General features: G+C 50.9%; 2 protein-coding genes and 1 long non-coding RNA gene across 4 annotated transcripts; 2 read left to right on the top strand and 1 right to left on the bottom strand.

Moving 5' to 3' along the window:
- Positions 1 to 3,527: 3,527 nt before the first annotated feature.
- KCNJ1 (potassium inwardly rectifying channel subfamily J member 1) lies at positions 3,528 to 23,193 on the bottom strand. The gene is made up of 3 exons (XM_059488496.1): positions 23,105 to 23,193; positions 21,036 to 21,106; positions 3,528 to 8,416 (listed from the first exon to the last, which is right to left on the bottom strand). Exon 3 carries the CDS (start codon positions 8,391 to 8,393, stop codon positions 7,278 to 7,280), a length of 1,116 nt encoding a protein of 371 aa, XP_059344479.1. The 5' UTR covers positions 8,394 to 8,416; positions 21,036 to 21,106; positions 23,105 to 23,193; the 3' UTR covers positions 3,528 to 7,277.
- Positions 23,194 to 35,536: 12,343 nt separating this feature from the next.
- On the top strand, positions 35,537 to 42,060 carry LOC132083655 (uncharacterized). The gene is made up of 2 exons (XR_009419965.1): positions 35,537 to 35,616; positions 41,488 to 42,060. It is a non-coding gene; the product is annotated as an uncharacterized LOC132083655 (long non-coding RNA).
- A 1,392-nt stretch (positions 42,061 to 43,452) lies between these two features.
- On the top strand, positions 43,453 to 64,670 carry KCNJ5 (potassium inwardly rectifying channel subfamily J member 5). 2 transcript variants are annotated; one of them, XM_059488467.1, is made up of 3 exons: positions 43,453 to 43,742; positions 51,590 to 52,536; positions 63,914 to 64,670. In XM_059488467.1, the coding sequence occupies exons 2-3, from the start codon at positions 51,597 to 51,599 to the stop codon at positions 64,264 to 64,266; spliced, it is 1,293 nt and encodes a 430-aa protein (XP_059344450.1). In that variant the 5' UTR covers positions 43,453 to 43,742; positions 51,590 to 51,596; the 3' UTR covers positions 64,267 to 64,670. The 2 variants fall into 2 exon arrangements, with proteins under 2 accessions (XP_059344450.1, XP_059344452.1); XM_059488469.1 differs by lacking the exon at positions 43,453 to 43,742 and adding an exon at positions 49,843 to 49,881.
- Positions 64,671 to 66,292: the final 1,622 nt, after the last annotated feature.

Here is a 66,292-nt window from a genome sequence, read left to right as displayed (position 1 = left end):
CAAGGCTGACAGGGAGCTGAGCAGCTCCCCAAACCCTCAGCCAGCACATTCCAAGCTCTGCAGACCCGTGGCAGCAGCACCCAACCTTGCTGTGGAATCTGGGGAGCAGCATCCTTGTCCATGAGGGATGGAGGGGAGCAGGGGGCCTGGCATAGGGGTGGAAGGAGATGAGCTTTGAGGTCCCTTCCAGCCCAGCCACTCTGGGCTGGTTCCACAGCAGTGCTGGGGGAGCTCCAGGCACAGCAGCACGAAGGGATGTGTCCTGGGCTTCCAGAACCATCCCCAGGGATGTGATGGCTCTGCAGGCCCTGCACAGTGACAGTGACTCCTGGGGGTGCCTCCCTGCTGCACCAGGAGCTCTTCAGAGGAGGGGGAGCTCCATCTGAGCAGGAGCCTTGGGCACTGCTGTGAACTGACCCAGCGAGGCCTCAGGGCTGTCCCGGGGTGCTCTGTGGTGGAATCATGGAACCAGTGAGATTGGAAAAGCCCTCTGAGGTCACGGAATCCAAGCATTAGCCCAGGACCACCGTGCTGTTGGGTGTTAACATCCAGCTGGGGAAATTGAGGCACAAAGCAGAGAGCTGTGTCTGGTCGGGCGTTCCAGAGCACAGTTCCCTATGGAATACAGGTCTCTCCAGACCCAATCTCTAATCTAGCTTTATCCTTCTCACAGAGGGACAGCAGCCAGGAATTGAGCCAAACTAGCTGAGATTTTAAAGAATTCGTTCCTGATCCCCCTGTCTGTGCTGGGTGCAGCAGCAGCCGATGGTTACAGCCCCCAGCCCTCCACTCACACGCCAGCTCCGAATTCACTGCCGAGAATTCCCAACGCTGCTGTGAAGGGCTGAATACACCCTGCAAGCACGGCCCGTGCCAAAACCGAGCCACGAATGCATTGAACTTTGTGTAATAAAACACGCAACAGTTCCAATAAATTCTTGCTGTGCTTTTCGAGGCTGCCGCTGTCGCCCCGCGGAGTTTGGGGATGCGGAGCGGCCGATCCGCGGGTGAGCGCTGCCATCCTGTGGCGGCCACTCAGAAAACACCGCGGGGATCGCGGCATCCCTGCATGCCCGGTGGTCCCGGCATCCCCCATGGTCCCCAGCATCCCCCATGGTCCCGGCATCCCCCATGGTCCCCTCCATCCCCCATGGTCCCTGCATGCCCGGTGGTCCCGGCATCCCCCATGGAACCCAGCATCCCTATGCTCCCCAATATTCCCTGTGCTCCCCAGAATCGCTGGGCTCCCCAACATCCCTGACAGTCCCCATCATCCCTGTGCTCCCCAATATCCCTGTGTTCCCCAACATCCACGATGGTCCCAGCATCCCCAGTTTCCCCAGCATGCCTATGCTCCGCAATATTCCCTGTGCTCCCCAGCATCCTCGATGCTCCCCAACATCCCTGTGCTCCCCAGCATCCCTCATGGTCCCCAGCACCCCTGTGCTCCCCAGAATCGCTGGGCACCCCAACGTCCCTGATAGTCCCCATCATCCTTGTGCTCCCAACATCCCTGTGCTCCCAGCATCCCTGATAATCCCCATAATCTCTGTACTCCCCAACATCCCTGTGCTCCCAATACCCCTGTGCTCCCCAATATCCCCTGTGCTCCCAACATCCCTATGCTCCTCAAGATCCCTGTGCTCCCCAATATCCCCTGTGCTCCCAACATCCCTGTGCTCCCCAACATCCCCATGCTCCCCAGCATCCCCGATGGTTCCCAGCATCCCCGTGCTCCCCAGAATCCCTGTGCTCCCCAACACTCCTGTGCTCCCAACATCCCTGTGCTCCCAGCATCCCTGATAATCCCCATAATCTCTGTACTCCCCAACATCCCTGTGCCCCCAATATCCCTGTGCTCCCCAATATCCCCTGTGCTCCCAACATCCCTATGCTCCTCAAGATCCCTGTGCTCCCCAATATCCCCTGTGCTCCCAACATCCCTGTGCTCCCAACATCCCCATGCTCCCCAGCATCCCCGATGGTTCCCAGCATCCCCATGCTCCCCAGCATCCCCGATGGTTCCCAGCATCCCCGTGCTCCCCAGAATCCCTGTGCTCCCCAACACTCCTGTGCTCCCAACATCCCTGTGCTCCCTAGAATGTCTGTGCTCCCAGCATCCCTGATAATCCCCATAATCTCTGTACTCCCCAACATGCCTGTGCTCCCAGCATCCCCAAAGGTCCCCAGCGTCCATGTGCTCCCCAGCACCCCTGTGCTCCCCATCATCCCTGTGCTCCCAACATCCCTGTGTGTGGATGCCATGGGACAGAGAGAAACAGCAAGCGTTTCTCACAGCAGCTTGTGAGAAGATATAGAGAGCTGGAAAGATGTGATAACTTGTTGACTATAAACAATTTGCAGGTGCTGTTTTTCTACTTTATTTTTCTGTTCCTCTCAAGGACAGTGCGTGAGAAAGATGTTTCTGTTAGTTAGCCAATAGAATAGAATCTATCATACCACTCTATAAAAACTGTGGTTCTTCTGAATAAAGCCTTCTTTGCCTTTTCTACCATCCTGCCTCTCGCCTGTTCCTGCCCCGGCCCCAGCACACGAGTGACACCTGTGCTCCCAACATCCCTGTGCTCCCCAACACCCCTGTGCTCCCAACATCCCTGTGCTCCCCAGCATCCCAACCTGTCTCCACGCTGGGCTGTCACAAAAAATGAACCTGGTGATTTTGCACAGCTGCTTGGGATGTGGTTGCCCAGGAGAGTGAGGCTTTAATGCTTTTTTTGCTTAAATTTGGCCAGCGGTGTAAAAAAAGGAGACACCAAGTTAGTCTGTCCCATCTCCAGCCTCCCCTCGCTCATCCACCTCCCCTGAGCAGGCAGAATTTATGAATTTATGTGCAGCACTGAGTTTGTTCAAGTGAAAGTGTCCCCAGGCAGATGTTTCCACCACAGGAATGTCAGCCTGGCTTCAGGAATTATCTTTTGTGTCTGTTTGAGCTTCCATGGAGAGAGCTTCAGCCTTCCTCACCCCTGCTCCACTGATGCTGTCACAGGGTTAAATGTGATTTAGGGCCAGTGCTGGTGCTGTCAGAGGTTCCCCAGGCTGCAGCAGGAGAATTCACCAGAGGTTTTAGGAACTTGCACATTTTCCCTCTCTGCTCACATTCCTGGCCTGGTGCTGTTTTCTCTCTGCCCCTGTGGGGAGCAGGAGCTGGTCAGCACCACGACCATGGACCAAGGCAGGGGATCCTGGCTGCTCCCAGCAGAATTCCCAAGGGTTTGCCTGGGAGGGGGAAGGGGAAGGGACACTTCGGCTGCCACCACTGGTGTCCTTGCTTCCTGCTGGCTGGTTTGGGGTGAGCAGCAGAGTTTCAGGGAATTGTGTCCAGGCAGGAGCTATGCAGGCATTCTGTGGCAGCCTGTGAGCAGTGCCTGCCACAATCCAGCAGTGCAAGTCAGTGGGAGCATCTGAACAGTGTGCCAGGGGCTTTTATTGTTATTATTGTTGTTATTATTATTTAGAGGTGCTAAATCCCAGAGCATGTGTGCAGACAGACAGCAAACCAGCACATGTCAGTTTACCAAAAGCAGTTATTTTAATTCATGGCCCTTTCTCCAGCAGTCAGCAGGATGCCTTATTCATTTGCCAGCAGGAGGGTAAATCTATTTCAAAATGACTGAAATATTATGCACAGCTTGAATGAGTGTTTAAAATAAATACAGTAGAAGAAACATGTTGTTTGTGAAATGAGAAGATAAATTAAATTTAGTGCAGACACATTATTCCCAAGCCTGGCTGCTTGGCTTTCCCAGTGAAATCCTTCAAGCCTTAATCCAGCAGGAATGGTGTGGTTTGTTGCCCTGAAGGGCAGGCCTTTCTCCTGAGGCCTTTGCAGGGTATGGAGCAGGCTGTCAGCTCCATGGGGAGCCCCAAAGGCAGGAGGGCACCCGAGGGAGCAGGACCTGGGCAGAGCTGGGGGAATGAAGCCCTGCCAGGGTGAAGAGCCCGGCCTTTGTCTCCCAGTATCAGCTCTGTGGTTCCCTCCAGCCACTTCTGCTCAGCAAGATTAAGTTTATTTTCATCCTCTTAACTGAACTTTCTTTAAATGGCAGCAGGGGTGACAGCCCCCAAAATAGCTTTTCTCTGGAGCGTGTCCTGAGGGGCCTGTCCCCGATAACCTCCTTCCTGACCAGGCCTTTATCTGCAGGGTGACAAACTGCTCTCCCTGGACAGCCAGAGGAAATTCCACTCATTGTTGTGCTGCTGCTGGGCTCAGCCTCAGCTCTATCTGCTGCTGCTGCTGCTGTGGGGCTGCCAGGCCTTCCTGGGGTGACAACCACGGGAGGCTGACTCTGGGATTCCCAGCCAGCTCCCAGCATCATCCCGCTCCAAGGGAGCCTGACAGCTCTGTCAGCTTTGGATCCATCCCCTCGAATCTCCTCTGCTCCTGGATCCCTTCCAGTGACACAAAAATACACAAAAGAACAATCACCCTTGCCCTGGTGCAGCTCCCTGTGCTGCGGGCTCCAAGGCAGGTGGGGCTGTCAGCACAGGGAGCACGGGCAGCCACCCCACAGGGGATCAGGTGGGGGTCAGATATTAGCACAGGTAACACCCCACAGGGGACCAGGTGGGGGTCAGATATTAGCACAGGTAACACCCCACAGGGGATCAGGTGGGGGTCAGATATCAGCACAGGTAACACCCCACAGGGGATCAGGTGTTTTCTCAGCACAGGTAACCAACCACCCCACAGGGAATCAGGTGTTTTCTCTTTGAGCTGTGGGAGCACTCCATGCTTCTAGAAATGGAGCAACACCTCCTCATGCTCACACTGCAGGGACAGAGCAAAAGGTTCCATCACAGGTCAGAAGAACATTGAGGTTTAGGATTTTGAGGAGCCTTTCCAGGGGCAGTACCTGAAGCGCATTGTTTAGGGACCCTCCAGGCTTTGGAGGTGTGCACCACCTCTTGGGCAGGCATGCAGAGCATTTGATTTCTTTTCCCCACTAGCACTAACATTCCAAACCAGTACTTAAATGGGAATTTTCCCTGACTCCTCATTGCACAGCTGGGTTTGACCTTTCAAATGGATTTGCTGTTTTTGTCCAGTGGGGACACTTTTTCTGCTTCTATTAAAGGCATCTTGATGCATCTCCTCTCCCAGGGGTAAGAGGGTTATGAGCCTTGAGCCGTGAAGTGCCACTTTCTGGAGACATTGCACCCAGCGAACTGCACAGGAAGCCCTGGGAGGAAATGCAGCAGCAGCTCTGGAAGGATGGAGCTGCCTTTTGGTTCAGACCACTCTGGGACTCTGGACACATCATTTCACTTCCCTGCTCCCTCTGAGATTTCTGTACATGACCACTGATTTCTAGATGTTTGTTCTGGGGGATCAAAACTGCCCTTCCAGGCTGATTATATGAGGGGCACTAAGGTGCTGTGGTGATTTGGATTGTAGAATATTTTTTACCCTGTTGGTTTGCAAAGTTGCAGTGCAGCACAATGAGAATATCAGGCAGTATCTGTGAGTTACCTCAAAGGTCTCACTCCTGTTCTCCATGCTCAGTTTTGGCCCTGGTGCAGCCACTGTTGGTAGCTCTGATGTGTGGTGAGAGCAGAACTTTGTGTGCTGACCTTTCCACCAGAGTGGAGAAGGGTGTGACAGTGGTGCACAGAGGAAAGAGTGACACAGCTGAGAATTGGCTTTTAAAGTGCTTTAGTGACATAACTGTTCATACCATTGCTGTATCTGTACAATGTCAGTGTTTGTGTCCCGTGGTACAGATGGCAATTGGAGATACAGAGCAGAGTGATTTGTTCTGAGCCAAGAGAGGAGCTCACACTACACTGGCACCAGGACCTGAACACTCCTGGTTCCCAGAGTTTGATTTCCATACTCACACTGTGCTCATTGGCAGCATAGCTTTCTCTTGTCATCATCTGACCTGCTGAATTCTCCCCTTCTTTTAAAACCACTTAGTCCAGCAGCTTTTAACAGGATTTCCATTTTACCACAGCATTGAAAATTGATGAGTTGAGTAACATCACTGGGAAGAGTTCCCAAAATCTCTTTGGTCTGCCACTAGGACTCTCAGTAACAATGAATTGGGGTGAAAAGCCCTGACTGTGAGGAAGTAGAAATTCACTAAAAAGGTGTTGAAGCTTCTTGTTGCATTTATGTCAAAAATCAGCCCCAGAAAATGTTCAGCACTCCTCAGCTGCCACTGAGCAGGAGTTGTTTCCTGTAGGGATGCACATTTGGTTGTGGGGGGATGAACAGTTTGGAACCAAATCTAAAGTCAAATGTTGGTAGGAGGCTCCTGGGCTCTGTTTTTGTTTGAACAGGACCTTTGTCCTTCAAAGGGGAAGATAATCTCTGTTTGCATTGGGGATTTTTTGGAAGGATACATCCAGAGGTGGGAATTTCCTCTCCCACTGGAGGGCTTATTGCCAGGTGTGAAGGAATGAATGTGTTCTCCATCTCCCCACCTTTCTGGAGAGTTGTCTTCGAATGGTTCCCTATTCCCCATCCAGGCAGCTCCTGGGGCAGTGAAGAGCAGCTGAAGGCTGGGACAGCTGGGAATAAGCTGCAAAATTCCTTTTGTCCCAGAGTGGGTGTCTGCTTCTGCTTGGGTTTTCAGTTATCATTTCCATTTGGCTTTTTGCCTGAAAGGAGTCAAAGGCTTTCAGAGGGGAGAAGTCACATTTTGGAGTTGGAGATGCAGCAGCTTGGCCCAAGCTCTGCCTTCTCTATTTCCTAGGCTTGTCCCATCCCTTACTGCTCTGTCCTGCAGCTGTACCAGTCCAAAGAAAGAGGGAAGGAATTGTTCCAGAACATTCCAAGGTGCTCAAGTTCCAGAGCCAGAGACTCTGTTTTCATAGAGGACTTTGGCAACCAGAAAATTTTTTGAGGTTTTGGCTCCTAAGTCCTTTAGGTTTCTTTAAAGCCTTCTGTTTCACCTTTTCACATTCTCCTTCCAGCAGCTGTGTATCTTAATTGTCCTAAAATTTCTTTCCATCTTTTCAGGCTTTTAAACACCTTTGCACACCTCTGAAAACTTCAATGAGTTGGACACTCCAACATAGCAGCTTCATTAAATGTCCCATGGATATAAAAATATAAATTCTATGAAATATATATAGTGTAGTTAAATAGTGATCACTGGTATGCTGCTCCTCTTTGATTGGAGGCTTTTGAGGAAACAAATGCTGGGTTAGAGCAAACCCAAACCTGCCTTTCTGTTTTGTTTTACTGATTATTTATTAATCCTCTCAAGACTGAATTCTCTCTGAAAACTCAGCCCCACGAACACCTGGCACTACATTTTTGTGTCGCTGGTTTCGTTGACTTCAGACAAGACAAAGCCAGGATTGTCATAACCTTTCTTCTCTTTGGCTTTGGCTTCCTTCTCATTGTAGAGGCAGAAGGCACAGTGGGGAGTCTCCACGGCCACTGTCTTGCTGAAGTTCTGGAAGTCCACTCTGTATTTCCCTTCTTTGGTCTTGGACACGATGGGAGCGAAGCGGTACCCCCAGAGCACCTCCTCGGGGATGTAGGACGTCCTCACCTGGCAGGTGGCACTGGTGGCCTCCACGGTGCCATCCAAGAACACCACCAGCTCAAAGTCCTGCTGCAGGAGGGTTTCTGCTGCCATGTGGAAGAAGGGGCTGTTCTTGTCTATGATGTGGTAAATGGTGAGGGGCGAGATGAAGAAGAGATTCTCGTTGCCAGCATCCACCACAAACTCAATGTTGACCTGGTCCAGGATGATGGTCTCCCCCTCGGGGGTGATGGTGGTCCTCAGCAGCTTCCCATAGATGTGGCTCCCGATCAGCAGGCTCTTGCGGAGGTTGGCCACGCGGATCAGGAGGCAGAGCTTCCCCCCACGCTTGCTGATGACAGCGTTCTTGCTGAACGTGATGGTCTTGGCCCGGTTTTTGGACCTGGAGATCTTGGCCAGGATGGCCCCACACATGAAGGAGTTGATGATGACACCCAGGATGGACTGGAAGATGAGCAGGAAGATGGCAGTGGCACACTGCTCCGTGACACACCTGAAGCCATACCCGATGGTCACCTGGGTCTCCAGGGAGAAGAGGAAGGCTGAGGTGAGGCCGTTGATGTTCTCCACGCAGGGGGTGTGGTTAATGGAGGGGTTGAACTCCGGCAGGTCTTTGTGGATGTAGGCCACGACGTACCAGAGCAGCCCAAACAGGAACCAGCTGCCCAGGAAGGCCGAGATGAAGATGGTCATCTTGTACCTCCACCTGAGGTCCAGGATGGTTGTCCATATGTCGATCAGGAAGACAAACCTGGACTGCTCCACGTTGCCAAACTCGATGTTGCACCTGCCATCCTTGGAGACGAGCCTGGCGCGACGCCGGCTGCGCTCCCGGAGGCGGCTGCTGAAGCGCTCCCGGAGGTAGCTGAACATCCCCAACTGCTGCTGACAGGGCTCTGCAGGGCGAGAAACAACCACCAGGAGGGTTTAACCTCTGCCTGCAGCCAGGGGAAACTCTGACACAGGCCCTTGATTAGATCAAAGTTATATAATTTGCATATTTCCCCGCAGTTGGTGGGGAAGAGTTCCAGTGAGCTGGGGAGGAAACTCAAGAGTTCCTTGCCTAAGGAGCATTCCAGCAAAACCCAATCATTTAGGCTTGCTCAATAAACTCTGAGCAGTCAAGTGTTAAGATTGTCCTGTGCTTGGTTGTGTAAGTGAAGCCTGGAGCAGCTATAACTCCATCATGGGCATGTGTGGGGAAAACTGCTGGGTTTGGAGACCTCTCTGCCTTTCAGGAGATGAATCCTGGTCTGTTGATGCAGTTTTCTGTGTATCTTGACATTAGGAGACCCTGGATGAAATGTGGATAGGAAATTTAGGGACAAAGGGAGCAGATGCAGAAGGCATAATTAAGGCAGACAAACAGTTATTTTTAGCATTCTTAGAGATGGGTTTGGAGGTGTGAAATTCAGACCCTGGAATCAAACAAGCATCTCAAAGAGGATTATTCGGTGAGAACAAAAGAAAATATGAAACTCCAGCAAGAGAATTTGGGTGTTTGATCACCACAAAGGTGATGCTAAGACTAAGAATGGATTTCTGAACCTGATGCTTTAAAGGAAAGTGTATCTCTCTGTCCCTCTTATTTTGTCCTGTATGTCTAACCATGTTAACAAGAGGCCCAGGGAATAAGAGTCATTGATGGAGAAAATGCTACAGATGTGTTCAGACTGGAATTTGGATCACCCTACGTCTGAAAAATTCCAGTGTTGGAGCTCCTCAGACACACAGATGTGGGGAGAGGCTGATGCACTGCAGAGCCAGACACTGCCTGGGGTGTTCCTGGGCCATCCTAGGGCCTGATTTTGACCCAAAACTTAGGAGTGTTCTCAGAAATGATTGATTTCTGAGTTTATCACCCTTGAAGCATAAAATGTGTTTGATTGCCAGAGAGGATGTTGGATTAGTGCACAGTGAGCCTGCCCTGGACCCATGTGCGCCTTTTTCTCTTGCTTTTGTTGAACAAAATCCTTCTGAGTGCCTGAATGAGCTGTGTGCTGTGATCATGTGTCCTGGGGCAAAATGCTGCAGCTTCCACACAAAGAAAGAACTTGAGGGGAAAATATTCCCAGTGCTGACTCACACAGGGCTGTTCTGGGCCTGCTGGGTGTCTGAGGAGGAGAATCCCCAGCCACACAGAGTGAGGGTTTGGGTTCCTGCAGCTGCCAGGGGATGCTTCCTTTGGGAGAGCTGCAAGTGCACCTGGAACGAGGAGATGTTGAGGGCTTTGTGTTTCTGTTGTTACTTTACCTTCCCAATAGGGAGGGACAGTAAAACAAGCCTTAGGGATGACATTTTTAGAGCAAGCTAAAGATGCTACACCCTTATCTCAAACCCTGCCTCCTATCACCAGCCCACCCAGGCTTCCTTTTGGTCAGCAACAAAATGCTTGGGCTCAAATTGATGGCAAGTGCACTGCCCAAGTTCTGCTTGATTTCACATGCTTAAGTATTTGTGGCAAGAGCTGTTTACCTCTCCTAAACTCTAATTTCATGTATCCAAAATGAGGATAATCCCAAGTGAGTTGTTAGACACTGGAGGGAGTTTCTTGTGAAATTTGTCTCATTTAAATGCAGCTATTTAAACTGTGTGCCAGTTGTACAGCTGACACAGGGACTCCAAGTGCCCCCTCTGAGGGTCCCCTTGCCACCACAACAGCTTTATGAAGTCAAGAATTGCTGCTTGGCAAGGTCCCTTTACCCTGCAATATTAACTTAGAGAAGCTGCCTGATGTCTCAGCTGGCTAAAGCAGAAATCCTCCCACTGGACCCAGTTACAGGCACCAGAAAACACCTTCACAGGGGTCAATCAGGAGCAAAGAGAAAATATTAAATGATCAAGGACGGAGTCTAAGTACAAAATAATTGCATTTTGTACAGTCAGAAGTAATTCTATTATTTAATGTCCTTGTTAGTATCAGCAGCCCTAAGAATAAGCTCATTTCTATGTCTCTTACAGCTGCCTTCTTTCTGCACTTGGACTGAATCACCTTCCTCCCCTGCTCAATAAAAGAAAGAAATGAAGGTCACTTTGTACTGTACCTTTTCACCCTTTTGCTGTTGAATTTATTGGTTGCATATGGAGCTGACAGAGGTTAAACTTTAAGCCTGTATTCAAGGAAAGGGGAATGAGGTCACACTTTCCTGAGCATTTCTCAAGTTTTATTTTCCTGATGCATTTTTAATATGTCCATGTTAATGCATATTTTGAACAGAAATAAAAGATTCCTGTGCAACACATTAGTCCAAGAAATTTTCCAGGGTTTAGGCTTACTGTGCAAAAGCACCCAACTTCAGCTGGCCCTTGTGTTCATTTTCTGCACGAATGTGAACATTGGCTTTACCAGAATGGCAGGGTGAAATTCTGGGATGCCTCACCTTGTACATAATGAGCTGCACTTGCACTCCTTAGGCATAGAGGGCTCCTGACCTCAGGGAATGGGTGTGCAGGGGAGAAATCTGCAGGGATTCTGGTTTCTGATCTGCCCATGTCCTCACAGCAGGGGTGATGACAAATTACTGTCACAGCTCTGATCCAGCCTCCACTGACACCTCCTGGAATTTGGGTGAGGATCTGGACATGCAGCTGAACAGATAACAGCCACAGAAGAGCTGAGAACAAGATGCTCAGCCTGGATCCTTGAAAACAGGTCCCCAACTCCACCATTCTTCTCCTGCCTCTTTAAATTATCCATGGCCCCTTCTGAGGCTCCTTTACAAGCCCCACTTAAGCTACCCTGGAGCAGATCAAAGAGGCAGAAGAATTACACCTCTCTTCAGGCAAGTCGACAAAGGAATTCTCCTTTCAACAAATCCTTTGCCCCCACACACAGCTGAAATGTGTTGATTTGCTTCAGCAGGAGAAAAATTCCCTCCTGGATAAGCATGCTGTGAGCATATCACCAACTGTCTGGAGGAGATTATATAAAGTTATATAATACAGCAATTAAAAGCCTGTTAATTCAAATCAGCAAAGGTGCCTGACTACCTGCTAGCTAATGTTTACCAGGATATGTTTCCTGTTGGGCCCAAGTAAACAGGGCAGTGCTGTCTGTGTGGAATGCTGTGTTGTGGGACTCAGGGAATGCTGCTGTCCCCAGGCATGGAGTGTTTACAGAGGGTGCCCTGCTCAGTTCCCCAACAGGGGCACATTCACCAATAAAAACCCCAGGAACAAACACGACCTGTCAAGGTTAGTTGTGGAAACAAGGAGGTTCCACTTCCCTGGCCCAGTCTTGGGTTTCCCAGTGATCACCAGAGGAAGGAAAAAGTTCCATGTTTCCATTCTCAGCTTTCCCAGCACTCCAGCAGTACCTCCACCCCAAATATCTGAGCTGTTCCCTGTATTTCTGCCTGCTCTCTGCAGCCCTGCAGGTGGGTGACACCAACCCTGGCAGGTCTGAGCAGCTGGAGCTCCTCTGCTCCCTCAGGAATGTTACTGAGTGCTTCTCTTTGCCCTTGCTTCCTTTCAGCTGGTCTGTTCTGAAAAGTATGGACATGGGGGATAACGACATTCAATTGTTCCTTGGGTAAGTTTTAGTGCAGGGAATTGGCTTTAATCCCAGCCACGTGCAGCCCTTGAGGAGATCAGAGGGGGGAGGAAGGAAAAGGTGTTGAATGTTTGATGGGGGCCTGATAAGAGCAAGGTTCCATCTCCTGCTCTGTCCCTCAGTTTGGTGTCTGTGGCTCCAGACTCCTTCCCTCCCTGCAGCAGAGGGTGATGGAGCCAGGCTGGCACCAGGGATCATTAGGGGGAGACAGAGCAGCTCCTGAGCCCGCAGCCTGCCTGGAAACATCTTTGTTAGGGATTCAGAGGAAGTTCTAAGCAGCTTAGCTAGAAGAAAGGGGATACAGAGTTAAAGGATTATTTTTTTTTCTTCAGTCCTGTTCAGTTCTTTGCAAAACTCAGATCTTCTTTCAGTCCTTTCTGTGTTTTTCTTTTTGTTGAACTTTCTCTGAACAAAGTACGTGAAATATCCAATTCCTAATACCTTATCAAATCCTTTTTTATTAGAATAGCAAACTCTAACACTTACTCTGATGGTGTTATCTGCTGGCTGCTCCACTGCTGAGCCCTTTGGGGAGGAGAGCTCCTCTGCCCTGTGCCAGCTGCCCTGGGCAGGGCAGGAATGGGGCAGGATGGGGCGGGATGGGACGGGATGGGATGGGATGGGATGGGATGGGATGGGATGGGATGGGATGGGATGGGGAGAAGGAATGGGCCTGTTGGGATGGGATGGAGCAGGATTGGGGCTATTGGGATGGGATACACCAGGAATGGGCCTGCTGGGATGGGATAGCAGTTGCACCATTCTGTCTTGTTGCTTATATCAAAATCAGAATAAAGGACTGCCACAGAAAGCTGAATCAATTGGGAGTGGAAGAAAATCTAAGGTGCCTGCAGCAGCCAGTTGGCCTTGGGGTCTGTCTGTAGAGAACCTGATTGGAACCATCCTCTGAGCATCCTGAGGGACACATCTGCCAAGGGACCAGACCTGCTGGCACTGGCAAGGTTCCTTCTTGGCCCTGGCAGTGCCACCATGGAATATTTATCCTTGGCAGCAGTTGGAGCTCTGAGCAGTGTGGCTGTGCCTCAGAGTGTCGCCTGACATGCCAGCTCCATGTGGGAAATGTGATCCTTCCATCCGGCTCAGAGCTAAGCTGGAGCCTTGTCACAGCTCCAGCCCAGTGACTGCATTTGCCTAAAGCCCAAGTGGAATTTCAAGTGGATGCCCCACAGGATCTTACCCCCTGCCTTGCCCTCTCTCCCACTGAACAGAATTACTGTGAGCTCTCTGGGCTGCCCTTTTCCATCAGGACAGGCAGGGGGACACCTGGGGGCATAATCCATAATATCCCCTGGGAAAATGGAATATCCTTGGAAGAGGCGTGTCCCAGCCCAGATTTCTGTGGGAGCACACAGCTCTGTGTGAGGAGGGAGAAGGGAGAGGTCTCAGAGCTGCAGGAAGCAGGACTGGCCCAGCCAGGCCAGCAGGGCCATCATGGACTGTCCCCTCCCTTCCCCTGCTCATGGCCTGACTCTGTGGAGCAGAACCCTGCCAGCTCTGACACCTGTGGGATGCAGGGACTCCACAGGAGCAGTTGGTTCCTCAGGGGACTCAGGCACCCCAGAAATGCTGCCCTGCCCTGCCCTGCCCTGCCCTGCCCTGCCCTGCCCTGCCAGGGGGCTCTGCCCCTCTGCCTTACATGAGACCTTCTCACTGAGCCTGGCACCTGTTCTGTAGGGTTTGGGGCTGATGTGCTGCTGCTGAGCAGCCCCAGTGTGACTTGGGTGCCCCTTGGAGCCACTTCCATCATATTTCTGTGATAACAAACAGTCACTAATTCCACCCATGCTGTGGCCTGTACACATGGTTTGAAAGGAGGGGCTGCAGTTCCACCCCCCCAGATCTGAAGGGAAGAAATAATTCCCTCATGGGAACACAGGGCAGTGAATAAATGAAAGAACAGGCACTGCAGCACTGGGGACTCAAGCAAATCTTGTTTTCTGAAAGCTTAGGAGTGTTTGGGGTCCTCAAAGGTTAAAATATTTACCTCAGATGTATAAATAAAGGATTTACAGCAATAAAGACATTACCGTCACTGTTAGCAATTAACAATTCTGTAATTAGTGTTGCACAGAAATTAATCCAGGGCTGCATTTGCTGGGGGAGAGCTAAAGGCTCCAGCAGACTGAGAGCAAAGGACACATCCCATACACAAACCTGGGAAGGGTTTGGGAGAGGAGCAGAAGCAGAATTTCCTCCTGTCCTGGCCCTTAGAAACCCCTCTGGCTGCACAAAACCATCTGCCAGCATTCAGCAACAATCCCTTCCCAGGCACCAGGGCAAACATCAGAATTGGGTATTTTTGCAGTGCCAGGTTGTTTCCATGGCTGGCCTGAGCCTCCTGCTGCTCCTTCTGCTGGGACAGGGAGTTCCCAGGCACCAGCTCAGGTGCAGCCACACTGGGATGTTGCCTCTGCACACACAAAACTGGGAGCTGAGCTGTTTCTCCAGCAGTATTTCTCATTTCTATTTTCAGACAAAAAGGTTTCCACTGAAAATACTCAGGTTTTAGTAGGAAATTGCTGTTTAGAATAAAGAATTTCTCAAGCAAATTCTATCTTTTGGGATTTTTAATTTGGCAAAAAAATCCCCATAAATAATTCTCATTGCAGTACGCTTGAGTGTGACATGTTGTGGTTGCACGAGAAAGAAATAAAAAGGGATTTCACTCACCCTCAATATTGCACTAGATTTCTGTTCTACTTTAAGACAATTGATTTTGATGGGCTGAGGAGCCTGAACATAAAGGCTTTTGCTTTTAGCTGAAATGTTTCATGGAGAAAGGCAGGTTTTGTGTGCTCCTGCTCTGTGTTGCCAGACAAAGGCACTGCCCCGTGAGTGTGCGAGAAGGGCAGATGGAAATGGGCTCTCACCTGGACATGTGGGATTGATCTGAATGCAGTGAACCCTCAGCAGCGAGGCTGGAAGGCAAATGCTGCACAAACACCCCCAAAAAGCCACAGGGGAAAGGGGCAGAGTCATGTGAGCCAGTTGTGCACATTGCCCATGCTGGTGTTCTTTGCTGAGCACTTAAGTGTTGAATCATTAACTCCCGTGGTGTTTCTGCAGGCTGGCAATGTCAGGCGTCAGTCACAGCTGCTGCAGAGCCCAGAGGCAGCTGGGGCTGGGGACACAGCAGGGACAGACTGCCAAGGCAGAGGCACCTGTGAGCAGGGCCAGGGCTGACCCTGCTCTGCCCTCAGATCGCTCAGCACCCAGCACTGCCTGGCAAGTGAAAGCTCTGCCCCCATCCAGGCTTCCTTCCCAAAGTGCTGGAGGATTTCTCTGATGAAAGCTCTGCCCCCATCCAGGCTTCCTTCCCAAAGTGCTGTGGGTTTATCAGATACTGCTGTGCTGCTGGCTCAGCCAGGCCCCAGTGCCGGGGTGGGGGCAGAGAACTCAGCACTGGTCACCTCAGAGGTGGGGAAAGAGCACAGGAGAGCATTGAAGCCCCTCTGGGTCACCTCAGAGGCTGGAGAAAGGGCTCTGCTCCCCCAGGGTACACAGGGAGCAATGAAGCCCCTCTGGGTCACCTCAGAGGGTGGGGAAAGGGCTCTGCTCCCTCAGGGCACACAGGGAGCATTGAAGCCCCTCTGGGTCACCTCAGAGGGTGGGGAAAGGGCTTTGCTCCCCCAGGGCACACAGGGAGCATTGCAGGCCCTCTGTGTGGGCTCTGCACAAGGACAGAAACCACACAGCAAATCCTGAGGGACAGAGTCCCCTCATGGTGGCCCAGAGAGCAGTTCCAGCTCTGGAGCAGGGACGTGGGAAGGGCACTCAGAGCACACCAAGGGCCTGGCTGGCCCTGCCACACCACACTGATCCTCAGGGCAGGGTTTGGTGGGAGCCAAGGGAAGGGCAAAGAAAGCCCAGTCCTGTGTGGGACTGCAGCAGGAAGGGCCGCTCTGGGGTTTTGGGGTACAAAGAGCTGCTGGTAGCCCTGGTGGTGTGAGTGGGGTCTCTGCTCTGCTGCCACCTCTGCCCTGCTCACAGTGCCAGGGAAAACCCCAGCCAGGCAGGGAATGTTCTCATGGAATGTGAAGAGCACTGTCCTCACCTGAGGCTGTAATTCCAGCCTTTGGTGCTCACCAAGGTGACTTTGGTTTCCCAACTCCCCCTGTGCAGCCTGGCTGGGTGCCAGGAGCCCGAGCAGGGCACAGAGGCCTGTCACACTGCTCTGGATCAGCCAGACTCAAAGCCTGCTGTGCCAGGTTTCCAGTGGGAATGGCAGCCCCTGAGCAGCTCCCAGACAGCAGGGTTGGAGAGGAAAGACCTGGGGATGTACAGCAGGATGGGATGGGTGGGAGCTGCCCCTGAGATGGTCATGGCAGGATGCACTGGCCTGGAAACAGCAGGTGCTGAGCTGGGGCCCTGACTCTGTGTGCTCACATGTTTCCATCTCTCTCTAACTCCTAGTCCCTGTCTGCAAAGGAAATCACAATCATTTCTCTACTTTACATGCAAGTTGAGGCTATTTTAGGGCTGAGGCTGGGGTTTCAGCAGGTGCTGTTTTAGTGCTGAGCACCTCTGCCCTGCCCTTTAGAGTACTGCAGTGGCTTCAGTAGGAACTGCAGGGATCCCTGGGCAACTGTCAGGGATTCTGGGACTTTTCAGGAGCACTGCTGTGCTATAAATAGAATTTATTGTGATTTGTTTCCCACAGAAGGCAGTTCTTTCACATTTTATCCCTTTCCTCATGTAAACACAGACCAAAGTGAGGGAGGCTTTCTCTCAAGATCAAAGTGTGTGTGGAACTCTTCCCTTGGATCATTCACAGCACTGCACTGTGTGTGAAGCATTTCCCAGCTCTGCCTGTCTCACCTGCCAGGGATTAAAGGCTGCACTGCAGCCTGAGTTCTGTGCTCATGACTTAGCACTGCACATCCCCTTCTTTAAATAACAGCACTTTCAAAGTAAATCCCACAAATACATCATTTACACAGGGCTTTTCTACTCTTAGTTCTTCTGCTACTGTTCTGTCTGTCCCTGGCTCTGCTGTTGCTTGGATCTGGCTTTGTTTTGCAGTTGAGTTGTCCTTGTTTCCTGAATTTCTGTGTGTGGGATCAGTGTCTCTCAGACAGGAGTAGTGACAGACCCTGAGCTTCATGCTCATGTGCCAGGCTCCTCTCAGTGTGTCCTGCCTCTCATTCAGGAGTTTCCCAGCAGATGTGTTGAAAGGAACATCACTCCAGACTTGCTCTGCATTAATAGACATTTTGGACTTCAGCTTCTGAACTCACTTCTTACCTCAGAAGCATGAAGGCCCTCCCTGATATCTGCAGTCAAAGTCAGCTGGGCCACAGTGGCACCACAGGGAATGGGAGAATCAGGGGGGACAATGCAGCCTCTTAATTCTCCCTGTACCTCCAGAAAGCAAAGAAACCTCTGGTGATGCCACAGAATTGCTCAGAAGGGAAAGGATTTGTTGCATTCCTGCACAGATGCACTTTTCCTTTGGATAATACAGGTTTTCTGCCCTGTGAATTCCTTTGGCTGCCCATGGTACAAGCTGAGCTGACATTGAAGCACATCAGGCACTCCCTGGAGATTTTCCCTGCTCCCCTTTTGCTGCGTGGCCCTGCTCTCCTGAGCTGCTGCAGGCTGATGCTCCACCTTGAACCAGCCCAGCCACCAGGAGGATTCCTGCCCATCACAGCTGCTCCACACTGGGACTGATGGGTTTTGTCCTGCCCCTGATTCCCAAGATTTTCAACAACATCCATTCCAATCTCACCTCAGCAATTTCCATCCCTCAGCTCTCCCTGGCTGCCTCCCCAAGGTGTGGATAACAGCCCAAATCCCAGGGATGAACAGCACAGCCTCAGCCCCTGCTGTGGCCTTTAGGCTCAGCCCAAGGCTTAGGATGGGAGAACCTGGCTTCAGAACTTCCCAGCTGAACCCAGAGCTGGTAAAGGCATTTTGTGCTCTTTCATACAGGGTCTGATGAAGCAGATTTTGTCCATCTGGATTAGAGTCTGCTTGTGCCCAGCAGATTGGTTAAAATGTTCCTGGGATTTATTACAGTTTAATGCCATGGAAGCTAAACAAATTTCAGGAACAATTTTGAGGCTCAGATCTCAGCAGGCAGCTATTTGCCTAATGTCCTACTTTTTCATACATCTCCTGCAGAAAGAAAATAGCTTTTAGTTACACGGGAACCTGATTATTGCCTGAAATACTGGCACTGCAAATTGCCCCTTTTCAGGCCATTTCTTGCTGTCAGGGCATGCTCAGTGCCCTTGAAGGTGCTGGGGAGCACGAGCTGCAGATCTAAAGGCAGGAACACTCTGCTTTGCCTGGGATTTGCAATATTTCACCAGCAAGGCTTTTTCTATCCCCATCCTCCAGTTACTTTTGTGCTCCTAATTATTTCTAGGAGTGTAATTGACTTGCAAGACATTCTTGGCTTGCAGAGTGCAAGGAGTGAATTATTGACCCATCACATGGGTCATTGATGTGAGGAGACGTCAGAACAAACTGGGTGCAAAGCAGCTACTCTGCATTCCTAATAGCAAATGTAAGCCATTAATAACTGTGCTGCCTGCTGCACTCAGAGCCTGCCCAATTTGGGTTTGACATGCATATGGCTGAGTTCATCCTCAGTGTAATTTGAAATTTATTGGGCACGGACTTCATCTCCTTCTGCCGCTTGAAAATCTCTCCTGTGCCGAGATGTGCTATGCTAATTCCAGACTTTATGGCTGACTTGAGATGTTACATTTGAAAAATCAAATCCAATTAAATCAACTTATTACCAAGGTCAGAGAACAGCATTCAGTGCATTCATTCCTTGCTATTTCACAGCAAGGAGTAAACTTAGGGAGCAGATTCTGTCTTAACCCAAAACCCAACTGATCTGTTCTAATCAAATGGCTTTTGGCTGCAGGACCTAGGAAGTGCAGTCAAGTGATAAAGCATTCCCAGAGTCCAGCTGAGCTGAGTTCTCAACTTCCCACTTTTTTTTGTGTATTATGGGACAAATATTCTCCTCTTTGTGTCTGTTTCCCCATCTGCTCGTAAGATGGAAGAGGAAGGAGGGGGTTGGGGGGATAAATTCAGTGACTGCAAAGTTTTGAGTGTGGAGCTGTGGGCTGGTAACAGCATCAGCTTGCTGTAGTCAGAGTTGGAATGGAGCACAGATTTTAGGAGACTCTCAAGAGATGCCCCTTTGCTATATTGGCAGGCACCTGTTTATTATCTGTGAAGGGAAAAAAGTTCTGAGAGTATAAGATCTCAATATTCTCAGCAAGGAGTGAAACAGAGGGGAATATACAATGGCTTTTGGAGGGGGACAAATATAAAGCTGATTTGCAGATCCTTTTGCAAATTAAAGTCTTAAGTTTGGATTTATGATGAGCTCCCACACTGTGCAAGGCTTTGTATTTAAATTACACCATCACCAAGTGCCCAGTGGCTCTTTCTGCCTCTTGTTTTTCAGCACCTAATGCAGTTCCTGCAGGAGGTCCTTATGTTCCAGACAGAACGAGACAGAAAAGTGAGAGCAGTGTTGACCTCTTGGACTCCCTTTACTGTTTCATTTCCAGGGAAAAACAGCTTAACCTGTCCAGGCATCTCACATCCTTCCCACTCATTTAGGAGCTTAAATCTGGATGGAATTTTCTGTGGTGGTGATTCATTCCACCAACCTGAGGGAACTCATTCAAATGACTCTGGTGCCTCAGAATTCCTCTCAGCTCTCACAAACAGGCATTTCAAAGTGAATTGTTTCAAACTTCCCCAGATCGTCAGCTACACAAGCAGTTCTAGTACCAAGATTCCTATTTTAAGTTTTTGCTTCTGTTAAGTACCTAAGTTGAACCTGGAACTAAATTACTTCCAAAACTGAAGCTCTGACCCCAGCCATTAATGAGCTTTTAAAAATCTTGTATCAGTTGTGCCACTTTATGTAGGATTCAATTATGCAGCAAACCTCAGATGTTATTTGAGCTTTCCAAAGTTCTACTAAAGTGGTGTAAAACCCATGAAGGATTTACTCTCACCTCACTTTACCCCTTCAAACGTTTGAAGAGCCCAGGCAGCTCGTTTAAGAGAGGCACCAGAGCTCAGTTTAAATTTGAGGCTGGAGGAGCTGCTCTTCATGGTGTCTCCTCTCACCCAGGGTGACAAGATTAGACACAGCCCCCAGATTTAAACAAGAAAGAGAAGTGAGAGGGACTCTCTGGATATTAACAAACCTCCACACACAGGCTGGTCATTCAGCTCCCAGCAGCTCTGCCCTGTGATGCACATTTGTAGAACTGCCTGGTTTTCCCTTCGGGATGGGCATTCCCAGGCTTTGAGCAGTACCTGGCAGTTTGTTACCCGTTCTGGGGTCCCCTGTGCACAGCTCTGCCCACAGCACACCCTGGCTGGGAGGGTTTGTTAAAGTCCTTTGCCTTTCTCATGGAATGCTGCAGAGGAAACAGGTTCCCATGTGCCTGCCCTGCTTTCCTCCTCACCAAACCCCAGCCATTTCAAACCTCCACCCTGGGCAAAGCAAGAAGGGAACAGACCCTTACCTGAGGGAAGCTCAGCAGGGAGGGTGAGCCCTCATCAGCCCCGGGCTGCTCCCAGCTCCTGCTCTGGGGACAGGACTCCTGATGGGGCACCCAGAGCCCAGGACTGAGCTCTAAAGCTCCTTTTCTCTGTGGGCAGGCTGAGCTGCACTCCAGGCAGGATGTGTGGTGCAGCTTTGGGACTGTGTGCCCAGGGCACACACAGCGGGCACTCCTGGGGCAGCCTGGCTGGGAAGGGGAAACTCCTGTGTCAAACTGCCCTCATTCCTGCTCTAATCCAAAGATTTGGGGATGTGCCTTGGTCACAGGGGGCTGAGGTGAGCTGCTGAGCCCAGAGCAGCCCTCTGGAGCTCTGAACTCCTCTTGGGAAGGGCTTTCCCACCACCACCCCTGCTATAACCGCACAGTTCCCCTGGATGTGCTGCTCACCAGTGCTGGGCTGGGTCCACAGGGCTTCTGCCAGAGAGGTGAATTCCCAGAGCTGCACTCTTACATTTCTCCTGTCGAGGACAAACAACAAATCTGGATGGAGCTGAAACCCAGCAAGAACCCCATGGCAAGAAAATGAAGTATGGGAGTCTCCTTCCCCCACCTCCCACCGTTCCTTCACATCCAAGAACAAATCCATGATTAAGGCTTAGTGCCCTTTGCCCTCATCCTTCCCCACTCCACACAATGCTCCCAACAAGCAGGGCTGTGTTTCCAAGTCTCCACATGCTCTCCCCTCAATGTCTTCTGGCCAGTCTAGGCTCTCTCTGGAAGCAAGGACCTCCTGCAGGAGCTGCAGCAGATGCCAAGCAGTAAAAGGCACAAAGAGCCACTGGACAATGGACTGAGGTACTCAGAGAGCCCATCCTTGGAGTTCCATGACCTCTGCATCCAGCTCCTCACTCAGGTGCTCTGTGCTGCTTTGTCCAGCTCCCCTGGACTCTGCCTGGCAGAGCCTGGAGGGCTCCAGCAGCCCCAGCTGTGATCAGGGACATGGAACCAAAGGCTCCGTGCCCATCCCAGGGACATGCAACCAAAGGCTCTGTGCCCGTCCCAGGGACATTCCCTGTGCCACAGGCTCTGTGCCTGTCCCAGGGACATGCAACCAAAGGCTCTGTGCCCGTCCCAGGGACATTCCCTGTGCCACAGGCTCTGTGCCTGTCCCAGGGACATGCAACCAAAGGCTCTGTGCCTGTCCCAGGGACATTCCCTGTGCCAAAGGCTCTGTGCCTGTCCCAAGGACACTGCTCTGTGCATGGAGAACACCTGCAACTGTGAGAAGTTCTCACACTGCACCTCTTTGGGCTTTTGGGACAGAGTTTAACTCCTGAGTGGCAGCTCTCAGATAAGCACCTATGGAAAAAGGCTGTGCTATAGGAAATAAAGGCTGAGTAGCAATGGCCACTTGTTCCTCTGTGATCATTCAAACCATTACCTGGTTATTTTTGTGATTCTATAGGGGAGATTTTCCCCTCTCGTGCACTGAAGTTGCATGGTGCAGAAAATTGGTTTGTTTAAGCAAGAGCTCTTATAGTGTCTTTCATCAAATGTTCTCTGAGAACATTACTAATAATTCATTAAAGCAGCACTGTCAGCTGGAACACTTTTAATTACCATTTTCTGACAAGTCAACCCTTAAGTGGTATGCCCTGATTTTTAAATTTATTACTAACACATATGCAGATTTTTCTCTTTCCCTGCTGATGTTTATAGGGGATGAGAAAAGCAATTGACTGTGAGATTAAGGAAGTGAACCATGCACTACACGTTGTCATGCCCAAAATGGAAGAGAATTTAAGGGTGGTTACTTTTTTTAACTTTAGAAGTTTTGAGAACCTTGTTCCTAGAGCTCTGAGCATCTTCTGCAGCTGAGCTGGGGGGACTTGTGCTCTGAGCTGTTGCTTCTGGGGAACTGAAACACCTCCCAGCTCAGGTAGGGCTGCGGAAACCCTGGGCTGATGCTCATTAACTGTCCACTTACACACACTTAATTAGCCCTGTGGTTACTCTGGAGTTTCACTCTGAAGCCCAGGTGGCTGCTGCTAACCCAGGGTTAAACAGCAGTGCTGGCAGCTCTCACACAAATCTAACATGCCCTGAGCTCATCCCAGCCCAGTTTTTCACAGAGCTGAGGCTGAAGGCCCCTCTAGCCTCGTGGCACTGTCAGAAATGCACTCAGCATTCCCAGAGAGGAGCAGTGCCTGAGCTGCCATCAGCTGCACTCGGTGGCTGAGGGGACTCCAGCACATGCAGAGATTTTTTTGGCAGTGTTCTCCTCAGTAGCTGCTTAGTGGGAGCAGAAACAGAGGCAGAGAAGTGGCAAAGAGCTGCCCAAGGAGAGGTGAGCCAGTGACAAGGCAGACTAGAATCCACACATCCTATTCCATACAAAAAAAAGAAAAAAAATTTTGGTTCCCTTGCTGTAGTCCTGACATGGTAAATTTGTGCAAGAAGACAGAAGGGACAGTCTAGAGAAATATGGTGGGGAAGCAGTAGAATATGCCCCTTACCTTGTGTCTCAGCCAGTGCAGAAGGGAGATGGGAGAGGAGCTGCCTGTGTCCCCCAGAGCAGGGAACTCCCACAGAACTTGGGTCCAGCAGCTCCTGCATCAAGAGAAGAGAGCCCAAGGCCCTCCTTGGCTTTTATGTGTGGCTGTGGCAGGTCACACTGGCTGCCAGCTCATCTGTATGCAATGGCTCATTAATGCTGGGCCTCATCTGCACGGGGCATGTGGAAGGCAGGGGAATGGGCTGCAGGAGGGATGGGGAGGCACTGAGGAGCTGGGCTGCCAGAGTTAAACAGTAATGCGGCCTCACCTGGGGAGCTGAGCTCCTGCTGCTGCTGCCCAACGCCCCAGCCTCATGTCCCAGCCCAGCAGCACAGGCACAGCACGGGGGCCTTGGCCAGGTGTGAGCTCCAGGCTTTGAATTGCATGGGGAGATGGTTTGGCAAGAACCAGGTGCCTCTTGATGCCCCCTCTATGCTGCAGAACCCTCTGCAGCCTGGTTTAATGGGGCTGTGCTCTGGGAGCTGGCTGTGTCCTTGCCCAAACTCCTGGTCTAAACCTCCCTCATATCTGAGCTGAACCCCTGAGTCCATCTGGGCCCTTTGCAGAGGGAGGGCTGCAGGAGTGACCTCAATGGGGCTGCAGGAGTGACTTCAATGGGGCTGCAGGAGTGACCCCACTGCTGTTCACTCCTCAGGAGTGACCCCACTGCTGTGGGGCTGCAGCAGTGACCCCACTGAGGCAGCAGGAGTGACCCACTGGCGCTGCAGGAGTGACCTCACTGGGCTCTGCAGGAGTGACCCCACTGCTCTTCACTCCTCAGGAGTGACCCCACTGCTGTGGGGCAGCAGCAGTGACCTTACTGAGGCTGTTGCCTCTCTCTCTGCACTGCTGTCACCTTGGAGCTTAGAGAAATGTCCATCTTTTGTAGTTCTCAATCCTCTGCATCCTGAAGGACCAGGTGACCAAGGCCTGGGATGATCCCACCCACCTGCAGACATGAAGTGTCTGGTAAAGCAGTTCGGGCTCCCTCGTGCCCAGGAGGCATCTCCTCTCCTCCCTCTCAGTCCAAGGCTGCACTGCCTTGTGGAGATGCCCATCCCTCTCCATGAGCAGAGGATGGCTGGGGCAGGCTGTACCCCTGCTGTAAATGAAGGAGTTCTTCCCTCAACAACCCCAGCCTGGAAGCTGCTCTCCCCTTGGGGATAGAGCAACAAGTGCCCAGTGCCTCTGGCCACCAGCAGGGACAGCTGCAGATGGGATCCTCCAAGGCCTGAGGAACTTGGGAACAGGTTTGGATGTTCAAAACAAGTTCTGTAACAGCTGGGCAGAGCCAGGTGTGCTCAGAGTGAACAGAGGAGCTCTGTGGTTCAGGGAGGCAGTGATGGCCCCGCAGCACTGCAAGGATAAAAGCACAGGAACAAGGAATTAACTCTGCTATTAGACACCCCTTGTTCTAATAGCTCCATCATTAATAACAATTTGGTCTCTCTCAGGCAGCCCTTTTCATCTGCAGAGCATGTCAGTCCCTCTGTTCCAGCTCCTGGCAGGCAGGTGGGTCACACCAGCACCTTTGGGCTTTTACAGCACCAGGAGCTCAGGATGGAATTGCTCCAGACCCTTTACCAGGAGATGATTGATGAGGTACACCCTGAAAGAACCTGGTTATTTTTATACCCTACCTACTACACTGAGGATTCCCATCTTTTTCACCTATTGGCAGTTCATGATGGCACAAATTAATTTTCTAGCATCACTTAACACACTGCAGATTGTTTAACATAATTTTCCAAAGCATCTGGCTGGTTCTCCTGCACTGAAACTCAATGGGATTTTTCCCTCTAGCTTCAAAGAGCATAGCTGAGCCCTTAAAGGGATTTACTTCTGTTAAATATTATCCTCAAAACAGAGAAATTAAAAGCAAATGAGCTTTCTTCCTTTTTCCTCTAAGACATGTCAAAAGAATATTATAAAATAGAATAGCCTTTCCCAGCTTTCAGAGACTCCCCAAGTGAATTTCAATTGCAGGTTTTTAGGAAAGAGTGTAATTAACAACTTTATTCAGTCTGAAGCCAGAAAATACATTCTATATTTAGCATGAAAAAAAGCAAAGCAGGAGGAGGGGAGTAAATGACCTAGATTTTCACAAGTGACAAATGACTCCAAGGTGCTTGGAGCCCCCTTGGATGGCAGGGATTCCCACAAAGTGCAGAAGGATTTCTCCTCCTTGTCTCTCATGTTGGACATTCCAAACCACCAAAGGCACTCTTGGAAATCCAAGGGGTTCTATTTATGAAACTGTTTATTTATTCACCTTGGGTAATATTCCCAAAATTGCATCCATAACCAAGCAATTAAATCCCATTTTCAGCAGCAACCTTGGTGTGCTGGCAGCTCTCCTAATTTCCAACACTGCCCACTTTTCTGAGCTTCCTTCATTGTTTTCCTGGAAATGTGTGTGATGAAAGCACCTCCCACCAAAAAAAATGGGGAAAACAAGGCATGACTGAGCTCCCATTTCCAGAATGTCCCTTGCTATATTTGCATTTTCTTGTCTTTCAGCATTCTGTTTGCCACAATAAAGGCAATGTTTTCTATAAAAAGCAAGAGCCTGCTTGCCTACCAGCAGTTTTTCTGTCTAAATGCTGGTAATCTCTGTTCTGTCAAAGGGAACATCCAATGCTTTTATCTCTTGGAATGGTTATTTATGGAGAGGCCTCTCGAAGATGCAATCAAAGATACAGACATTAAAAATAGGAGGCGAGTGAGTCCTGCAGGCGTTGTTTATTCATTAACCTCGGTGCAGGAATCCTGGCAGCCTCCCAGTCCCTATTTACTGTGTGCTGGGCACGGGAGGGATGGACCTGCAGTGCAGTCCCAGGGGAGATGATCCTTCCTTCTTGGAGAGGGGATTCATCCTTCCTGGAGAGGGGATCCTTCATTGCTGGGAGAGGGGATCCTTCATTCCAGGAGAGGGGATCCATCCTTCCCAAGGGAGATGATCCTTCCTTCCCAGGGGAGGGGATCCATCCTTCCTGGAGAGGGGAGATGATCCATCCCTCCTGGAGAGGGGAGATGATCCATCCCTCCTGGAGAGGGGATCCATCCTTCCTGGAGAGGGGATACATCCATCCTGGAAAGGTGATCCTTCCTTCCTGGAGAGATGATCCATCCTTCCCTGGGGAAATGATCCTTCCTTCCTGGAGAGGGGATCCTTCCTTCCTGGAGAGCTGATCCTTTCTTCCCAGGGGAGATGATCCATCCCTCCTGGAGAGGGGATCCATCCTTCCCAGGGGAGATGATCCATCCCTCCTGGAGAGGGGATCCATCCTTCCCAGGGGAGATGATCCATCCCTCCTGGAGAGGGGATCCATCCCTCCTGGAGAGGTGATCCTTCCTTCTGGGGATGAGGTGATCCATCCTTCCTGGAGAGGGGATACATCCATCCTGGAAAGGTGATCCATCCATCCTGGAAAGGTGATCCATCCATCCTGGAAAGGTGATCCTTCCTTCCTGGAGAGAGGATCCATCCTTCCTGGAGAGCTAATCCATCCTTCCTTCTTAGAGAGGGGAGATGATCCATCCTTCCTGGAGAGGGGATCCATCCTTCCCAGGAGAGGTGATCCTTCCTTCCTGGAGAGGGGATCCATCCTTCCCAGGAGAGATGATCCATCCTTCCTGGAGAGCTGATCCATCCTTCCCGGTAGAAGTGATCCATCCTTCCCAGGATCAGACACACTCTGAGCGGGTTCCAGCCGTGCTGGAGCAGCAGGGACAGGGGGCTGAGCCCTCACTCTGCTGTCTGAGTGCCTCTGAGTCACTCCCAGAGCTCCATCCCTGGGAATAAGCACAGTCACAGCCCAGGGAAATGTGAGAGTGGGGCTTTGGCTCCTCTTGGCTTCCCCGCCAGCCTTCCCTAAATAATCTGAGCACGCAGGCAGGCAGGCAGGCAGAGAGTGTAAATCTCTGAGTGCCTGCAATGGAAGAACAGCCTTACAGATGGAGTAAATTATACCCCTCATCCCTCCCAGCACCTTCAAGCCTTGCTAGTAATGAAAGCAAAGGGTTTGTAATCACTTCAGCCTCACACGTTCTGAGCAGCAGCTTGTTGGAGCCTTGTCCTCCTCTGCTGAGTCTAATGACAAAATCTAAATGCACAGGCTGTTTAAATGCTGGCAGTGAATGTAGGACCCCAGAAAGGCAGAGACCAGTGGGACTGGACTCCGGGAGGTCAGACACTGCAGTAAGGCCCTTGTGTTCTCTGCTCTCTCCTTTACAGAGCACTGAGGATGGGCCCAGAGAGGGGAGATCCCTCCTCAGACTGGACAGCCTGAGAGATGCCCTGGTGAGCTATCATGGGATTATGGAATATCCTGAGCTGGGAGGGACCCACAGGGATCATCCAGCCCAGCTCCAGGCCCTGCACAGGACAGCCCAACAATCACTCTCTGTGCCTGGAATGTTGTCCAAACCCATCCCTACACTGCCCCTCCTGAGGATTCTGAAATCACCCTGCGGTCTCCCCTCAGCCTCCTCCTCTCCAGGCTGAACAAACCAAATTGTTTTGTGTCTTTCTGACACGTTCACACACTTCATTTTTCTATCATTTTCAGAGAACTGATGACAAGAATTTAGCATTCTCTTTGAGTTGTTACACTGGAGCAGCTCAGCTGCCATAAAAAATTCCTAAAGCCGTGGGTTCTGGAATGCCCCTGGGTCCCTGGCAAGGCCTCAGGGGACAGCACCTCTGCTGGCAGTGCCACGTGGGGAAAGACGGGCTTATGGAACTCTGCTGATGGACGGAATTATCCTGCAGCAAAGCTCCTTACCTCTATTTACTTGTAAACTTGGCTGCTGGGCAGAGCAGGGAGCGCCAGGAAAGTCCTTCCTTCCCTGCAAGTGTAGGGCAGGGGGCACTGCCCAGAGGCTCCTCTCTCCATCCTGCTGGGCTCAGCTGCAGCCCAGCACGGGCTGGGGATTCAGGGAATCCATCAGGGAATGCATCAGGGAATCCATCAGGGAATCCATCAGGGAATCCATCCAAACCCTTCCAGGGATGGGGCACAGAGCAGGGAGTGGGATCAGAGCAAGGATCAGGGCAAGGATCAGGGCAGGGGTCAGGGCAGGGATCAGAGCAGGGAGTGGGATCAGAGCAGGGATGGGAGCAGGCAGGGATCAGAGCAGAGAATGGGATCAGAGCAGGGATCAGAAGAGGGAGAGGGATCAGAGCAGGGATCAGAGCAGGGAGTGGGATCAGAGCAGGGATTGGGATCAGAGCAGGGATCAGAGCAGGGATTGGGATCAGAGCAGAGAATGGGATCAGAGCAGGGATCAGAGCAGGGAGTGGGATCAGAGCAGGGATTGGGATGAGAGCAGGGATCGGAGCAGGGAGTGGGATGGGAGCAGAGAATGGGATCAGAGCAGGGATTGGGATCAGGGGCTCATGGCACTTCACATGGAGGGTGTGCAATCCCTCTTGCACAAACAGCAGGGTCACTTCCCTTTTCTAGTCACTGAATCCTTCTTTCAGAGAGTTAAGCTGAGCCTACAGAAGATAAGATAAGGCTTGTACTGATAAAGAGCCATGTTCCTGCACTGGCAGCCCTGTCTTTGTCACCTTCCCTGCACTCCTAAGCAAAGGAATCAGTGGAAAAAATGAGTGAGTGCTCTGAACAGTGGCACTGGCACCTGACTCAGAGGTATCTGAAATCTCTCCTTCTGCTTGGAGCTTGAAAAGCAGAAGTTTGACACCCTCTGTGTAGGAAAGTGTTGGAAGCCATGAAGAACTGGCCAGCAGATAACCCCTGCTGAAGTTTTGTTTCCATATTTTCAGCTGGGTTTGTCTGGTACCGTCAGGTTTCTGAGGGACATTGGAGCTCTCAAGCTCTCACACTTTCTGGTGCACATGATGGCAATAAAAGTGTTAATTAGTAGCTGCAACTCACTGACAAAGTTAATTAATTGGGTAGAAGAAGGAGCACAGATGTCCCAGGTACACACAACCTACCAAGGTTTTTCTGAGCAGCAATTGATCAAATACTCTGAAGCCTTAAAATGAGCTCACACTTCATTTCATCCTCTGCATGTTACCTCTCACATTGGTTACCAAATAAACACACTTCTGGAAGCTCTAAAAAGGGCATTTGGGGAAGTTTAAGTTGTTCTCAAGGGCCTGACATGTTCCTGAATTGCCATTTGTGAGGTGCTGTCCCCACACCAACCCTAGAGAGCATTCAGGTTGTCAGATCCAGCTTTGCTGGGAGCACAGAGGTGTCTCCACACAGGTTTCCCTCTGGAGCATGTGTCATCCCGCTTGCCTGAGCCAGCCTGGAGCTGGATAAGGGGCAGGGTGGCTCAGCCAGGCATGGGGACTGTCTGCCACAGCTAGAATATCCAAACAGGAAATAGCACATATGGGTATATTTGGCTTACTTCAGTTGTCTTCTCAGGGCTGTGTTCAACATCACCAGCAAAATTCAGTTGGGAATAGAATGGCACCTCTAGGTCTGGAGAATGGGTTCTGAAGAACCAGATATGGACTTGTGCTAAATCTGCTGTCTGAGCCTCAGTTTTTCCAGCCCTGGTACTTCCCAGATGAAGAAAGGAAGAGTTCTGTGTAGCTCCAGCCCTGCCTCACTCTGCCCAGCAGCGGCCACTCCTCGTGCTGCTGCTCCCAAAGCCCCTTGACAATGCCATGGGTTGATCCTGCTGCTCCCCAGCAGCTCCCACATATTGTCATGCCTCTGCTCTCCTCTGCAGCAGGACCTGCTGGTGGTGGTCATTGTCCCCTTTGGGATGTGCTCTAAGGTCACCCTTTGGCTCAATGTCCATCTGACCATTTTAGCCTTCCCTCCCTTCCAGCCTCAGGAATTCATTCCAGCTGTTCCCCAAGCAGGCTGCCTGCACTTCACACACTTCAGGCTCAGGTTTTGTGGGAATCCACAAAATCAGAGGGTTTTGGGAAAGCTGCAAAAGGCAGGTCTCAGAGACAGCAGAACTGTGATTGGAGCTAAGCAGCAGCCATGAGATTGGTCATCAGAAAAATTATTTTAAAAGTAGAAACACAAGGACAAACAGAACAATGGTCTGTGTATTAACACTTGTCTAGAATAAATCTCTAAGCTACAGAAAAGTTTATCTAGTGAGATATTAGGAAGTTTTAAGCTTAATAATGGAGCTCTGTGCATTGTGTTTTAAGGCTTACAAGCAGGTATTGTATTTGAAATAAGCAAGCCTTGTTTTAACCAAAGGTACGTGTACTTATAGTGATTACACAGAACTACTGTCAATGTGCTTTTGCTTTGTGTGATTGGTCAAAAAAACTTATAAAGTGAGTTGTAACATTAAGTTCTGTGTCTGCTGCCTGGGATGTGAGCTGCTGGCATCTTCCCATTGTCATAACCATGGAATGAGACTGATGCTGGAAAATACAACAGCTCAAGGCAGTTCCACAGCAGCTCTGTCCCATTTGTGATTTGTACAGAGCCTCCAGCTGGCAATAAGGTTTTCCTTGGGTTTGATTATTACTGCTGCTCTCCCTTTGGACAGCATCAGTAGGTGCTGTGAAAAGAAACAGCACAGCACAATCCCTGTGCAAGGTAGAACATTCTGTGGTGCTTCATGCTGAGTCATTTGCAAATCCCCAAGGGCTCAAAGACAGCATCATTTATTAATTATCAGCACTAATAAATGAAACCCACCCTCTCTCTGGGAATGCAGGTGAGGCAGAGAAAGGCAGGAAGCAGTCACCATTCTGCTTTTCCCAAAGGATAACCAAGGCAGAGACAGGCAAAGGCACAAAGCCTGGTTTGATATCCTGACCCACTGATCTCCCCTGGGAGCCAGGCAGAAAGTGAGAGCACATTGTGTGAAGGAATTACAGCCCTGCTGAATTCCCTCAGCAGATAATGGCTGGGATGGAGCCCACGGTGATAGGAGAGTGAGGAAATGAGTGAGTTGTGTGCAATGATTGTTTATTCAGTCATCTCCCGAGAGCACTGAGGTCCTACAGGCTGCAGAGACACACGACAGGCTAGTGAGGAATCCAGCCCATCCCCTCCACATGTGCTCTGCTCTTTGTTCTGCTCTTTCCCTGGAAGGGCTCTCTTTGGCTGCTGTCTGAGGGTAGCTCATGTGGGGCCTGGCATTGTGAGATTTAGGCCAAGCCTCCATGGGAAGAGCTGGGCTCAGGAGCCAAGCCTGTAGTGCTGAGCAGGGGTTTGTGCTCCATGAAGGCAGTGCCAGGGGGAGCTGGAGCCCCTGGATCCCTGCCTGCCTCCCTCAGGAGCTGGGGGCAGCTTTGTCCTTGCTCCTCAGGGCAGCACAGGGGGCTGGCAGCCCCACACTGCTCCCACTGAGGTTGCCATTCCTTTTGTGTGTGGTTGCTGCTATCAGAAGGAAAAAGCCTCCAGCGGGGTTTTCCCTCAGCTGGGGCCTGCAGATGCCTCAGGGCTCCCTTTGAAAGCTGAGGCCTGCAGGTGCCTCAGGGCTCCCTTTGCATATTTCCCAGAGAATGGGGCACAAACCAGGCCTTGCTTGGAAGGTCAGCACCTGAGGGATGAAGGATGGCTGATGTGCAGAGTGAGCCCAGCCAGGCAGGGCTGTGCCAGCAGGGAGGGAGCTGCTGCCACCCAGGGTGAGAGAGCAGCCTCAGGTGCCAGCTCACCCTGCCCCGTGTGCCCAGCACTGCAGGGGCTGGAGAGACCAGGGGGCAGTGCCAGAGTGGCTCTCCCTGGCTCAGCTTGGCCAGGTTGCTCTGAGAGGCTTCCCCTGGCCAGGCTGCTCTGGGTGGCTCCCCCAGCTCCTCCTGGCCAGGCTGCTCTGGGTGGCTCCCCCAGCTCCTCCTGGCCAGGCTGCTCTGGGGCACACAGCTCCCTCCAGAGACAGCTGCTCCAGAGCCCTCCTGCTGCAATGGGCAGCAGCAATTCAGCCAGCTCTGAGGCAGGTTGGCTCCTTATCTCTCTCAGCCTGAAAAAGCCTACCAAGCTGGGTAGATGAGACACTCCTCTGCCCTTCCTCTTACATGTGTCCATACCCTGAGGTCTCCTTGTGCCGAAGATTCCACTTTACAAAGATTTTATTCCACAGAGACTCTTTCGGAAGAGGAACTTGATTTATGCCCAGGCAGGCACCTCCAGCTCCTGCACCAAGGTTTTTGGGAGGTCTCCATGACTCACACTTGACTGCATAACCTTTTCTGCAGATGTCCAAAACATCTGTGTTTGTCCTGCACCATGCTTTCTAAAACTGTGAACTCTTACCTAGGCCTCATATATGGGTAAAGAACTTAAAATCAGTGTGTCTGTGCCATCAAACTATGGACAGAGACCTCGGTTCAGTAAAGCTTCTGCTTCATGCTTAGAATCGTAGAATGGTTTGGGTTGGAAGGGACCTTAAATATCATCTGGTTCCAACTCCTGCCATGACCAGGAGCAACTTCCACTAGAAAAATTATGCTTAACAAAAACAACAAAAAATTTAATCTTTCTTTGCAAATAGGGTGTGTGGTTAAATAACATCCTAGAGATATGTGGCCTTGCCCCAGGACTGGGCAGGAGAGGAAAAAACAGTGTGGTGGCCCACTCCCCTCTGCTGGGCTGTGCAGGGACTGCTGGAGGCAACACTGGCTGCTTGTGGTGGGAAAACCTCTGGAAAACATGAAATAAAGGTGGAAGACAGGGGTGAAGGTGAAGCTTTGGGCAAGAAATGTTTCAGCATTCTCATGCCATACCTGCCTGAGCCCTACAAAGATCCATCCTGCTCCTCAAAATAGGTCTGGTGCAATCAATTAAAAAAAAACACTCAACCTTTTGTCAAAAGCCTTTTGCACAGCAAATGGTGCACTCAGAGAGGCTGAGCTTTCCATGCAGGTGTGGTTGTCCTGCTGATGTTTTGGGGATGGGGATGGGGTGGCCACACATGGGAGCCAAAACAAGGCTGGTGGAAGCACTCCCTGTCTGTTGGCTTCAGCAGTTTTAGCTCAGATTTAACACAGCTCAGATGAGAGCAGCATCTGGTCCAGGCACAGCAGGGAATTTTCTTGGCCTTGGCTCCGAGTGCTGCATAAATCTTGGATAAATCACCCAAAGCAACAATCAGAGCCTTTCTGGCACCTCAGGGACTTTGCTGGGTGACAAGGTGTGTGCAGGCTATCAGCACAGATGAATCAATCCTCCACTAATGGGACAGTGCAGAATGCACGAGTTGCAGAGCTCTTGTCAGAGTGGAAACACCACAGCCCCAGGCAATTTCCGTGCTGAGCTGACACAGCCCAGGCTCCTGCTCAGAATCATTCTGCCATGGCAGCGCCTGGGGAACTGCCAGGAGCTCACCACAACAAAGACCAGGGCCATATGGCATCATATTTCCTGGGAAAGCTTATTTTTATGCTTTTTGACATGCCTACAATTCTGGTGTTATGCCTCATTTCCACTGGTAGGTCCTGGGAAATCCAGTCCATAATTCCTCTGTCTGTTCTGCACGGAGCAGAGGGACCCTGCAGTTGGCTGAGTTATGGCTGTGGTTGTGCTCCATGCTGAGAAGGTTTTATAAAGCTGAGATTACACTGATCTCCTTCATCTTGGGCTGAGATACATCAAACAGAGGATGAAATTCATGACTAACCAGAAAGTAAAGTAAATTTCATCCATCTGGGTGAAGCATCTTTTCTTGTACAATTTTAGCACTAAGCAGCAGCAAAATTTGCAGTTGGTGTGTGGAGTGGCACAGGAAGAAGGCCCAGGCAGATCCAGGAAGAAAAGAAAGTTCCACTGAGGGCCTGTGGGGTGAATCCAAGAGTTCTGCTGCAATTTTAGAGAGGTGTTGCTGCTCAGTGACAGCACAGGAGGGAACCCTCCAGTGTCACTGAATCCTGCACAACTGCAGGGAGGAGTGGAGGTTGCAGAGGACCCAGTTTGGCTCCCAGCAGCACAACCTCATTCCCAGGGCTCCATGAAAGGTCCCTGGTGCTGACCTGCAGCAGCTTTCACACAGCTCACAGCAGAACTCATCTGTTCACTCCTCGGGAGGACTGGGAACACTTTGAGGAAGATCTGCCAATTAAGGGCTCTCCAAAGTGCTGGGCACTGCCCAGGCTCCCCCAGAGGGTGCTGGCACTGCCCAGGCTGCCCAGGGAATGGGCACAGCCCTGAGGCTGCCAGTGCTCCAGGAGGATTTGGGCAGCACTGCCAGGGATGGACAGGGTGGGGTTGTTGGGGGTCTGGGCAGGGACAGGAGTGGGACTGGGTGATCCTGGTTGTCCCTCCCGTCCCAGGCTGTTCCATGGGTCTGTGAAAAGCCATTCTGCAGCTGGGGGTCCAGGAGGAGCTGCTGTCCCAGCTGGGGAGGGGCAGGGTCTGGCAACAGTGCCTGCATCCCTCCTTTTCCCAGGGAATTCAGACCCCACAGTGCAGCACCAGGGTGCTCCAAAGGGTGTCCCCCCTTTGGAGGGCAGGAGGGGGTGTGGACAGGGGGTATGGACAGGGGGTGTGGACAGGGGGTGTGGACAGGGGGTGTGGACATGGGTATGGACATGGGTATGGACAGGGGGTGTGGACAGGGGGTATGGACAGGGGGTGTGGACAGGGGGTGTGTACAGGGGGTGTGGACAGGGGGTGTGGACATGGGTATGGACATGGGTATGGACAGGGGGTGTGGACAGGGGGTATGGACAGGGGGTGTGGACAGGGGGTGTGGACAGGGGGTATGGACAGGGGGTATGGACAGGGGGTGTGGACAGGGGGTGTGGACAGGGGGTGTGGACATGGGTATGGACAGGGGGTGTGGACAGGGGGTATGGACAGGGGGTGTGGACAGGGGGTGTGGACAGGGGGTATGGACAGGGGGTATGGACAGGGCTGCCACGCCCTGCTGTCACAGCCACAGGCCTGGAGGCCCTGGGTCCCACAGCAGAGGGGGTGACTCCATCCTCTGCCCTCCATCCTCTGCCCTGTGGGAGCAGTGAGGGACACGGAGCCTCCCAGAGCCAGGAACTGGGGGAGGCAGGAGCAGTGGCACCCCAGAGCTTTGGCACATTTTGCCTTCGGTGCTTGAGCCAGGCACTACTGCAGTTTTATATTTATGAAGCCATGCCTGGGGATTGCTGGAGAGGCCTTTCATTTCTCCTGGTTTCACTCTGAACATGCCTCTCTCGGGACAGAGGGAACATTTTCGTTGTTATTGAATGTCATTTCTGTGCAAACTGAGCAGGGGAAAAATATTCTGATAATAACTGGAATATATGGAGGATGGTAGCTCCTGGCTGCTGTTTTTTTTAATATTTTTTTTATTTTTCTCCCTCTGATGAGAGTTTCAAGGTCAGCTGGCTCCACAGACACAAATATGCCAGGAACAAAATGTGCAGATGCTCAGGAGTGTGGGACAGCCACGCTGGCACTGTAAACAGCCCTGGCTCGTGGCCAGCACTGCCTGCACCCAGCATGCAGGAGGGCTCAGGAAAAAGCACTTTATTCCAGCCAGATCAAGATTTATCTTTTCTCTCAGCTGCATCATTAAACGTGAGTTATTCGTATTTTTGTGGGAAAACCTGGATTCAGCACAACCTCAACATTTTATTTGGAGGATCAGGAGGGGTTTTATTTAGAACCCAAAAGCAATATCTGAGTGCATAACAGCGCTGAATGAGTGGCTGGAACAAAAACAGGGGGGAAAAAATGGTTTTATTCCTCATTGTGCTGCTGATTTATTGTGTAAACATAGACAAATCTTTCACTGTAGCTCTTGCAGTTTCTTACACACCCTCTCTTTTCCCTCCTAGATATGTCTGCTTTTGTCAGTTACTTGTGTGAACTAAATATCAGCCAGTCAGGCAAAAGCTGGCAATATCTTCCTCCAGCAGTCTCAGGCAGACTTAAAATATTAATGCATTTTATAATGTACTTATTTTTTGTAACTGTCAGTCGTTGCTACCAAGACAGGGAATTCCTTATAAATATTGAATGCTGCTGCAAGGTCTGCAAATAAAATTCTAGAAATGGTTCTCTCGAGCTCGCAAATGACTGAAAAACTGCTGAAAACCTTGCTAATTTTAGTAAACTCTGTGGAAATCCGAGTTGCGTAAGTGTTTCTGGGGTTTTCTAATGAACAGCGATGGTTGCAGTGGTGGCTCTGAATTCAAGCAGTGCATGCAGGCTCCTCTCTGGCCACTCACACTCTGGGGACAAATGGAATGATTGGTTTCACTGTGTAAGGCTCCCCTGAAGGTGTGGGTGCACCTCAGAAATCAGCTTGAAGGTCTATTTAGTGTCAAAGAATAAAACTTAATTGCAGAGGAGATCCAGCGCCCAGCCCAAGGCTGGAATTGTGATAGAATTGTGATGGAATTGTGATGGAATTGTGATTCTCTGCGGAGAATTTCCCTGTAGAGCATTTCCAGCTCATGCAGAGCAAAGGGAACACAGCCAGGAGCTGGGCCAGGTGTGGCAGCAGCCACTCCATGTCCCTGCTGGGGCAGCAGCAATTCACTGTTTGCTTCTTTGGGACCCTCCCACCTAAAGAATCCCCGGGCAAGACTGGACTGGGAGCAAGGGAGGGTGACACCAGCTGCAAGGGCCAGTCTGCTTTATCTCCTGAGAACGGATTGCAAATAGTATCAAAACATGGCATTTACACAAATTGCTGCTGCAGGGCCTCTCGTTGTTGCTTTGCTCCATGGATTGTGCTTTCTGCTCAGTGACCACAGGATGGGCTGGAAGAGGCTGCTTATGGTGCCCTGATCCCTCTCCAGGGGATCCCTGGTTCCTCTGATCCCTCTCCAGGGGATCCCTGGCTCTCCTGATCCTTCTCCAAGGGATTCTTTTTTCCCCTGATCCCTCTCCAGAGGATCCCTGGCTCCCCTGATCCCTCTCCAGGGGATCTCTGGTTCCTCTGATCCCTCTCCAGGGAATCCCTGGTTCCCCTGATCCCTATCCAGAGGATTCTTTTTCCCCTGATCCCTCCCCAGAGGATCCCTGGTTCCTCTGATTCCTCCCCAGAGGATCCCTGGCTCCCCTGATCCCTCTCCAGGGGATCCCTGGTTCACAGGGACACAATCCAGGCCTAGAGGGAGCACACAGCTTTGGCTGAGCTGTTTCCAGTGCCCAAAGGCAACACTCAGTGTATGACATTCATGCAGAGACTTTTGTGGGATCTTTCAGAGCCAATTAAATCCCCTGGAAGATTCCTCATAGGCAAATGAAGGAATTGCTGGCTCTACCTCCAGTCCCTGTCTTGCCAGTGCTGGGAGAGCCACGAGCTAGAGCTGAGATCTGTGTTCATGAAGGGGTTAATGAGTGGCTGGTTTGAGAACTGGACTGTCCCTTCCTGTTACACCCTGCACCCACCCACCCACCCACCCATCCCATCCCATCCCATCCCATCCCATCCCATCCCATCCCATCCCATCCCATCCCATCCCATCCCATCCCCCCCTCTGCAAAGGGAAGGCTTTGTGCTTCAGCAGGGAATGAATGTAAGAGATCCCCACCTGGAAGAAGCGAGGCGTTGGCTTTTGTCACAAACCTGTCCAGCTCTGAGAGCCCAACAGGGAAACTGTCCCCTGGGTCTGCCCCATCAGTGTCTGACTGGTGCCCGTGTGGCTCCTGAGCAGGGAGGAGCCTGGCTCTGGAGAGGTGGCAGACAGGAGAGGTGGCATACAGAGGAGGTGGCACACAGGGGAGAGAGGTGGCACACAGGGGAGAGAGATTACACACAGGGGAGGTGCCACACAGGGGAAGTGGCACACGGGAGAGGAGAGGTGGCACACAGGGAGGTGGCACACAGGGAGGTGGCACACTGGAGAGGTGGCACACAGGGAGGTGGCACACGGGAGAGGTAGCACACGGGAGGAGAGGTCACACACAGGGGAGGTGGCACATGGGAGAGGAGAGGTGGCACACAGGGGAGAGAGGTGGCACACAGAGAGGTGGCACACAGGGCAGGTGGCACACTGGAGAGGTGGCATACAGGGAAGGTGGCACACAGGGGAGGTGGCACACAGGGGAGGTGGCACACGGGAGAGGAGAGGTGGCACACAGGGGAGAGAGGTGGCACACAGGGGATGTGGCACACAGGGGTGGTGGCACACAGCAGAGGTGGCACACAGCAGAGGTGGTAGCACACGGGTGGTGGCACACAGGGAAGGTAGCACACAGGGCAGGTGGCACACAGCAGAGGTGGCAGCACACAGGGGTGGTGGCACACAGGGCAGGTGGCACACTGGAGAGGTGGCACACTAGAGAGGTGGCACACAGGGAGGTGGCACACAGTTCAGGTGGCACACGGGAGAGGTGGCACACAGGGGAGGTGGCACACAGGAGAGGTGGCACACAGCAGAGGTGGCACACAGGGCAGAGAGGTGGCACACAGGGAGGTGGCACACAGCAGAGGTGGCACACAGCAGAGGTGGCACACAGGGAGGTGGCACACAGGAGAGGTGGCGCACAGGAGAGGTGGCACACAGGGGAGGTGGCACACAGGAGAGGTGGCACACAGGGCAGAGAGGTGGCACACAGGGCAGAGAGGTGGCACACAGGAGATGCCACACGGCTCCGCACTGTGCACATCCCGGGGATCCTCGCCCTGGCACCTACCGGGGAAGTTCAGCCTGAGGTGCTGCTGCTGCACCTGCAGAACAAGAGCGTAGTTAGCGTTAATTAGCACGGCGCTGGCTCAGAGCAGGGCTCACCCACGGGCGGGCACTCTCGATAAAGGATCCGAGGCTGGGCTGGGATCAGCGCGGCCCCAGCCCGGGAGCCGGGGCAGGAGCGCGTCCCCGCCGGCTCGGGGATCCTCATTATCACACCAAAGCACGTCCGGCCCCACTCCTCCACAGCCGAGCGGGGGAGCTGGCTCGGGAAACTTCCCCTCGCCTGCTTCCCGAGTTTCCTTTGGATTTCGGGGGCTGGATAAGCCCCAAAGACAAAAGGAAGTCGAGACAGAGTGGGTGACTGTCACGTCAGGATTCTCAGAGCCTCAGCTCCCGTTCAGGCGAGTACCAGGGGAGGCTGGAGGTGGATGAGCAATCCTAGGAGCTGTTTCCAGCACTGCCTCTTACAACTCTGTTTTCTTCTAGTGGGGCGGCTGACAAACGGGAAGAGACATCTCTCATTCCGGAGATCAAATTGCACAACAAATTAAAACGCTCCCTGGAGGCACCGCTGCTCCCTCTCCTCTCAAGCCAAAGCCTGTCCTGACTGCAGAGCAGGTGCCCGTGTCACCGGGGCTCACTGTCCCTTTGAGTGACGAGTGTCAGGGCCAGGCTGGCCTCAGCAGAGGGGATGGCTCATTTATAGCCCGTGAAACCTCAGGGAAATGCAGGGGCCGTGGGGCTGCCCTGCTGTGTTCTACAGGAACCTGCAAAAATCCAACCGGGTCATTTTAGGCAAGCTTTTGATATAGGTAGGATCCTCAGAGAGCAATTTAGTGACACCAAAATGAGATTAGAGCTTGTTCTTGTTGTTCTGCTTGCAGTTCCAGGAGCTGAGCATTCCACAGTTGCCATAAATCCCCCCTGTAAATAGCTCTGGATGTCCTTTGAACAGTACAGCTGTTAGAGCTTATGAGCACCCCCAGGAAAATCAAGATGTTGCACTGATGTGAAATCTGTACCTCTGTACTCCTGGAATTGGATCCTTCATCCCATTCCAGCACAAGGTTTAATTTGGCTGCCTCCTGCTTCTACCTGTCTCTCTGCATCAGCTGGAAAGGAAAGAGCGCAGCTGCTCAGACTCAGAGCAGTGCATCCTGAATGCCACTGCCTGAGGTGAATCCCATCCTGAACAGAAAATCAATCCCTCTGCATTTCCATGTTTCCATCCCAGCCCAAAAATATCCAAACTGTGCTGCCATTTGGTGTTAAATCAGCCCTTCTGCAGCCTGCTGATCCCTGCAGCTCTGGAACATATTTCAAACCTGCGAGGCCATTGAAAACTTTTTCACCACCTCAGCAGGGGCACAGTGATGTCACCAATGTTGGTTTGCAGCTGAAAAACTGCTCCTAGGTCTGGCTGGTCTTTAATTAGGACAAATTGGGAGATGTCTGTTGAAATAATACGTGAAACACAGCAGAGTTTGCAGTGTAGGATAAGGAAGCAAAAGCAGGGACTCACATGGACCAGGGGAAGGAGATCCTGCCTGGTGATCAAAGAAAAGCCCCTGAAAGGCCTTTGGTGCTGATGGAAGCAGTGCCTCTCCAGAGCCTGCCTGGCGTGGCCTGGGCTGTGCTTGGTTGGGTGCAGCAGGCACAGAAAGGCACTTCCAGCGTGAGCTGGGTGAGTCTGGGGTCAGGAATTCTGCTCTGACACCCGGCAGAGGGGTGGGCAAGCGTCCCAACCATCCACGTGCCATGGACAAATGTCCTTACGGGAGGAGCCTCCAAGCCTCTGCAGCTGGAGAATCCATGGAGGATATTGGAGAAACTGGGATTTCTGCAGCCGCAGGGCCTGGGCGGGCTGTGAAAATCCAGGGCCCCGTGTAACCCCTGGTGTAACCCCGCTTGTGTGGCGGTTTTGGGGCCGGTTTGGAGGGATGGCCGCGGTGCCGGCAGATGGCAGTGCCTGTCAGAATTCCAGCGCCGGGAGCCCCGGGAATCTGCCCGAGGCGGGAAAGGCGTCAGGGACACGCACGGAGCCACTGGAGCTCCGGTGCCATGGGAGCCGTGCGGGCTGGCAGACACACAGACACCCACACAGATACCCACACAGACTGGCATCCACACAAACAGACAGACACACAGGCACAGAGACACCCACACAGACAGACACACACACACCCACACACACAGACACAGACACCCACACAGACAGACACACAGACACCCACACACCCAGCACGGACCCCTCCGAGGCCCCCCTGCTCCCCGAGCCCCTCCCCGGTCCCAGGGCGGCCGCTCGGGCCAAGGCCGCGGTGGAAGGGCCGATCCCAGCCAGGCCGTGACACACCGGCCTTGCACATACTGCGCTCTTCCAGAGATTCCTTCTACATCTCCCAGCACAAGAATTCATTGCAAATCTTATTAACAGAGATGAGATGAAGGAGGAAGCAGAGCTGATGCCATTCTGAAGGTGGCACTGTCCTTAGTGCTGGGGAAGCAGCGTCCAGGGACCTGCTCTGAAAGCCAACGCTGTGGTTTAGGGGGGCTGACTCTCCCACTGAATGAATTTACTCTTTAGTGCTTTTTAAGGAAGTTTGAATGCTCATTAAAAATACCCAAAGTGTGACTGTACTCCCCGAATAACACTTTTATAAAGTTATCACGGACATACCCCTAAAAGGTAAAAGTAATTCTGCTGAAAATACATTCCTGGCAGTTGTGAGCAGGCAGAAGATCTGATGGAATTTCACAGAATCTGGTGAACAGTTCCTTACCATGTCCTTTGCTTTCCTTGCAGGGGGTTTTAGTGCTGCCTGGAATTCAGCCCTGAGCTGTCGCAGCCTTGCTGGGCCAGCCTGAGCTGCTGCTGGGCAATCAGGAGCCAGGCTGGCTGGGCTGAGCTCCTGCCCACGCTGTGCTGCAGTGGCAAACACCAACCAGCCCGTGGAAAAGCAAAATTACATCTCCAAAACTGATTTTGATGGCTGAAATCCTTGGTCTGGCTACAGATTCCTGTCCCATCTGTACAGATCCAACATCCACAGGAAGAACCAGAGCACGGATAAAAGGAGTGTGTGCACAGAGATGGGCTTTCTTCTCACAGTCCCTGGGCAATATGACTATTAATAATATTCAAACCTGTGGTTATTTCTTTCTTCAGCATGTCTGTCTTTGATTTTCCCAGTCTAGTCTCCACAATAAGATGTTATGTAGCTAGATTTAAGCTGGTTAAGACCAAGTTTTCTGATTTGCATGAAGTTCCATTAGTTCTCTTTTTCTCCTGTTCAAAAAAAAAAAAAAAAGGAATGCAAATAATAAATTGCAAAATGTCTATTTAGGAAAATAAAAATATCATTCCAATGCTAATGTATTTCATTAGTGATAGGGTAATTTTTTAAAAAACGAAAAAATTGAAAATCATTCAAAGGAGAACAAAAAGTAGCTCGCAGGTTTCAGCAATACCCACACAATCCTGCACCCTGCTTTGGTTTGGGTAAATTCTCTTTTTCTGACCAGACAAATCTTCTGTGAAAGCTTTTCTGATGGGCTGTAATGTGTGTGCTCCTGGAATAGGGAATTAGGGAGGACAGGGGGACAGGACTGGCAACAAAGCCTGAGGGTAACCTGCAGTCACCAGGCAGATCTGCCTGAGATATGCAGCTGGCCTGACATTTGCTTTTCAGAAAAGGAAATATTTCACTAAGCTGGAGAGACAGTGTGGTATTATCAGTGACAAAGGAAAAAAATAAAATAAAAGAAGAAGAAAAAACGGGAAGACAAAAAATTACGGCAAAGCACTGAAGCACTTCGAGAGCACTCCCGGGGACCGGCTGGACCCCAGGCAAACCCCAGAGCTCGGTCAGCAAACACCGTGGCACAGCCTGATGGAACCACGCCGTCCCCTTGTCCCCACAGTGCCGGGTCTAGCCCGGCGGAGTTTGCACGGTGCCGGTGACGATTTTCACACGTGTGAAATGCGCGGCTCTCCCTTCCTCCCGCCTCTTAGGAGCTGCTCTGTGTGCTGCTGACAGCCCCCTGCCCCGGAGGGTGCCAGCCTAACCCAGCCCCGGAGGGTGCCAGCCTAACCCAGCCCCGGAGGGTGCCGGCCCAGCCCAGCCCCGGAGGGTGCCAGCCTAACCCAGCCCCCGAGGGTGCCGGCCCAGCCCAGCCCGGGAGGGTGCCAGCCTAACCCAGCACCGGAGGGTGCCAGCCTAACCCAGCCCCGGAGGGTGCCAGCCTAACCCAGCCCCGGAGGGTGCCGGCCCAGCCCCGGAGGGTGCCGGCCCAGTCCCGGAGGGTGCCGGCCCAGCCCCGGAGGGTGCCGGCCCAGCCCAGCCCCGGAGGGTGCCGGCCCAGCCCAGCCCAGCCCAGCCCGCACTCCGGGCAGGGCCATCCCGGGCAGCGCTGGGGGAGCCCCCGGGGAGCTCGGAACTCTTTCCCGAGCTCAGAGCCCCTCGCTGCTGGCCCCGGGAGCTCTGAGGGCTCAGAGCCCCTCGCTGCCGGTCCCGGGGAGCTCGGAGCTCGTTCCCGAGCTCGGAGCCCCCGCGATCCCTGCTCCCCGGGCAGGGATCTCCGCCTGCCCACCCTCCCTCCTCCGCTCCCGGCAGCGCCCAAACCCCTCCCTCGCCCCCCGCCCCTGCGCTCACGGAGAGCAGATAAGGCTCCGTCACACGCAGCCTCCCGCCCTCCCTGTGCCCCAGCCCTTCAAAGCCGGGAGCGCCGCGGGTGCCCCGGAGCGGGCGGAGCAGGGCAGAGCGGGGAAGGCAAGGCAGAAGTGGCACCGCCGCGGCGGAGGAGGGCTCGGAGCAGAGCAGAGCAGCAGATCGGGGATAGCCGGACCAGGGTGTGGGCAGCTCTTGGCACATCGATGCTGGCTGCCCGCGGGCAGCGGGAGGGAGGCGGCGGCCGGCCCGGGGCCCCCGGGAGCAGCCCCGCTCCTTGGTGATGGCATGGACCGGCCGCTGCTCCCGCAGCCTCGCCCAGCCCCGCGCCTGCCCCCCGCCAGCCGCCCCCCGAGCCCCGGCGCCACCGATGCGGAGCCGCTCGTAGCGAGTAAGTTCCGATTCCTTTGTTATTCCAGGGCACTCCCGAGCTTCTCCGGCTGCAGAGCGCCGGGACGAACGGAGCTGTTGGGCCAGCGGGATGCCAGGCTGCTGTGCCCGAACCTGCCCCGGTGCGAGCTGTGGACAGGTCCTGCCGAACTCACAGCTGCCACGGAACTCTTTGGGAAGGCAGGGATTGGATGCCGAGCTTGGGCAAAAGCGCTGTCGGATCTAAAGGTGTGATGCGGGAAAAGACGTTAAAGGATAGGAACTGCTCAGGTACAGGATTAGTGGAGATCACTGGAATGCAAAGGGCACCAGGAGACTGATCAGTGAGCAGCCCTGAATTATGGAGCGACTCCATAATCCTTATCTGGAGCCCAAGATTAAATTCTTTCATAATTAGGATACTTGCCAGTCAGCTTTGAGTTACAGAGCCCTGGCAGTGCAGCCTCAGATGAGGAACTGGCACATTCAGCCCTTGGAAGGGACAGGGAATGCAGTGCATTGGGTATCCCTCGGGGGTTATGGCTCTGGGAGGTAAAAGCATGACTGATTTTTTTACCAATGTCCTGTTGCATCACTCAGAAAGGCGCCTGGGGTTCTCCTTGTGCCAGCATATGGTGGTTGGGAGCACCAGGTTAACTTTTACACAGCCTCTTTCCCTTGGGTTTGAACAGGGAGTTTCAGGAACCAGCCAAGAGCTGGCAGAAACTGACCCTGTCCCAAAAAACTTACCTCTGGCTTTTGGAGAGTCTCGTCAAGCAGCTCCTTCCTTCTGCGCCCTTTTACTTTAAAGTAGACTTGGATTTGTGGAAGAGGAGCTCAGAGGGAAACCACGCTGGTTTTTCTCACTGGTTCTCTGAGCAATCCAAGCAACCGGGGTCTCCTGAGAAGGTGGGGAGTGTGTGGGGCAGTGTTTGTGCTGGGGGGGGTTATTTCACTTCTGGGCTTCAGTTCTTTGGCTCACTATTCCTACCCACTTGGAGATAAAGGATTAGGATCATTCTGTTTCCCACAGCAGAATATCTTGCATCTCTGGGAAGTTCCAGCCCAATTATTTGAGGGAAAAAAAAAAAAAACCGCAAACAGAGCTTTGGAGTAATATTCCAAGGCAAATCTCCAGACTCCACTGTTTAAGTCACCCCCTTTCTGTTGGATTTCAGATCAGGAGAGGCCCTTGGACATTTGGGGCAAGCACTGGCCCTTGCCCAACAGTTTGGTATGAGGTCAATTTGTCCCTCTGACTCTGACCCCTTTCTGCAGTGGGTTCAAGCACTGCTGAAGGCCTTGGGGCCAAAAGAGCCTGTGTTTGGTAAATCCATCAGTGAACTCTTTGGGTGCAAGGTACTGCAGAAGTGTGAAGTGGTCCAACAGTTTAATGTATTTTTTAAAACTTTTATTGTACATTTTTTATTTTTGTTGTGTTTTTTAAAGCAGCTGCACATTCCAGAATTATTCTCTTTTGCTGCGATGGAGAATGGGAACATTGCTGTTCCTGGGGCAGGATTTTCTCCTAGAGCTGAGATTCTGCTTTCATAACATCCAGTGTTTGCTGTTCAGAGCAAACAGCCAAGAGCAGGAGAAACAGGAGTGTCTGATCAGGACAAAGGTGTCCCTGGCTTTGTTCAATTGTGTTGGTTGAAAGACAATGGTGAGCTTTTCAATAACACCATAAGGTGTCCCTAAAATAGAGCTGGGGTGAGAGGCCAGGGACAGAGAGGCTGCAGAGTGCCTCAGGCACAGTCACTTCCTTGGAGGTGGAAGGATCAAATTGATTTATTTCCAGGCTTTATTTGTTGGTAGAGAAAACATCATTTGACTGTTCCAAATTGTGGAAAACACCTAAGAGCACAATATTGTGTTTGCATCCTTTGCTCAGGGACTGGCCACACTCAAGGTCTTTAATGCAGTGAAGTACAAGAGAATTGCCTGGGAGTGACATGGATTAAATCCTCCCATCCTTCCTGTGCAGTGCAGCTGTGCTGTAGGAGATAGTCCCAGTCTTCTGGCAACTCCATATTCTCCAGTCCTCGTGCTCTAACAAGTTGTAAAAGCCTGAATGATGCCTCAAAAAGTATTTCTTAGTTTTCATCTTCTTTTTCTGTAAAAAAACCTACCCAGTCTCTCCTGATCACAGTTTTATTTCTTCACTCTGTTCTGTATCAGTTTGGAGTCATTATATTTAATGCAGCTGTGAACTTGGGACATGTGTGGGGTTTTTATACTTCAATCCATAGCTGAGAGAAAAATGTATTTGAAACCTGTAGCTGTTTGAGAGAACAGAAACTGCCTTAGTTGGCTTTGGAAATAATCTTGCTGGGTTATTCATCTGGTGGATCAGGCTGTGGAGGCTCTGCAAAGAGATCTTCAGACACACCTGAGGCAGACAGGGACTGCATTCCCTGCTGCTGGAGTGGGGGAAGGAGGAAAGAGTTCTGCAGTGATTCCAGGGGCTCATTAAGGATTTTGGAACTGCTAAATTTAATTCCTGCCCTGCCACAGACTCCCAGTGAGTCTGGGTGTTGAAGAACTGTTTTTGTGAGTGATTTCTCCCATCCTGAAATATGGGACATAGAGCCCTTCCTTGGTCCAGGCCTCTTGGAAAATACATCAATAAAATTTTACAGCATGTGGTATCTGTGCTGAGTGCTGTAAAACTCTTTAGATACCTTGGAGAGTCACATTCCTCCCTCACAACTGGCAATGGAAGGGTCCCAGGATCTCAGAGGAGAACGATGGGTTGGGAGGTAACTCACAGGTAAAAGGAAAGTGCAAATGTCCATAAACCCTTCCTTGGGGTCAGATTGCCTCCCTGGCCAGAGAGATTTTCTTTGGAATGCCTGAGCACCTTCTGTTGGGGTATTCTGAGCCAAGGGCACTCTGGGCACACAGGAGCTGTCACAGCCCAGCTCTGTGACAAGCACAAAGCCACCCTGGCCCTTCAGGTTAGGCAGCAGCCACCATCTCTGTGACCTGACAGCAGGGAGAGGCCTCCTCAGCCCCAGGGGAATCTGCTGACACATCCTGAGGGCCAGGAAAGGGGAGAGGAGAGGAGAGGAGAGGAGAGGAGAGGAGAGGAGAGGAGAGGAGAGGAGAGGAGAGGAGAGGAGAGGAGAGGAGAGGAGAGGAGAGGAGAGGAGAGGCACCTTCCCAGCTCAGTGCTGAGTGAGGTGATGCTTGGAGAGGCAATTACTGGGGTCAGGGAGCTTTGGAACCATGTTTGTTTGTGAAGTGCCACAGGTCTCCTTTGTTGTGCCGTGTCTTTGAATCTTTTTCCCTGGCTTTCAAGGGCACAACTCTTCTGCAGCCTTCACTCCACCTGTGGATCCCCAAGCACTTCCCAAAGAGGCAGCCACCAAAACCCCAAACCTATCATGTCAGAAAGACAGAATATTCCATGGTTTCCCCCAAATCCACCTGCCTTTCCTCATCTTGCATGCACAGGAAAGGCAGGCTGGTGGAGCTGACTGCTCAGTCCCACTCACACACAGGGAATAAAAGGGTGGAGGAAAATGCCTTTCTCAGGGAAATCCAAGCCCCACCTCAGTCAGAGCCTATCTCAAGTCATTTTTCCTCAGATTGTCAAAGGCCATCTTCTCCTAAGACTTCTCCTTCCTCCATCTTTCCATGAGCACTCAGTGTTCAGCAGACAATGCTTTTATTCTCTTCAGTGCTGCTGCTTTAATTTCCTTTATTCCTGCACCTCCTTCCCTATGTTGCTCCTGTCTGACAATTAAGAATTTCATTCCCTTGCAGCACTGTAACCTAAAGCAGAATGATGTGGTCCAGAGGAACCTGGGCACAGTAACCTGCTTTATGGGGTGTGAGCCAACAGGCAGCAGAAGAACCAGGTCAGGTTTTTCAGTAATCTCTGTTCAGTATTTTTGGTTGCTTGTTGAGAAGTACAGGACTCATTGTCTGGAAAACAAGAAGAAGATAGGGTTAAGTGGAAAAAAAAAATTCTGGGAAGTTGTGGGAGGTTTGCTAAAGAACAGTTGCTCAATTATTCTCCCAATGTGAGAAAACACAGGCATTGGGTTTAAAAGAAACAAAAAGAAGTCTGCTTTTACACAGACTCGATGACAGATTCACATCTTTAAACTCCACCTGCCTGTCAGTTTGGTCCTTTCCAGCATCAAATCCCATCCCCATGGAAATTTGTGTGTTTACTGCAGCCAGATCAGCAATTGTTTAAATGGAAAAAGCCCCCTGGTCAGCAAGGAAAGAAGTTTCTTTAAGTGTTTTATAGTTTTGCCCTCCCTGATGTCTCTGGCAAGTTGCTGGACCTGCCAGGAGCACAGCAGCTCTGTCAGGAGGGGCTGGGAGCTGCTCTGGCAAACCCTGACTCCTGGAGATTGTCACCCCACCCCAGCCTGGCTCCTGTGCAGCAGATGCCAGCCCCTGAATGTCACTGCCTGCCCCGAGTGTGTCATCTGGGCAGAGCTGAACATCAGCAGGGCTGATAAAAACCTCTCTGCAAGGCTGATAATGCACTGACTCACAGCTCCTCATACAGTAGCCTGTCCTAAAGGAAGGCAGCTTTGTACAGAAGTGACATTTTTATTATCCTGGCCTCGTTTAACCAAAGACTGTAAATGCCAGAGAAACAGAACAGTGCTGTGACTGTAAGAGGCAATTTCACCCCATGGCTCTCTGTGCTGGAGGGAGCAGGGATTTACAGACTGGAGCTGAAATCTCTGGGAGATGTATGAACATATTTACCATGACCTGGCAGAGATGCTTATGGCTGGCAGCAGTGGCTGTGCACTGCACTGGGACGAGTTTACCAGGTCCTTCCCCAGTTACACTGCTCCTTTCAGAGCCTCTTGTCGTTTGGGCTAAAGTTCCCAGGGCAGTAAAAATCATGACAGCAAATTTTCTAGAGGATTCTGGTGCCTGGGATCTCACAGACCATCCACATCCAAATCACAAATTTTACTGTTGAGGAATTAAGGCAGAAGGAAGAGCAGTGATTTGCTCAGAATTAGAAAGCCCTGGGATCATTTGGAGCAGAAAGCTGGATAGTGTGCAGCCATCCAAAGCTGTGCTCACACTGCTAACCAGGAGCATGCTGTTTAAAGACTCCAAAGCAAAAATTCATATGCTTGATTATTTTCAATAACCACAGACTGAGGCTGTGCTCATACTACAGTGGGAAAGTTAAAGATGAAATATTGGTAGGAATTGTAATGCCACTGAAGCTGTCAGTGAAGTTCTTATCCAGCAGGAATTTTTCTGCTTTACTGGATCACTTGGAAGGTGTTTCTGAAGGTTTGCAGAGATGTTTCAGCTGAGCTGTTGCTGGAGATCAGTAGCACCACCAGGGATGTTGCCAGCCCTGTGAGTGTTTTAGTTAAAAAGGTTCCTCCGTACATTCGTTAATGGGCAGTTCCTCAAACCTGCTCCACCACCGTGATCTTTCCAAGGATTTAGGATTTTTGGTTTCTTTTCCTCTCTTCTGTTCTTTGTACTAAGTTTTAAGATCATTTGGTCTCTTTGGTGTGAATCTAGAACATGTAACCTTCCACTCTAGACTGAAGTCTGGAACTGGATTGTTCTCTCTCCCATGGTGCCAGTGATAGCTTTGAATGTACTGTTATAACAAAATTATATTTAAAACAAGCCTTTTAAAATTGAAAGCAACAGGCAACACTTGCCTGGTTTTACATTTAGATTGATGACAAGCTTTTAAGTCCAAATGGAGTAATTTTAGATTCATCAATCAATGCAAACATACATCAAGAGTATTATTTGTAAGAAGGAAGTGAGGATGTTTTTCACTACCTGATTTCCAGGGGATGGGAGGCTTCTTTCCCTATTAAAGAGGGGGGAAAGTGCGGGATTTTTCTGCCATGTGCTTTCACATGTTGGGAAATGAGAATCAAGCTGTGCCTTTGTCAGTTTTCAGGATCTTGCAGCACTTTGCTGACCTGTAAGGAGACAAACATCAGAGCAGGGAGAGCCAGGCCAGCGGGTCTGGAGGCTTGCATTGCAGCAGGCAGTGAGAAGCAGCTGAGGATGTGAGTGAATAAACCCCGAGCCAGCTCTCAGGAGGGACAGACACGAAGCAGGGGTGACTCTTGTGCCCAGATCCTGGCTGGAGAAAGGGAACCCACATCCCTGGGATTATCTGCCCCGTGTGCAGGGTGGGTGGCAAACCCGAATCCCCCTGATTTCCCATCCCAGCAGCAGGAATGGCTGTTCCCAGCCCCTGGCGGGGCTGCAGGCTCAGCCCTGGCCCGGCCCTGCTCACAGGGCTGTGGCTGCAGGCAGCACTCAGCCGGGGCTGGCCCTGTGAGCAGGGCTGTGGCACAGGCAGCACTCAGCCTGGCCCTGTGAGCAGGGCTGTGGCACAGGCAGCACTCAGGCTGGCCCTGTGAGCAGGGCTGTGGCACAGGCAGCACTCAGCCTGGCCCTGTGAGCAGGGCTGTGGCACAGGCAGCACTCAGGCTGGCCCTGTGAGCAGGGCTGTGGCACAGGCAGCACTCAGCCTGGGCTGGCACAGATGGTTGGGCTCCCTGCGGAGCCAAGCCAGCAACAGGCTCCGGCTGCTTCGTTGGAGCACTGATCGATGGTGACTTAGACAAGGGCCACAAGGAGTTCTCTGCCATTATCCAGACTTGGCTGCAGCCGAATGGAAGTGAAAATTTGTTGTTTCATTTATTCATCCTGCCTCTGCTTCCTTCCCGCCCACCCTTTGTGCTTTTTAATACCGAAAAGATGGAGCTACTTTGCTCGGTCTTAAAAATTGTCTCTCCCAAGATACTCTTAATTGTATCTCTACACCTTTTCTCATTCACAGGCACATAAGAAGATTAAAGACAGAGGGAGCAGTAATAGATTTAGTTAGGTTTTAATGGGATTTGCAGAGGACAATACAGGGAATGAATGCCATAGAAAATATTGCTGCTCTATCTTTGATATCCCTAGGCTTCTTAGGTAGACTTTGACAGAGATTTTGTCTGTGCCCTGCATCCAGAGTCAAGACTCTCATTTTTTAAAGGAGTATCTAATAATCTCTGTAAACAGGATGTTACACTGGAACTGGCAGACAGCATTGCCGCCCTCATCTCGTGTTATTTATTTGTATCCTGGTAAGCATTACTCTGAATGTCGACAGTGGGCTTTTTAATAGCTCTGATGCATTCCTAAAAGTGCCCAGTGATTTTGTCTAATGTCAGGTGGAGCAAAGGGGTGAGCTCTGATAGATCTCATTAACAACAGGCCTGGATTCATCACACCTTCACACGTGGGATTCAAGATTCTCAATTAAATGTTTATTTCATGAATAAACTTCCAGAAGGTGATTCAGCACTTCTGAAACCTGAGTTATCCCCGGAGATGCCTTTCTCTGCTGACTGCAAGGGAAGCCTTCATGCATAATTTAGACTCATGTGAGATTTAGGTAGACAGTGGTGCTCAGCATTTTCTCTTAATTTCTAAGGTTTCTCTTGATATGCACCCAAAACCTGAGGCATGAAAAAGCTCCAGTCCCTCCTGAAAAAATGTTGATGTATCTTTACTTTGTTCTGAGTTGTGATCTTAAGCAAATTTGGTGTGTAAAAAAATCTAAGGACAGAAAGAAAACCCAAAAATGTTCCAAGGTTTAAGCGTTCCACACACCCACAGTGTCCACAGTGTCCCCATCACCCCAGTAGTTGCTGATGTTTGAAGGGCCTGTGTGTGATAAATCAGTCTTTAATTCTGGCTCACTGCAGGGCTGTGTTTAACAAGTGGCTGTTGTGGGAGAAGTGTGAACCCTCTAAAATCAATGTCCTGCTGGTGCAGACAGTGAAACAAAATGGCTTTTTTCTCTTTGCCCTCTGCCTGAAGCTGTCCTTCCTTGTTGCGCAGCCCAGCCATGGCTGGAGATTCCCGGATCTTCATGAACCAGGACATGGACATCGGGGTCACGTCCCGGGAGCCCAAGAAGATCCCCAAACAGGCTCGGGATGACGTGCCCATTGCCACGGACAGGACCCGGCTCATTGCCGCCGAGGGCAAGAAGCCGCGGCAGCGATACATGGAGAAGAGCGGCAAGTGCAACGTGCACCACGGCAACGTCCAGGAGACCTACCGGTACCTCAGCGACCTCTTCACCACCCTGGTGGACCTCAAGTGGCGCTTCAACCTGCTGGTCTTCACCATGGTCTACACCATCACCTGGCTGTTCTTTGGGTTCATCTGGTGGCTCATCGCCTACATCCGGGGAGACCTGGACCACCTGGAGGACGAGAACTGGATCCCCTGCGTGGAAAACCTCAGCGGGTTCGTGTCGGCGTTCCTGTTTTCCATCGAGACCGAGACGACCATCGGGTACGGCCACAGGGTCATCACGGAGAAGTGTCCCGAGGGCATCGTGCTGCTCCTGGTCCAGGCCATCCTGGGCTCCATCGTCAATGCCTTCATGGTGGGATGCATGTTCGTCAAGATCAGCCAACCAAAGAAGAGGGCGGAGACCCTCATGTTCTCCAACAACGCCGTCATTTCCATGAGGGACGAGAAGCTCTGCCTCATGTTCCGGGTCGGGGACCTCCGCAATTCCCACATTGTCGAGGCTTCCATTCGAGCCAAACTAATTAAGTCCAAACAGACCAAAGAAGGAGAGTTTATTCCCCTGAATCAAACGGACATCAATGTGGGATTTGACACCGGAGACGACAGGTTGTTCCTGGTGTCCCCTCTCATCATCTCACATGAGATCAATGAGAAAAGCCCCTTCTGGGAGATGTCCCGCACCCAGCTGGAGAAGGAGGAGTTTGAGATTGTGGTCATCCTGGAAGGAATGGTGGAAGCCACAGGTAAGACCTGTCAGCAGTCAGTCACTGTTTTGAGGAGGAAGGGGGCACAAAGCATTGTGAGCAGTTTGGCAGTAGGATTTCACTGTCCATGTTACCTGGCCTGGGAGCACAGTGAGGCTTGTCCTTGGGTAGTGCCTGACTCAGGTGGGGCATCTGAGATAAGCAGCAGTGAAAAGTTGGGCCTTTAGCTCGTGCTGTAGGTTTCACCCTTTTTTTGTAGTGTTTCACCCTCTCTTATAAGTCTGGGATTGAAGTGAAAGGCTTAGTCCTGGAGCTGCTCATAATCACTTAGAACTGATCCAGGGGAGAAAAAACCAATGGATTAAAGGAATTCTTGAAGTCTGTGGTGGTCTTGTTTCCTGTGATCAAAATTCATGGTGCAAATCTTCTCCCATTTCTTCCCTGTATTTAAGATAGGCTGTAAGTGTGCTATTTTAGGTACTGCTGTAGTGTTGATTTTAATGGGGGCTATGAAGTGCCCAAGTCTCACTGTAGCCCATAAAGCAGCACGTGCTGAGGCTGAATGACTTGCACGTGGTGCAGGACACACATTCCCAGAAGGAGCTCAAAGAGGAAAAATACAGAAACTGCTTTTGTGACTCTTGAAGCCCTGCAGCTGCTTCACAGCTCAGACAAAGCCGGGTAATGGGAGATTAGGAGATATCCTCAGCCCATTCCCAGTTTGTCCTAGGGGTGTGTTTGTGACAGCCGATGAAAGAACTCTGTGTCCATGTATAGTGACTCTGGAAAAGGGATAACCCTCAGCTTTCCATGGGAAAGGCAGCTGAGGGAGGGATTGGCACAGAGGCTCCATCCCACAGGTATCTCCCCGGGGAGCTCTGGCTGCACCTGGCAGTCATTTCCATGGGTCACTTCCCCTCTGCTCCGGGTTTTGGGAGGAGCTGGCAGCTCTTCCTGCTGCACTTGCAGCGCAGGGAGTGTGTCCAAGCCCCTGAGATGCTCAGGTGCATTCCAGGCAGGGTTTTCCACCCTGGGGTGGCCAGAATGTCTTGATGGAATCACGGTCTGCAGGGGGAAAGGGCTGCAGGCAGCGCTGAGGAGAGAGCTGCTGGCTCAAGATGGACAAAGAGATGCAAAAAAAGCTTTTATAAGCAGTTTTCCCCTTTGGTGTTTCAGGATTTTAGTAATGAGCCCGGAGTTTTCCTGTGGGTGGTGGTTGGAGTTTGTTTTCCATCTCAGTGAGGTTCTCTGTGAGTCATTAGCAGGGGTTTTCAGCTTGTTACAAGTACTCAGTGATGTCAGCACCCTGTCTCACAGATTCTGCCCCTTGCTGACTGTTAATGTTATCCCCTCCTGGAGATCTGCTCATTAGTTACAACAGCCAGAGGAGGAAAAATCTCTCAAATTCCTGCCTCCCAAACCTTTGCTCCCAAAGGCAGCTGTCCAGAGAGGCAATTCAGTGTCCCAGAGTCTCCCTTTAGGTGATCAGCAGTGTCTGACTTCCCCAAACAGAGCTGATGATGGGAGGTGATGGATAAATTACATTCCACCGGGGCTGGAATTTGTGCTGTGGGAGTGGAATTCACCTGGCATGTCCAGGGAAATGCTCTTCCCCAGCAGAGCATTGTAGAGACGTGGCAAAGGAAGGGGTGGGTGGAAAAGACTATCAAAGGCAAGGATTTGTAACAGTGACTTATTCTGCAGCCTAAACATATATTAGAGGCTGAACCTCCTAATCTGAGCGTGGAATGCAGCTCCTTGTTTGTCCAAAGCCTCTTTCCTCGTCACACAGTGACACTGAGAGTGCTTTGAACCCCTGCTGCTCTGCCTTCCTACAGCAAGGCTCAGCCTCGCTGGGGATGTGCGAGAGGAAGTCATTATCAATAACAACCGCGCAATTAAAAGCATGGCAGAGGAATAATATTGCCTTACAAATGGGCTCCTGTCCCAGAGGGATTGCAGAGGCCAGGCTGTAAGGATATTCAGGAGCATACAGCTGTGCAAATGAATTATCCTGGGCTCACAAGGCAGCCTGGGAAGTCCCACCCTGGAGCTGGAGGAGGCATTTTGCACAAACTCAGAGCTGAGTGGACCTTGGATGATCCCAGGATCCAGTTTGGAGGCTGGGATGGGTCAGCCAGGGGAGTGGGGTACTTTGAGACGAGAAGAGTGGCTTGCAGAGACAGTGTTTGTGCTTTCCTGCTTCATCCTCACACTTGGTAATATTGACAAAGCAGTTTGGGGTTATTAATCCCTCCCTCCACACCTTAAAATCTGCTCCAAGCAAATACTTAAGGTGCTTCCCAGCCCATGGCACTGCTCAAGCCCCATCTGCTCTCAGGAGTGGTGTGATATTTACTCCCAGCAGGACTCTATTAAATCCTGACACTGTCACAGCCTGCTCGGGTTCAGGGCAGTGTAAAATACAGCAGAGCATTTGTTCCCTTAGCAACCCCTACGGAAAATGAGGACTCCACCCCCCAGAGTTCAGAGGTATACAGCTCTGTTTTCCATAAGGTGTTTGGGAAGCAGTCAGAAATGTGATTGGCAACATATCAATGACCACAGAAATGGAAGCACAACTAAAAGTGGGGATATTTTTCACTGATAATTTGGGACAGTGATTTTATAGCTATTTTCAGTAGATTTAACCATGTGCACAAGTATTACAAATGTAATGTATTGTCTCCTCTCAAACAAGCAGTTCTATTTACTGACATTTAAGTTTAATTCTGACCCAGTGCAAGGCAAAGATGGTAAATAGCTTCAAATGAAAAGTGTAGAATAAATTCTGAGGAGTTCACACCCTTCAAGTCATTGGGGTTTTTACAAAGTAAAACACTGTGACTTAAAACAAAGATTCTGTGTTCAAGTTATCTTGGTTTTTCAAAGGTCTGAGTAACAGCACACTGAAGAACAGCAGCTCACGGGCCAGCCTGAAATGCAGTGGGTTTATTTGGCTGAAAAAGATAAAAAAGCTGGTGTTATTGCAGTGAGAGCTGTGTGGCACCCAGGGCTGCTGCACTGAGGGACCCCCAGAGCCTGGCACAGCCCCAGGCTTTTTCCATCCCTGTTTGGGATGGGTGATGGGGCTCCACGAGACGAGGGAAAAGGCCAAAGGGAGAGGGAATTTCTGGGCAGATCTGTTGTGGTCCCTGCCGGGTGAAACGAGCTTTGTGAAGACAAAATCAATATTTCTGACAAGTGTTCTGACTCCCAGGGGGCTCCGTGGGCATCTGGGGGCAGCAGCATCACCCCCAGTGCTCCTGGTGAGCTGGGCACAGGCATTCCTTCAGGGAATCCTTTATCTCTGCCTTATCACAAAGGGACTCTTGTCAACATCAGCTGCCCTGAATCTGACTTGCAATAAAAGTGATCAAAGCAAAGATGGAAAATCTGTTTGCACAGTGAATACATTTTTGCTTTCCCTGCCTCTCTGCTGCCCAGAATCTCAGGGCCAGCCTGGTGAAGGACAGCTCCTGCTGCTGCTGGCCTGCCCTGCCCTGCTGATCCCAAACTGAGCAGTGTTTAAAAGCTGCTGGGACAGGGAGAGCAGGGCAGGTGCAGGCCCCCCTCCCACGTGCTGCTGTCAGCTGGGCTGTGGTGAAGGATTTGGCTCATCTGGTTAGGGAACATTAGCAAGTCCAATTTGTTAAAAGACTGTTTTTCTCTGTAAGCCATCACTGCGTGCGCTGACACACTCTGCATATCCTACAAGACTTCCTGACAGCTAATTTAAAGGGACTCTCTTCTCTCCCAGCTTTACCCTCCCTCTGCTGTTTGCTGACAGTTAGCCCAATCCTGGATCCAAATCCTGCTTTTTCTGTGGCTTCCTGCTGCCCTGGTTCCCTGGGCACAGCATCCAGCACTGCTGCTCCCTGGGCACGGAGGCAGCAGAGCTTGTTACTCCACTCCTGGTCCTCCCTGGTTTTCACTGCCTCTTTTTCCCAGCACAATTAAATAAGGCACAAGAAACACTCCAGCTGCCTGATTAGTCCAGTCACTAAATGAAGTTTTAATGAACTCTTATGTAAGTACAGGTATGTATTTTTCTGGCTTAGAGTCAGTGTGATAAAAAGGGATTTAATGATTAGAAGTAATTAACCCATCCTGTCCTTGTGGGAGTGTAGGCAAACAGCAGAGTTTTCACACCTCAATTTATCCACCTTTGCAGAGGACAGAGTACAGTTTCCTGGCTGTAAATGGAGTAGTCACAACAAAAGATGTGCTGAAATTAATCATGATTTTCATGGGAGCACAAAGGAAGGGTGAAATTACTGAATGGAGTTTCTGGGCATTCATCATCTGGTTTGGGTTGTCTTGTGTTGCTTTGCATTTTGCATATAAAATAAGTTTTCTGCAAGGAATCTTGCAGAAGTGTTACAGACACTGCCTAAAATATGATAGGAAGAGATGTCTCAGGTCACTGTGTTCATGAGCTGGGCTGTCCTCTGGAGGCAGAGGCTGGCACTGGTGTCTGAGGTGCCTCTGCAGTCCCTGTAACCCTACAGGAGTTACCTGGTGAGAGCTTGGCTGGGCCTGCTGGAGACATGGCAATTGAATCCAAGGTCTTTACATCATAAAGTCCTTTTATTATATTTTTTCCCAGTGCCTAAGAGCTTTTGCATGCCTGGAGAGCATTCAGATAAATTAAAATCCTATTACTCTCCTCTGGCATAAATATCAAAGTGAATCAAGCCCAGCCATGTCCTCTAAAGGAGACAAGCACAAGTAATTGGAGGACCATGCTCCTACCTTCTAATATTCCTTTTCAAGCTGGAAGAATATTGACTTTTTGGATGTTACAGTGTTCTTTGGTCTAATTAACACAGAGGGACTAATAACTTTTATAACTTACCACATGCTAATGCAAATTGAAAGACACATATTGCTTAATTACAGCAATAGAACCTAAATTTTTTATACCTTTTCCTTGCCACCCATAAACTTCCATCACTGGCACTGCACCTCTGAGTCCATCAGCTCCTGAGCAGAGGGTGTTCCACAGCTTCAGAGCATCCAGGAGGAGGAGAAACATCATCCTGGGCACAACAGAGAGGGCAGAGGAGGGAGAGCAGTGCCAGCAGGGTCTGTGTCCCTGGGGCCGAGCAGATCTGGCCCAGCCCAGGCAGGCACATGACATTTCCCAGCAGTTAATCACTGAGCTCCCTGGCATTTCAATGAGCACAGTTAATTTTAGCCTGATGAAAAATGTTGTCTTGACAGCCCCAGGGGCTGGGCTGTCTCTGCCCACTGAGGAGCTGCAGGCCACAGAGCAGCACTGGGAGGTTCTGCTGGGATGGGATCCCGTGGAAGCCTGGGGAGATTTGGAGCAGCACTGGGAGGTTCTGCTGGGATGGGATCCCGTGGAAGCCTGGAGAGATTTGGAGCAGCACTGGGAGGTTCACCTCTGCTGGGCATGGGGTCCCATAGAAACCTGGGGAGATTTGGGGTTGGCAGAGCACCCTCTGTGTCTCCCCTTCCTCTCCCATTAACTGAGGTCACTTGGCATGGGATGTTTGCCAAAAATCAGCATCTCCAAGAGCTGGAGAGAGCCTTTGGTGTCCCCCAAGCAGCTGCAGCTGCAGATCGGGGTGCTGAGGTCTGGTTTACCCAGGGGCACTGTGCCCTCCCAGCCCAGGCTGTGCTCCAGGGCAGAGCAGCAGGATCAGCCATGCTGAGGCGGCTCCTCCGGGCCCTGGCAGCAGCTCAGACATTCCAGCTCTTTGATAACGACTGTGATGACAGCAGAGAGCCTATTCCAGCGTTCCTGGCACTTGTTCTACACGCTCTGCTCTCAGATGTGCTGAGACACGGCTCTAATACACATCACAGCCTGCTGGGGCTGCTTCCTCTGCTGGGCAGGAGGATGGGGCTGTGCAGGGAGCATCCCTGGCTGCCCTGAGCAGGAGCAGGCACAGCTCAGGTACTGATCTGATCTCAGTTACTGATCTGTGCCTCCAACCCACAGCCAAAAAACCCACTGAGGATTCTGCTGTAGTGAAATTATCATTAAATCTCTGTGCAATGCTTATTGCACAACTGGAAACCAGGACACAGTGCCCTGGTCTCCAGCACCTCCAAACCCTGCAACTGGTTCTAGCTTTACTGAATCTTGGTGCATCTGCTTCTAACTTCAGACAAGTTTTATCTCTGGTTTCCATTAAAATTGAGTTTTGTTTGCAGCATGAAGGTGAGCTGCTGCAGTAAGAGATGAGAAAGCTGCAACTAAAAGTGAAGATTTCTCATATCATTGCATGTTTTCATCAACAGAGACAGATTGCACACAAATTTAGATTAAACATACTTTTTCATTTTAAACCAGATTGTTTAGGAGAAAATGAAACTTCTAATGGTCTTACAATCCAGAAAATATGATAGAGTTGAAAACTATATGTCTGTGAATTCAAGTACATCTATTTGGACTGAAAGAAGGAAAATGAGGATATAGGGCCATGAAGATGATGGGATGGAGCTGCTCTCCTATGAGGCAAGGCTGAGATAATTGGGATTGTTCAGAGGAGAAGCTCCAGGGAGAGCTCAGAGCCCCTGGCAGGGCCTGAAGGGGCTCCAGGAGAGCTGGAGAGGGACTGGGGACAAGGGATGGAGGGACAGGACACAGGGAATGGCTCCCACTGCCAGAGGGCAGGGCTGGATGGGATATTGGGAATTGGGAATTGTTCCCTGTGAGGGTGGGCAGACCCTGGCACAGGGTGCCCACCCTGGATCCCTGGCAGTGCCCAAGGCCAGGCTGGGCAGAGCTTGGAGCACGCTGGGATTGTGTAAGGTGTCAATGTTTAATCTCCCTTCCAACCCAAGCCATTCTGGGATTCTGTATTCTTTTGGCATGAAGTTTATTTAAATGAAACTCCCAAATAGCACTTCTCTATATCTGCACAGTTTAAACCCAAAATCTGTAGTTATATATTCTTTAAGGGAAGGATTAACAGCCTTTACTGGGGCCATACATGCTGTGGTTAATTCTGCAAGAAATTCAGAGAGTCTGGAATCTCTCTTCAGTTCTTGTGCTCCCCAAAGTGTCAGTGCTTCAGTGCATGAGTGATGGAAGAGCAGGAATGTCACAGTTGGTGTGGCACCCAGATCTGGGTCTGTTTGCAGCCAGGGCTTGCACTTGGTGATCCTTGTGGCTTCCTTCTAATTCAGGATATTCTGAATTTGGATTCTGCTTGATGGATGGGAGCATATGGCAAATGATTCCCTATACCCAAGACATCCCACAGCCTCAGATAAACCAGAATGAAATGAAACAGGTGATTTATTTCAGGGATCCATAATGGAACAGGTGATTTTTTCAGGGATACACAATGGAACAGGTGATGTTTTTCAGGGATACACAATGGAAAAAGTGATTTTTTTCGGGATACAAATGGAACAGGTCATTTTTTTTTCAGGGATACAAATGGAACAGGTGATTTTTCAGGGATACACAATGGAACAGGTGATTTTTTTTCAGGGATACAAATGGAGCAGGTGATTTTTTCAGGGATACACAATGGAAAAGGTGATTTTTTCAGGGATACACAATGGAACAGGTGATTTTTTTTCAGGGATACAAATGGAGCAGGTGATTTTTTCAGGGATACAAATGGAACAGGTGATTTTTTCAGGGATACAAATAAACAGGTGATTTTTTTCAGGGATACAAATAAACAGGTGATTTTTTCAGGGATATAAATGAAAAGATGATTTTTTTCGGAGATATAAATGAAACAGGTGATTTTTTCAGGGATACACAATGGAACAGGTTGTTTTTTTTTCAGGGATACAAAAGGAACAGGTGGTTTCTTCAGGGATACACAATAGATCAGGTGATTTTTTTCAGGGATACACAATGGAACAGGTGATTTTTTCAGGGGTACACAATGGAAAAGGTGATTTTTTCAGGGGTACACAATGGAACAGGTGATTTTTCAGGGATACACAATGGAACAGGTGATTTTTTTTCAGGGATGCACAATGGAAAATGTGATTTTTTTCAGGGATACACAATGGAACAGGTGATTTCTTTCAGGGATACAAATGGAACAGGTGATTTTTTCGGGGATACACAGAGGTCTGAGGCTGGGGGTTGCTGTGCCCCTCTGCAGGGTGGATGTTCCAAGCACGGAGGGTGCACGTTGTGTTCCAGTGGCAAGTGGCTGCATCCACGTGCTCTTAATAAAAACAAGGTTTATTGTTTCCACACCTCTTCTGTCATCTTTTTGCAGTCACAGAGGCAATAATTAGCTAGGGACATTACAGATGCATTAATTAACCAGGCTGGAGAGCACAGGGCAGCCTGCAAAGCAGGCACTTAATGGAATTTGAAGCAGAGACAATGGTGTTGTTTACTGGGTGATGTGGGAGTTGCCAAGCAGTGTGTCCCCACGCAATTAAACACCACTGCACATGTGCTAAAAAGGAATATTTGAATGGGATTATGGAGCAATTACAAGTTGTCTTATTGTGCTGGCTCAGTGTCCCCCTGGGGTTACAGAAAGCAGCTCCTGCAGGAAGCTGGCAGCAGCAGTGTTTGCTTGCTGAAAGCTTTCCATTGTTCCTGCCCTAATTGAATACTTAGAGCTGGACTGGGATGGTGTCCCAGGAGCTCAGGTTCACTCAGGTGCTCCCCTAAGGAAGGAGCTATTTCAGGCCTGGATTATAAGGCAGGAGTTCCCTCAGAGGGCCCCAGGCCCCCACATTTCACAAGGAGGCCCCATCTTTGCCCTGGAGACTCCTTGATGGTACCTTGATGCAGCACTTGGAAAAGCAGGGTAAGAAGCAGCTGGTGCATCCACAGGACTGATCCTGGAGCCTGCAGGGTCTCCTCTCCTGCTCTCCTTGCTGCCTCTGGAGGAGGCACTTGGAGGCCTTTGGGATTTCTGGTGCCAAAGCAGCTCTGTGCAAAGGGAAAAGGACTGGTTTATTTTAGCCAGCTGCTGGTTTCCAACCTCCTGGCATGGGGCAGCCCCAGGAAATGGCATCAGCCCTGCAGCCCTGACCCCCCAGACAACAGGAGTGAAAGCCCTTGCCTGGGTAGGTCAGGGTGGGATCAGTGCCTGTAACAGCTCCCCTGGCAAAATCTGTGCCAGGACTGGGGAACAGCACTGCTGGGGCTTCCAGGGAGGGAGGAGCTGGCCAGGGCTGGTGATGCTGCACATGGCAGAGCCACCAAAGGCAGGAGTGGCCTCACCTGCTCCTTAGCTCTGCAGCAAAAGCTGAGTTTCCTGAAAAGCCACTGAACTTCCACAGCGGCAGCAGCACTTGGGGTGATTTTCGTTCCCTGGCTGTGTTTCTCAAGGCAGCCTCTGCACTTCCCAGTTCCTTCCAGCCCAGGAAGCAGCACGCTGGAACACTGTGACTAACGCTGTACTTGTTGTTCCTGCCCAGAAGCAAACACTTCTGCAGATCTTGAGGGGAAGGATGGGGTTTGCAGCCTGAGCTACAGAGCTGCAGATGTCTCAGCATTGCGTGTGTCACTGTCTCTTCCCCTTTCAAGGAACAAAATACTCCTGGCCTGGTGGCTTTAAACCATGGAAAGCACTAAGAGGCTTTCAGCTGTGCAGAGAATTTGCCTGTGTGGGTGTCTTTTAATGGTCTGTAGCAATTACAAGAACAAAATATTCCTCTTTTCACAAAGGTGGGTTTTTTTAAGGAAAGGTGTTTTCTGATTGCTCTGAGATTTCAGTCACTTATGAGCTCACAGAGTGAGGATATGTGATATGCTCTTCCCTGAACCATCTGACGCTGAGATTTTTTTCTCCCTATGCATTACTTTAGATTTCTGTCCCTGTGCTCTGGGCTGCAGGAATTAGACTTGCAAGTATTGGCCAGAAACTGGATCAAGGCATGTTTTGAATCTATTCCAGTCAGGCCAATCCCTCACCCTCTGTGAGAGAACAGTGGGAGGACTTTGTGAGGTTAGCTTTTCACTGGAAATTAATTCCAAAATCAAAACATAATTAGGAAAAAGAGAAGAAAAAATGTTTGGAAGAGAAGACAGCCTTGACACTTGGGGGTGATTGCAAGAGGATTTGCTCACAGGTGTGCTTATCCCTGCTCTGCAAAGCTTCTCTTTAAACTTGCTCAAAGTAAATAAGCTCTGATCCATGGGGCTGAGGAGCAGCTTGACAAGTACCAGTTCCTGTGAGCCACTGTTCATTCAGACCACAGCTCAGCAGCACAAGGGCTTGATCCATCCTGGGGATTCAAAAGCCAGCTGGGAAGGGAACCCCTCACCTTTGGGCTGAGCATCCAGGTGTGTGCAGGGGAGCTGTGGCACTAATGCAGGGGATTGTGGCACTAATGCAGGGGATTGTGGCACTAATGCAGGGGAATTGTGGCACTAATGCAGGGAATTGTGGCACTTAGGGGAATTGTGGCACTAATGCAGGGAATTGTGGCACTGCTGCACAGGGAGCTGTGGCACTAATGCAGGGAATTGTGGCACTAATGCAGGGGATTGTGGCACTGCAGCAGCAGGGGGATTGTAGCACTGCTGCAGGGAATTGTGGCACTAATGGACAGGAGTTGTGGCACTGCTGCACAGGGAATTGTGGCACTGCTGTAGGGGGATTGTGGCACTGCTGCACAGGGAGCTGTGGCATTGCTGCAGGGAATTGTGGCACTGCTGTAAGGGGATCATGGCACTGCTGCAGGGAATTGTGGCACTGCTGCAGGGAATTGTGACACTGCTGCAGGGAGTTGTGGCACTTAGACAGGGGAATTGTTGCACTAATGCAGGGCATTGTGGCCCTTAGACAGGGGAATTGTGGCTTTGCTGCACAGGAATTGTGGCACTATTGCAGGGAATTATGGCACTAATGCAGGGAATTGTGGCACTGCTGCACAGGGAGCTGTGGCACTGCTGCACGGGGAGCTGTGGCACTAATGCAGGGAATTGTGGCACTGCTGCACAGGAATTGTGGCACTAATGCAGGGAATTGTGGCACTCAGGCAGGGAGTTGTGGCACTGCTGCACAGGAATTTGGCCCTGCCACAGAGAAGAAGGGATGGTGCCAGCCCCGAGGAGGGCAGGGCAGTGGCTCCCTGTGCCCTGGGCTGTGTGGGTCGGGGCTGGGGTTGTTCCAGCAGGATCCACCGGGAGCTGTTTGTGTCAGGCACAGAAACAGCAGCTCGGCAGAGCAGGGGGAGGCAGAGAGAAGCTGCTTAGAGCCTGCAAACCCCCAAGCACGAGGTTCAGGAGGTGGACGATGCCGACGTGAATGCATCCCTTTCCCTCTGGGTGCTCGGCTTGTTCATGATAGAGGCTTTTTGAGGCTTATTAAGCCAAGACTTTGCCGTGTCCCAGAGCAGTCAGGTATGGAAACGACACAGAAGTGCTTTTAAGTGCCAGGCGTGGTTGGGTGAGCACATAAGGAAGCTTTGCCTCTAACATCCCTCTCTTTCCACCCAGGGATGACTTGCCAGGCTCGCAGCTCCTACATGGACACCGAGGTGCTGTGGGGACACCGCTTCACCCCCGTGCTCACCCTGGAGAAGGATTTTTACGAGGTGGACTATAACAGCTTCCACAGCACCTACGAGACCCACACGCCCGTGTGCTGTGCCAAGGAGCTGGCCCAGTCCCGGCGGGAAGGGCAGCTCCTGGGGCCCCTGCCCAGCCTGGCCCGGGACACAGGGACAGCCAGGGAGGACGAGGACGCGGAGGAGGATGATGAGGAGGAGGAGGAGGAAGGCAGGGAGCCGGCGGGACTGAGCGGAGCCAACGGGACGGCGGGAGAGGGGAAGGAAGAGGTGCCTGTATAACCCTGGAGCCGCTGCAGCACAGCCCCACACCCTGCTGGGACACTGCCCTGGCACCCCCTGGCAGCAGGGCTGGCATTCCTGGCCTGCTGCTCATCCTGGGGTCGCTGCACTGCACCTGCCTCAGATCCCTCCGTTCCCTGAGGCTCTGAGCTTTGCCCTCCTCTGCAGAGCACCTTATCTCCATGGACAAGGCCCACTCTTCTCATCACTGTCAAAAGCAAAATCCCTGCTGCTGGTTGTTTCAAAAGGACGTGCAGAACTCTGCCCCTCTTGCCAGGGGGTTTGACCACTCCAGAATGTCCCATCTCAGTATGAAGAATGTGATTTCATACCTTCACTTAACTTGTGAGTCAATGTATTGTAGACATTGTTCCGGCTAAATTAAAAGAAAAGGTAAAAACCTCTCTGCTATGTAGTGAAGTGTTTTGCCTTCATGAATTTTACAATGTTAGTGTTTGCTTCCAGGATTTACAGTCATTGGGGTTTATTTCCTACAAAATGTCTGATATGAGCAGGGCACCTTTCCCTGCAGACCCTTCACATGTTTATCCAATGTTTTGTCTTCTCCAGCTGAGGTGTTTTGTGTACTCTTTTCATGGAATGTCTGACACATTTCATCGGCGACCCATGGTCAGAGAAAGTTTAGATTTTGCCCCATTTAAGGTTTTTTTCTGGCCTCAATGTCCCAGTTGCAGTTCCAATTGATGATTTAAAACAAAGGATGTAGTCCCCTGGGGGTTAGAATGTTCTGGAATTTCAGAGGCTCTGGAGTAGGGAGACTGGGTAAGTGGCAGTTTGCAAAATTCGTTGCTCTTCTGCAAAGCACATTTTTAAAATAAAGGTTGAAGGGCTGATCTTCCTGCAGCTAATGGGAACACACTGACATAACTGAAGCCAACAATTTTGATCTTTAGAAAGAGGCAGAAAACCAGATTTCCCAGAGAGGATTGTCTCATCAGAAAATGAATGAAGAAAAGCAATCTGTGAGATAAAAGATTTCCACAAATTTCAACAACACAGGGGGAAAAAAAGGCCTTGTTGGGGGAAATCTCTTCCCTTGCTCCTAAAACTTTGGTGGAAAAAACAGACTACCTGCAGAATTCCATCTTTAATAAAATAAAATGAGGAATACATAATGTGCAAGAGTTATTTTCCACAGAGAAAGGACTGTATCTTTATCTGGGAAATAAATGTGCACTGTCTGGACTGAGCTGCACACTCAGGACCTGAAATACAGTTTTGCCTCTTGATTTTAATACAAAGACAAGATAAACTGGAAATAGAAAGCAGTGGTTTTATTGACATGGAAACAAGGAGGAGAGTGCAATCTGCAGGGGTCAGAGATATCATTTACTTAGAGATGTAATCTTATAATGTAGGGAAAGAGAAATTTGTGGGGGCTTTTCTGAGGAGGTGGAAAAATGACCACGACATGGCTGTACCTGAAAAATGACCACGGTTCATGGTTGTACCTGAACCATGCTAGGAGCCAGCAGCCAGCTTGGCCTCCAGAGTACAGGAATTATCTCTGACTTATACAGCACATTTCAAGGGAAGGAACTCCACTGGAAATGCTCATCAGTTGTAGAAAACATGTTGCAGGCTCAGAGTGGCCAGAACTTTTCCAGAGGTCTCATTTTTGTTTTTCTGCTCAGGTTCTTCTTTTTCTATCCTGAGCCTCAGAGGAACAGAGAGAAGAAGACAGAGAGAGAGAGAGAAATGAGATCCTTAGAATGGCTTGTTAATTTTCTGAGACCTTCTCACCCAACCTCTGCACGGTAATTACGTGTCAAAAATCCAAACTGGGTTTCAGATTTTCTTCCTCTGTAGCTGAAGTGATCTCCTCCTGCAGGAGGTGGAAATGGAAAGCAGTGGGTCTGTGCAAGTCAGAGGCAGTTGGAGCCCTCAGAGGGATGTTACAGAAACCCTGCCCAGGGAGAGCCTTTGGGCTCAGAGGTTTGATGGGTCCCTCGTGTGAGGCCAGAGACAGAGCCTGCAAAATGGCACTGGACCCCCTCTCCCCTTC

Source organism: Ammospiza nelsoni, chromosome 24 (assembly GCF_027579445.1).
Source record: "Ammospiza nelsoni isolate bAmmNel1 chromosome 24, bAmmNel1.pri, whole genome shotgun sequence".
NCBI classification, from domain to species: domain Eukaryota; kingdom Metazoa; phylum Chordata; class Aves; order Passeriformes; family Passerellidae; genus Ammospiza; species Ammospiza nelsoni.
This window is presented reverse-complemented; position numbering and strand designations above follow the sequence as displayed.

Excerpts from the sequence above, each read along its gene's own strand:
- KCNJ1 (XM_059488496.1), bottom strand. The coding sequence starts at position 8,393 with ATGTTCAGCTACCTCCGGGAGCGCTTCAGCAGCCGCCTCCGGGAGCGC.
- KCNJ5 (XM_059488467.1), top strand. The coding sequence starts at position 51,597 with ATGGCTGGAGATTCCCGGATCTTCATGAACCAGGACATGGACATCGGG. Across the intron at positions 52,537-63,913 it reads AGGAATGGTGGAAGCCACAG|GGATGACTTGCCAGGCTCGC; the intron begins GTAAGACCTGTC and ends CTTTCCACCCAG.